General features: G+C 38.9%; 4 protein-coding genes across 9 annotated transcripts; 2 read left to right on the forward strand and 2 right to left on the reverse strand.

Annotated features, from left to right (window-relative positions):
- The first annotated feature begins 122 nt into the window (after positions 1–122).
- Positions 123–25,568, forward strand: LOC122080014 (putative disease resistance RPP13-like protein 1). Of its 6 annotated transcripts, XM_042646865.1 has the most exons (7): positions 123–533; positions 1,757–3,472; positions 3,596–4,768; positions 6,164–6,288; positions 6,387–6,499; positions 6,608–6,709; positions 6,789–7,146. In XM_042646865.1, the coding sequence occupies exons 1-3, from the start codon at positions 440–442 to the stop codon at positions 4,711–4,713; spliced, it is 2,928 nt and encodes a 975-aa protein (XP_042502799.1). In that variant the 5' UTR covers positions 123–439; the 3' UTR covers positions 4,714–4,768; positions 6,164–6,288; positions 6,387–6,499; positions 6,608–6,709; positions 6,789–7,146. The 6 variants fall into 6 exon arrangements, 5 of the variants coding, with proteins under 5 accessions (XP_042502799.1, XP_042502795.1, XP_042502797.1 ...); XM_042646861.1 differs by having other exon boundaries at positions 1,757–4,768; XM_042646863.1 differs by having other exon boundaries at positions 1,757–4,768; positions 6,438–6,499.
- Positions 25,569–47,623: 22,055 nt separating this feature from the next.
- LOC122077744 lies at positions 47,624–48,440 on the forward strand. Its single transcript, XM_042643591.1, has 2 exons — positions 47,624–47,807; positions 47,910–48,440. The coding sequence occupies exons 1-2, from the start codon at positions 47,753–47,755 to the stop codon at positions 48,314–48,316; spliced, it is 462 nt and encodes a 153-aa protein (XP_042499525.1). The 5' UTR covers positions 47,624–47,752; the 3' UTR covers positions 48,317–48,440.
- Positions 48,441–50,755: 2,315 nt separating this feature from the next.
- Positions 50,756–52,642, reverse strand: LOC122078596. The gene is made up of 6 exons (XM_042644635.1): positions 52,559–52,642; positions 52,225–52,466; positions 51,911–52,117; positions 51,607–51,698; positions 51,400–51,504; positions 50,756–51,246 (listed from the first exon to the last, which is right to left on the reverse strand). The coding sequence occupies exons 1-6, from the start codon at positions 52,614–52,616 to the stop codon at positions 51,225–51,227; spliced, it is 726 nt and encodes a 241-aa protein (XP_042500569.1). The 5' UTR covers positions 52,617–52,642; the 3' UTR covers positions 50,756–51,224.
- A 1,527-nt stretch (positions 52,643–54,169) lies between these two features.
- On the reverse strand, positions 54,170–56,314 carry LOC122078065. Its single transcript, XM_042643934.1, has 3 exons — positions 55,703–56,314; positions 54,575–55,572; positions 54,170–54,476 (listed from the first exon to the last, which is right to left on the reverse strand). Exons 1-3 carry the CDS (start codon positions 56,312–56,314, stop codon positions 54,170–54,172), a joined length of 1,917 nt encoding a protein of 638 aa, XP_042499868.1.
- Between the last annotated feature and the right edge of the window lie 7,636 nt (positions 56,315–63,950).

The raw sequence follows: 63,950 nt of genomic DNA on the forward strand, positions 1-63,950 counted from the left end.
AATATGTTACAAGTGAAAAAAAGGATAATTTAGGTATTAAAAAAAAAAGGAAGAGAAAAAAAATAAAATAAAAAATAAGAGAATTTTAATAAATATGCGTAAAGTAAATTTGCCTTTCTTTTTATTTTTTATTTTCTTGGTGAGAGATCGTGTGACCTTACACTGAGAGTTACCTAAAAAAAAAGAAAAAAAAAAAAAAAAAAAAAATGTAACCACGCTGATAGTATCAGCTGGGGGATGGAGGGTGGGATACCCATTCTTTTGACTTCCACCTCCGAATTCCAAGCCTCATCCTGCAACTTCACCGGAGACGGGAGAGGACTTCCGCCTTCCGGCACAGTAGGAAGATTGAAGATAATTAAAGGACATTACCTCGAACTAGGAGATCCAAGAAAATGGAGTTGCAGATCCGAAGAGAGAAGATGTTGAGAAAGAACCCATGCATCAATCTCTCTGCAATGCGGAGGAATCTTCAACATCCATCTTTCATTTCTGTGTTACTTGTGGTTCCCGATCTCCATTTGCAGTTGCAGGTAGGTACCAAATCGTTTTTTTTTTCTTTCATTCTAGTTGTACTTCTCTATAAGCTTTTCAATGCAGTAGTTCAATACCTTTTACTTGTAATATCTCGTTCCTTCATTCGATTACAAAGTCTTCAAAGCCGTCTCTTGTAGATCTCATTTTTAATTATTTCTTAATCTCTCCCTCTCTCTCTCTCTCCTTGCTCCTGAAATCATGTATAAAGATCCTGGAATATGTACACAGTGTGGAGCAAAGGTGATGATATAGATCAACAGATTTCACATGAGAAGAAGCAAGCAACTCATCGATTCTACAATCATCTACTCTTCCTTTAGCCTTTAGTTACAGGTTTTCAAAACTTGGAATCGGCAAGTGCTGATTCTCGATCCGACTGCTGTCAAATTTTTTAAATCATGTTTAGCTATCGGTAATGGTTTTAGGTATCTGAAATCAGTGTCGGATTGGATATGACCCATTAGTTCGATGGATTCCAAATTTATGATAGGAGGCCGGCGACGGTGGCCGTCGTTGCGTCGGTGAATGGAAGGTATCCTTCCGTGGACCCAGACACGCACCCAGCCTTTGGAAGCGCGCTGGGAGGAGAGGATATGGTTCCTCCTCCAGTCAACAACCCACTCATGACCTCTTAATTTTGAGGTGTCGGAATTTGCCAATGAATTACTTGAGTCAACCCCATAAAAATCTGTATTTCATAGAGTACACAGGAAAAGAGAGTTGGAACTTTCGCAGTAAGATTACCATTACTTGTTTCTAAGATTCAGGACCGTTCTGATGGAATCCAACTAGGAAATCAGTAATTGCATGATGTAGTGATGTTGACTATCTTGGTATTACTAGCCAAGTTGGCAAAATAGAGAAAGGGATCAAAGAAAGCTCTTGGTAGCTTCTTCCCAGCATCCTTGATCCTTCCCCATGGGGCTGTTTTCATTCTTTAGCAAGACTCTAGATGAAACAGAGGTTTCTATTTATTCACTTCAAGTCTTCAACTCAAAATATCCTCCATTTCTGGATTTGAGTTCTTGAGGTTTCATAGTTCTAAATAAGAAAATGGCTCTCGTAGAAGGGGCAGTTCTATCCGCTTCTTTCCAAGTTCTATTCGAGAAGTTGGCCTCTCCGATCTTCAAAGATTTTGGAAGCAGATGGGGAGTTGGTAAGGAGTTCAAGAAACTGATGAGGACATTGCCGCTGATAAATGATGTGCTCAATGATGCAGAGGAGAAGCAAGTAAGCAATCCAGCTGTGAAGAACTGGCTAGATGACCTCCAGCAGGTCGCTTATGATGCTGAAGATATCATGGACGAGTATGAAGCTGAAGATCAGTTATCAAAATTAGCTGTGCTGGAAACTCAGACCGACACAAATCAGGTGTTGAACCGCATCTCTACCTCTTTCACTTCTACTGTTTCTGCATTCAATAATAGTCAAGACAAGGCAAGCAGGATAAGAGATATCACAGAGAGATTAGAAGACCTAGCAAAACAAATGAATGTGCTCCATTTGAGGAAGCGAATTGGAGGGAAAGGGAAAGGGAACATAGTTGCATATAGACCTGCAACGAGTTCTATGGTTGATGAATTTCTTGTTTATGGTCGAGAGAGTGACAAGAACAAGATAGTTCATGAGTTGCTATTGACAGAAGAAGGACCAGTCCGACGAAATGTGGTGGGTGCGCTCCCCATAGTAGGAATGGGGGGCTTGGGTAAGACAACTCTTGCTCAATTAGTTTACAATGATGAGAGGGTGGTGAATCATTTTGAGTTAAAAGCATGGGTGGGGGTGTCAGAAGAGTTTGATTTGGAGAGGATCACAAAATCAATTCTGGAGTCTGCAACTAAAGTGCCTTCTAATCTCAAGGATCTAGATCCACTCCAACATAAGTTAAGAGAAACGTTAACCGGGAAAAGGTTTTTAATTGTTCTAGATGACGTATGGAACGAAAAACCCAACTTCTGGCATATGTTGAAGGTTCCCTTTAAGGTTGGGAAACAAGGAAGCAAAATCATGGTAACCACAAGAAGCAAGCTGGTTTCATCAATAATGCGTACAGTTCCAGATCATGATCTTGAGGGTTTGGCAAATGAAGATTGTTGGTCATTGTTTCGTCAGCGAGCTTTTGCTGGTAGAGATCCCAATGCACATCAAAATTTGCAAGAAATTGGTGAAGGAATTGTGAAAAAATGTAAAGGATTGCCCCTTGCAGCAGAGGCACTTGGAGAGCTCCTCCATTCTAAAGTTAACGAACATTATTGGAGGTACATCTTAAAATGTGAAATATGGGATTTACCAGAAGAGAAAACCAATATTATGCCTACTCTGAGAATGAGCTATGCTCATCTCTCTGCAAATGTAAAGCGTTGTTTTGCTTATTGTTCCATTTTTCAAAAGGGGTACCAGTTTAGAAAGGAGGACTTAGTCTTGTTGTGGATGGCTGAAGGCTTTGTGCAAAGCAAAGGAAGTGCCCGGATGGAGGACATTGGCTGTGAGTACTTTGATGATTTACTCTTCAGATCTTTTTTTCAACAATCAAGTGCTGATGGATCACAGTATGTAATGCATGACCTTATTCATGATTTAGCAGTATCTGTCTCAGGGGAGATTTGTTCTAGATTTGGGGCAAAGAACAATGACCAGTATTGTAAAATTTCTACAAGTACTCGTCATTTATCACTCTCCACTCCAGTTGGTGAAGGAATAAATTTTGAGGTCTTATATAGTGCTAAGAATCTGCGAACATTTCTTCTACACTCGGGGTATATGCTTGCCTACAATCGACAGGTCTCTCATGTAATTTCTAAATTGAGGTACTTGCGTGTTTTGTGCTTGCATGGATTCCACAAGCTTGTGTTGCCTGATTCTATTGGGATGTTAATACACCTGCGGTACCTCAACTTCCAGCATACTTGCATTGAATACTTTCCAGCATCAATTGGTAAACTCTACAATTTACAAACATTAATTCTTGGTGCATGTAAAAATTGTTCTAGTCGTGCTGGCACACATGTTGTCTTACCTGAAGACATAACCAATCTAATTAATCTTCGACATTTTCAAGTGATCTGCAGGCCTGAGATCTACTTTCTAGGGGGAATGCCATGTGGTATTGGGAGATTAACTAGCCTCCAAACATTAACTCACTTTGTTGTGGGCAAGAAGGGTGCAAAGTTGCAAGATTTGAAGAACCTCAGGCACATCGAAGGAGAATTATGCATTTTACAGCTTGAAAATATAGGCAGTTCTAATGAGGCTATAGGGGCCAATTTGAAGGAAAAGAAACTTCTTGAAACATTATGGTTAGGATGGAGTCCCATCCGAAAACTAAGAGATGATGAAAGGGAAACACTTGAATTCCTAGAACCACATATGGGACTGAAAAAGCTGAGAATTGTTTGCTATTCTGGTGGAGTGTTGCCAAGGTGGACAGTAGCCTTACCCAATCTTGTGAAGTTGGAACTTGTAAACTGTGTAAGAGTCGAGGTCGTCCCTCCTCTTGGACAGTTACCTTCACTCAAACATCTAATGATGTCTGGTATGAATGGCATAAAGCACGTGGGGAGGGAGTTTTATGGGGATGGAAGTGTTAAGGGTTTTCCATCACTGGAGACTTTAGAATTCAGAAGTATGGCCAAGTGGGAAGAATGGTTTGGAGGAGATGGAAATGAGTTTCCTCACCTTCACAAACTTGAGATTTCCAGCTGCCATAAATGGAGGGGATTCTCCTTCCGGATTCCTGCTCTAAATGCATTGGATGTAAGAGATTCTGGAAGTTTAACTTCTCTTGAAGATCAGAGGATCCAGTCTCTCAATTGTGGCAGTGAGTCTGAAGACATGTTTCCTTGCCTTCACGAACTTCAGATATATTTTTGTCCCATAAGGGAAATCTTGTCTGATATGCGGCATTGTCCAAGCCTTAAACGTCTAACCCTCTTTCACTGTCATGATCTGGAGTCTCTGCAACCCCAGGGTTTACCACCTACTCTTACTTACTTGAAACTAAAGAATTGTGACATACTCCAATACTTGCCAGAAGAGGGGCTACCTCCCGTGCTTACTCATCTTGAGATCTCAAATTGTCCTTTTCTAGAGGAATCATGTGAAAAAGAGAATGGACAAGATTGGACCAAGATATCTCATATACCCAGCATAATGATTAATCATGAGTTTGTCACTTGATGAAGACGAAGATGCCACCATTTCAACAAAATTTACACAACAAATACTCCAGGAAGTATGTTCCTTTCTTTGCATAAATATTCTGACATTCTTTCCTTAATTTCATTTCTTGATTTTATTGAAAACAAGAAATAGGACCTAGCTGATCCCAACCAAGGTTAAAACTTTCGCATTTTGACCAGGTTTGGGAATTTTGGAGGAAATTCTGGGAATTTTGCCTACAATGGCGAAAACCTTGGTTTCAAGTCCCGAATTGTGTTTTTTTTTGTATGATTTTTTGTGTACGCCCTATTTTTTACATTTCTAACCTATTCAAAGAATTAGTTTCATGAAAAAAAAACCTAAAGTGATACTTGTGGTGATGACCCAAGTTTGCTAGTGTAAGTTGACTAAAGCTGTACTACTACCATATATATAAGTTACTAACTAAAAATGGAAAGTACATGTTAAAACAAACAAAACATAATGTAGAGGATGAAAAACAAATAATAAAAATTGAAATCATTCTACTATATTTACAAGTATATTGTAACCCCAAGGGGGTAGCCGAGTTGGCAAGGGACCTTTGCCTCAAGAAGCATGTGATCCTGAGTTCAACTCCTCTTACCTTCTTGGGGCCACTCACACGGGGGTGTTTAGTGCTCTTCATTGCTTTTGGTGAAAGTTGAATGGTTCTCAATCAACCCAAGTATAACCCGGTCCATGCGGTTGTGGGGTCAACATGGGCCTATGGGACTAGTCAGGCCAAAGGCTTGGATACCCCTACTTAACCAAAAAAAAGAACAAAAATGATATTTGAGGAAAATGGGGTTTACCATTTTGCTCTATGGACCCTTCCTTAGGTAGATGTATGTTGGTTGTGTAAGATTCAAGTGTAGAATGAAATATTGATCAAGAAATTTCAATTTCTTAGTTGATTTCCTATGTTTCCTACCTCTTACAGTCAAAATACTTGGGGGGGGGGGAGGGGGCCGGGGGGGGAGAGAGAGAGAGAGAGAGCAGTTTTTTGCAAAATGGGCTTGTTTCCCACAAAACAAGTCCTTTTTATAAGGGGCTGATTAGACCAAATGGTTGAACCCATCTAAATGGTTGAAATTTCAGATTTCGATGAAATTTCGGTCGAAAGTGTCGAAATTGATCGAAATTGGGGATTTTTAGAAGTACCCTGGTTGCGTGATATATCGTTTCGGGCACTTGCGAAAAGGTTGAAATTTCGGGCAAAATTGCGTACCATGATCCCAACCCTTCCCTTTTCCTTTTCCTCCTCATATAAATTAATCATGTATCCTATAATAACATATGCACATGAAGATATAGATGGAATTCTTGTATTATTTAAGCTAAAAGCAACTTAAGCACTAGTACAATCTGATCCCTTAGTTCTGTTATTCATCTCGTCTTGTTAGACTCAAAGTTGGCTAATAGTTCTTGTTATTGTTGCTTCCTGCAGATGCTCTGTTTTCTAAACAAGTCCATTTCAATAAGAAAAATATCACCTTTGAAGTTTCTGTGCTTGGTCAATCCAGATTAGAAGCTGTTGAGTTCGCAACAATCATTATATGTTTGTGAACGGAGGTGCGTTCCGTAGTCTTCAAGTTTTGTTACATTGCTTCTGCTTCGGGCTTATGTGAATTCATTGTAGGTATTAACAGACATAACAATGCTTCTTACAGCTATGGGTATCACATGTTTGCCATTGTTCTTCTGTTTTCATCTCTTCCTAGCTTCACTTTCTAGGAGGCTCCACTCAAGTACCATCGGTATCAATTACAACTCAAAATAACAGGTGCTTAAATGATCAAATCTGAGCTACCTCCACCCCTCCTCCCCAACACGCATATTTTCCTACTCTAGTTACTTAGTTGATGACTTTTATTGCATCTCTTGAGCCAAGATTGATTCTGCAAAGGACGATTATCAGTTTCAATCCGGTGTAGCAAACTCCTAAGCTGAAATAACTTTTGCAAACAATGGATTGTGGCCTGCATTTGATTTTGTAAGTTCATCCCTTTAATCAGTGGCTGGTGTTTCTTGATTTTTTTTTACTGCTGATGCTTAGCTATATTCTAAAACAGAAGTGCCAAATCAGGAATCTGATTTCTTAGAGGGGGCAGATTTTGTGTTTGGATTGTGAACAATAAAGATGTAAAGGCTAGGTGGTGCTGGGTGTTGCAGAATGTGACTGAAGCATAGAGGTGTTTTTAGGTCTTGGAGTGTGTATATCAACATTCACCATGACCATTGTAAACATAGGCATTTGGCTCCTGTTGTGTATGATTTTTTCTTTCTTTGTGTGCACATCAACATTCACCATGACCATTGTAAACATAGGCATTTGGCTGCTGTTGTGTATGATTTTTTATTTCTTTCATTCAATTTTTATTTTTTTATTTTTAATGAAAAAAACTGGCCCGTCTTCTGTTGACTGTGAAATAGAGCGTCAGAAATTCTGTATGAAGGTAAAGAATAGATCCTGAAAGAGATGCACCACTTTCTTTATCATCCAAGATACCTTCATTTTCAATCTACTGATTCTTCTCAGCTTAGCCGGCGGTCTGGATCAATGTCTTGAAGATGCCAATCACTTCAGCCTTTCTGGCCAATCTGTCTCCTCCATATTTTATAGATACTACTCCGACCATATTACCTATATTATCCAATATATAGTACAAAAGAGGATTCTAATGCCTGTTCTTGAAATCTTTCTCCATTTTATCCTTCAGAGGGATAGGGAATTCTCTATATAGGCCACATTTTTTTTTTGTTTGTTTACTTTTATTTTTTGTTTTTGTTATTATTAATAAGAGATGGGCCACATGTTTAGTGGCGTCTCTCAACCGTATGGGAACATGTGCCATAAATTTGTTAGAGGGAAAATTTCTATCGCTCCCTTAAGCTTACCTTACTCAAACTTCCCTACTACTAGAAGTTTCACCACTGATTGCCCCAAAAAGGTGAATTCTTTCCTCTTCTTTTCCCTTGTTTTGAAATAGCCAAATTATCCTTCATTTTCACCTCTTTACCGTCATAGCCGGCAGTTACGTCGATTTTGTTTTTTTATTCAACATATTTTTTTTTTAATTCCTTCTTCTGCCTTTTCTTCTACTTTCTTCTTTCTTCTTCTTCTTCTTCTTCTTTTTTGTAGATGCAATTGTGGAACCATCCCCTCTCTTCTGTCTACGCTTCCACCACACCATTGCTGTAACCCGTAGCCACCCCTACCCACCTTGTAAATCTTGCCCCTGCCCTCGACCCCACCCCTAACCTCACCCTCACCTTCCCCTACCCCTTCCTCTCCCGCTCTCACTCATTCATTCTCTCCTAAAACCCATGGCCATCGTCACTGCCGTAATTCAATTCACCTATGCTCTTTTACGGTTTCTATAACTTATACTAGATTCAAGGATCATCTTTCACAATCATATTGTGCGACTAGTGACTGTCTGGGATTCATTGGTTTAGAATCAAGGATTAAAGTATCAGTATCGGTCGGTTAAAATTAAGATACGTATGGAGGGTATCGTATCATATCGGAGATACACTAAGATACACATATAAATGGATAGGAAATATTTTTTTATACATTTTTGCATAAAAAATTTGTTAAAAAAAAAAACTATTGACAACATGTATTATGCATAAACACTAAATTGAGGGTATTGCACTAAGAATTCAAAAAGTTTGTAGTTGTCCTATAAATGTAAAATTCTTGTTCCCAACCTTGATTTCCATTTTAGTTAGTGAGAAATATGGCTGGGAGTAACTTTGGAACAAAAACCCCTCAAAAAATCCTGTTTATTCTGAAAAATGACCCATCTTGGCCATTATATGATCGTAGCACACTGTATCGGTATGTATCATATCGTATTGATATATATCGGTCAATACATATCGATACGCATCAATACGTACCAAAACATACACTTCACTTCGAATTTATATTTTCCATAAAGTATCAGTACGTATCGGCAAGGACCGATTCAAATATGTATCGGTCGATACGGTACGATACGTATCAATACTTAAAACCATGGTTAGAATATCTTTTGTTAACCTTTGGATTTATTAGGGTGTTGTGATAGAAGCTTGTGATGAGTTACATCTGTGGATGCTATGAATCACGTTGTATCTCATCGCCCTGTGAAATCAAATGTATCTGGATTCAGGTTAGACCAATTTGATGATTTATATGAAAAGAAAAAACCCATATGATGAATTCTTCAAATGGTTCTTCTTTATAAGCATCAGATCTATGGCAGCAATAACCATCTTTGTTAACATTCAAGACAACTTAGGTAGGCACTGGGGTTACAGCATCTGCACCGCAGCTATCCTGCTTGGGCTCATGATTTTCATATCGCCAGTGTTCAAGGTTGCATGGAGGAAAAGAGATGGAGCTACCGTCCGATCCATCACTCATGTACGACGCTCAGGAGGGTGACAATAACGTGGAGATAAAGAAGACGCCACCATACCTTATTGAGACAAAACCACGAAGAGAGAGAATGCGAGAAGGAAATCATTTTTGCAATCACTCAATAAGAAAGCAAGCATCAACCATGAGTAAATTGACATCAAATGGAGGTATGTAACTTGATCTCCATTAATATTTCCATATAACTCGAATGTGTAATCCTATCAAATGGTATCAGAGCAATGTGAAAATCCATCTTTGCCCTCACCAAGATTTGTATTGACTTGGAGAGTCTTTGATATATTATGTGATGTAGGACAACCAAGCTGGTAGTCTTGATATCGTTCAAGCTAATAGGAAGATTTACAAAGAAATCTGAGACAGTTAAAAAAAAAAAAAGACATTGAGCTCAATCTCATTACTGAAATATTTAAGTCCAAGATGCCTTACACCTCTCCTTTGAACCATATTTAAACAAAGAAAAAGGACTCGTAATAGAAACTCCGACCTATTATATAATCTGCTCCCTACCATTGTGCCAATCACCATCAATTATCACCTCACCTTTACTAACAATGGAACATTAGATAGACTCACCTACTACTTTCTATCATTATGCCAATCACCACCCCACCCTTACTACCAATAGATTATTCACTTACTCAACTACCAACCTTGGACTACTAGCCATAAGTAAAATGTAGGCAGTAGTCCTTAACTCCTATGGAAAGTAAAAACTGAAAATCCTCCTTTATTAGAGACATTGGAAATCTTCCTTATTAGAGAAATCGGTCTTCATCTTTGTACGCTCTGCATCATTCCCTCCCACTTGACAGAAGACTCGTCCTCAAGGTTTCAGGTTGCAACGTATTATCAGGAGCATGATATTGAAACAAATTTGCAAAATTGAATGTACGTGAAATTGTCCAATCCAACGGAAGATCCACAATATATGCATTGTCATTGATTTTTCTGATGATCTGAAAGGGTCTGTATTTTCTTGGACTCACTTTATGGAACACACTAGATGGAATCCTCTCCTTGTGCGAGAATACCATTACCATGTCTCCAACAAAACATCTTGACTCGACAATGTTTGTCTATGACTTCCTTATACTTGGCATTGGACTCTTCGAGGCATCGCTTGACTTCAGATTAAATATTTTTCACCTATTCCACCATGTTTTCAGTGGCAATACTTGTGGTTGGGAGCTTTAGCAGTGATACTAAATCCAATGCATGCCTTGGAACTGACTGATAGACTACCGAAAAAGGAGAGCGACCGATTGATCAGTGGACTGCACTATTGTAGGCAAATTCAGCTTGTGTCAGAGTGTTCTCCCATTGCTTGGGTTTATCACCACATATACTACAGATGAGATTTCCCAAGGTACGATTGACACCTCCATTTGACCATCTGTTTGTGGGTGCGTTGTACTAATGTAGTTGAGACTAGTGTCAAAGCGTTTCCACAGAGTAATCCAAAAGTGAGCTAGAAATTTGGAATCACAATCAGAAGTGATGGTCTTGGGTACGCCATGGAGTCGTACAATCTCTTGAAAGAACAACTTAGCTACATGCGACGCATCTGATGTTTCCGACAAGGCACAAAATGTGCTATTTTTGAGAATCTACCACCACAAGAATAGAATCTTGATCCCGTTGCGTACGGGGAAGTCCGAGAACTAAATCTGTCACGCCCCGTTCACACAGAACCGGGCCAGTGACCGGGTTAACACCGGTTAACCCAAACCTGCCAGGATCATCTGATGCAGTATTCCACCACAACATACACATAACTAAGAAGGAGCTTATCAGTTCAGCGGAAGACTTGGTTTACCTGTGAATATTCTCATAATACTTGATACCCGAATTGTGATACAATAGTTATATACATGTGGGCCCGAAGGCATGATATTTACACAATAAGAGTACAATTCACATATCAAGTACATAAAAGAAATCATCAAAAATAGAGTATACAGCTCAGCTCGGTATCAAAGACTAGAGCTCAGCTTGGTATCAAAGGTTGAGCCTAGCTCGGCTTCACAAGGTAGAGCTCGGCTCGGCATCAAAAGTGGAGCTCAGCTCAGCATCAGAACTGCGGTCCCATAGCACAACTCTCGCACGAGCAATCAGTGTCGTGCTCTAACTCCTCAGGGGCCCACCAGTCCTCTTCAGGGAACTCGACCGTGGGACCCGCCCCGTGCTCTTCAGATGGATGACCTGCAAAATCATCTAAAAGAGGTGCACACGTGGGATGAGCTCACTAGCTCAATAAGTGGAAAGATGGACCACACAACAGTCCACACAACAATCACAACCATATGCACTATATGCTATGCAATACATTTGTAAATCACATCCACCTAAGCAACATTACTAAGTCTTTGGTTTAGTGCTACTACAACCACAGTGCGCGTATACTCCGAGTACGAGCAGCGAACTCCATCCCGCAATACGCCCATAGGGCTGTTAGAGAAGGCCCACCGTGAGTACTCGAAAAAATAAAACATGCCGACCACCGGCTCTCAACATAAAGTAAATGACTGAAAATTAAAAGTGCTGACTCCAGCAATTTAAAAGCAGTACGATTGACCCTCTTGAATATACCATCTGGGTTGTCGACTGTCCTAATGACCAGCCGGGCGTAATGTCTAACCGCCACAGTGACCTGACAACCGCGACCACTGTTTCTCCCTAAATGGTAACCCAACACCTTAACCCCTGTTGGGAAGGGTCGTAGCACGGGAAGGTGATAATCCTAAACCGCATGCTCCTATATGACAATAGTACGATTGCATAGTGCCACCGCGTCCCATACCACGGGCCACCAATGCACTCGTTTCTAAGCCGACTACGGTATCTAGTTTATTAATGCATCATGCACAATGATGTCAACATTCATCACATAAACATATCATCACTTGGCATTTAGAAAGTAAACACAACACCCATGCATCACAATGTGAGGATGACTAATCTACATAGCATTTTCATGATGGCATGGCTAGACTAGATACAATTAAATGAATGCCAAACAATGCCTTGAAACAAGGCCAAATGTCCTCTCCCCACTTACTTGTAGTGTACAAGGATTCACGCTCGGTACGGGTGAGATCCTGTGCGAGAAGCGTAGGATTTGGTGAACCTATCATGAGTGAGCAGGGTTAGTATTTCACCATTTTGGGATCGAGGTTAACACGATCCAATGATAAGATCATGTTTAGAATCCTAAAAGAAGGTCACACGTCCGATTTGGGTCGAATCGGACATAAAAATCACTCTCGGAGCCTCTCGGGTGGGTCGGACAGCCCACCTGTCTGACCCATCAGTCAGACCCACCGGTCTGGACCGGCGGGTAGGTCAGCCCACCGGTTTGGCCCACCAGTTATGCCCGAGGGCCCTGCCCTCTCAGGCAGGTGCCCATAGGCGGGCTAGATGGCCCACCGGTCTGGCCCACCGGTCTTGGCGGGAAACCTGCTGTTTCTTCTCAACTTCCCCCAACCTTTGGGGATTCAAATGGGGCTTTTCCAAACCCATTTTTCACACATTCAAGGTCTTATAGGATGATTCTAACATAAATCTAGGTTAGATTTAAGGAATGAGAAGCCATCTTACCTTCTTTGCTCAAGAACACCTTCAAAACCCCAAAATCACTTCAAATCCACAATACTTCTCCAACCTTGTAAATACTTCTTCAAATCCTTCAAGATCAACACATAAATCATCTATTAAACCTTAGATTCATCATTTCAAGGGGGATTTACAAGATCTCAAGAAACCCTACCCAAATCAAGGGTTTAACTTAGGTATGGTGAAAGTTTAAGGAACCCAGCATTTGCTCACCTCTAAATGTAGATCTAGTGTTGAAAATCACTCTTCCGACGTCGGAATGGGAAGATCAAGCCTCGGCGCCGCTGAAATCCATCCCTTCTCCCTCTTCCTTCCCTTCTCCTTCTTTCCTTTCTTTTCTCTCTCCTCTTTACTCTTCTCACCAACGTACGAGTGTCATAAATGAGAAAAGAAAAGAAAAACATAAATGCTATATATACTTCTTAAATAACTAAGTAATTCACATGGGTGGGCCACTCAGGTGGGTGGATGCGCCCACCTGTTTGCCCACCTAAGGGCCAAAACTTGGGATTTTAATAGAATTCGGCCCTCGGCACGAATCTCACTCTTGGCATACGATGTAATATATGTATGCACCTTAATATACGGCTACATACCTGCTTTATCCGTACATGGCCTTATGATATGTGCATGTACACGGCTTGGGTACACCCGTCTCTTCTGGCACTGGCTCGGACTTGTCGGGCCAGCCGGTGTTTAAGGTCACCCTTGCCATCAGAGTCCATAAGGAATCCGCTCTAACTCTCTCCGGTTTGGGTCCTGCATGGTTAAACCGGGTCAACCATGTAATCAGACTGGGTTTAAGAAGTAGGGTATTACAAAATCCATCGACAAGTCTTCCCAAATAGTGTTAGGCACAGGAAGTGGCATGTAAAGCCCTGTGTTTTGGCTCTCACCCTTAGCTACTTGGTAGATTGCACTTTTACGAACCAGATTTCCAACATCTTGCTTCAACTGGGGCTAGTAATAGCGTTCCTCCACGCTAATAACTGACTTTTCTCGTCCCAAATGGCCACTAAGTCCTTTGTGTAAGTCTCGGATCAATTTTTCATGCAACCATCTTGAATATAGAAGTCGACAGTGGGTTGACGTGAAATGCACTTCTCCCACAAGCCACTGAAATCTTCGTCACTCTCATATAACTCCTTAAGGCATTGAAAACCTACCACTTCATTTAGCATGGTGATAAGTAAAGTGGCTCGTTGTCTTAAGGCATCAGCCACCTATTGAGGGCACCATATTTATGCTTGATGGTGTAGTTGAACTTCTCCAGATAAGACGCCCACCGGGCATGAATTTTATTCAAATGTTTCTGATCCGAAAGTGCTTAAGACTTTTATGATCTATATAGATAACAAACTCATTAGGTAGTAAGTAATGCTCCCAGTTCTTGAAAGATTGAACAATTGTATACATCTCTTGCTTATAGGTGGTCCACTTTTGCCATGCTTCACTAAGTTTCTAGCTAAAGAGAGCCACTGGCCGACCTTCTTGTGATAAAATTCCTCCAATTCCGACCCTGCAAGTGTCACATGATCTCAAAGGCCTTCCAAAATTGGTTAGCACTAGGATGGGAGCGGAGGTCAATTTGGTTTTAAGTTCGGAAAAGCTTCTATCGCATTCCTCGCTCCACAAGAGTTTCCCTTTCTTCAAACAATCACTAATAGGGCCACCACACTACTGAAATTGTGAATGAAACGATGATAGAAAGAGGCTAGCCCAAGAAAGCTCTGTACCTCCACAATCGTCATTGGAGTTGGACATTCCCTCACCGCGTGGATCTTCTCTTCATCCACTTCAATGACATTGCTACTAACCACAAAACCCAAAAACAACAAACAGTTCTTGAGAAAAGTACATTTTTTTGAGTTAGCGTACAACTTGTTCGTCCTTAACACTGTTAGGACCTCCCGTAAATGATTAAGATGCTCAGTTGTACTACGACTATAAATCAGGATATCATCAAAATATACGACTACGTACTTGCCAATAAATAGTTTTAAGTACTTGATTCATAAGCCACATGAATGTACTGGGTGCGTTAGATAAGCCGAACGACATCACTAACCACTCATAAAGCCCAACCCTTGTTTTAAAGGCAGTCTTCCATTCATCACCTGATCGGATCTGAATTTGGTGATAACCACTTCGAAGATCAATTTTGGAAAATACTTATGCACTATTAAGGTGATCTAGCATGTTGTCAAGCCGGGGAATAGGGAATCGATTCCCAATTTTTTATTTTGTTGATTGCATGACTGTCTGCACATATGCACCAACTACCGTCTTTCTTCGGCACTAGCAACGTTGGAACGGCACTAGGGCTCATGCTCTCTCGAATATAACCCTTCTTTAATAATTCATCGACCTTCTCTTGAAGGATGGTGACCTCGTGGGGGCTCATGCGATAGTGTGGAAGGTGAGGTAAACTCATTCCGGGAATGAGGTTAATGTGATGTTGCACGTCCCTCATCGGGGGTAGTTGATCAGGTAACTCCTCTGCGAAGAACTCTTCAAACATGCCCAACAATGCTTGAATTGGTTCAGGAGCTCGGCTCTCTTTGGTGTCATTTCCCTTGAAAATCAAGTCATAGCAGCCCTCTGCTTCCTTCAAGTCTTTTCAGATACAGACTCAGAGAGAGCCAATGAAATCATTGATTTGTTTCCACCTTTTTTCGGGTTGTTGTGCCTCAACTTGATGGGTGGTTTTGGATACAGGGCTATTTTGCTTCCTTGCCACTTAAAGACACATATGTTCTTCTTCCCTAATAGCTTGGCATCAACATCGAACTACCAAGGACGTCCCACTAAAATGTGGTAGGCATCCATATCGACCACGTCGCACAACACGTCTTCTTTGTATGTCTTACCAAATGCAATGGGAACCTTGTACATTAGGATGACTTCAATCGCTGGCCCACTCTTGATCCGTCCAATTTATACGGTGAAGAATGTGATTCCGTTTTCAGTTTCAAGTGATCAAGCAACACGTGGGAAACAATATTCTCATTGCTCCCATTATCTATTATCACATTGCATACCTTGGAATTCACTGAGCAGTGGGACCGAAATATCATATGGCATTGGGAGGGCTCGTTTTGCTTGGGAGATAACAGCAAACACCGAACAACACATGTGACTTTTTCTCCTTCTTCATTGGCCATCTCAACACCATCTTCCTCTGAATCTGAGTATTATCGGGTAAGGGCTCATCTATTAAATTCTAGGGCAAGCATTAGACCGATGATCTGGATCCCCACAATGATAACACCTTATCGGTTCAACTCAACCATATGGGTTCCTTTCTTGAGTTGAGGCTGTGGCTGTCGAGGTTGATATTATCACACCCCGTTCACACAGAACCGGACCGGTGACCGGGTTAACACCGGTTAACCCAAACCTGCCAGGATCATCTGATACAATATCCCACCATAGCATACACACAGCTAAGAAAGTGTTCATCAGTTCAATGGAAGACTTAATTTACCTGTAAATATTCCCATTATACTTGATACCCAAATTGTAATACATAGTTAAGTACATGTGGGCCCGTAGGCATGATATTTACACAAAAGAATACAATTTACATATCAAGTACACAAAAGGGATCATCAAAAACACAAAGAGTACAGCTCAGCTCGGTATCAAAAGTAGAGCTCAGCTCGGTATCAAAAGTAAAGCTCAGCTCGGTATCAAAAGGTAAAGCTCAGCTCGGTCTCAAAAGTAAAGCTCAGCTCGGTATCAAAACTAAAGCTCAGCTTGATATCAAAACTGCGGTCCCGCAGCACAGCCCTCGCATGAGCAATCCGTGCCGTGCTTTAATTCCTCGGCCACCCACCAATCCTCTTAAGGGAATTCAACTGTGGGGCCCGACCCGTGCTCTTCAGGTTGATGACCTGCAAAATCATCTAAAAGAGGTGTACACGTGGGATGAGCTCAATAGCTCAGTAAGTGAAAAAAAGGACCACACAGCAGTTCATACAACAAATCACAACCATATGCACTATATGCTATGCAATTCATTTTTAATCACATCCACCTAAACAACATTACTAAGTCTTTGGTTTAGTGCTACTACAACCACAGTGCGCGTATACTCCGGGTACGAGCCGCCAACTCCATCCCGCGAGTACTCAGAAAAGTAAAACATGCCGACCACCGGCTCTCAACATAAAGTAAATGATAGAAATTAAAGGTGCTGACTCCAGCAATTTAAAAGCAGTACGATTGGCCCTCTTGAATATACCACCGAGGTTGCCGACTGTCCTAATGACCAGCCGGGCGTATGTATAACCGCCACAGTGACCTCACAATCGCGACCACTGCTTCCCCCCAAATGGTAACCCAACATCTCAACCCCTGTTGGGAAGGGTCATAGCACGAGAAGATGATAATCCTAAATCGCATGCTCCTATATGACATAGTATGATTGCATAGTGCCACCGCGTCCCATTCCACGGGCCACCAATGCACTCGTTTCCAAGCCAACTATGGCATCTAGTCTATTAATGCATCATGCATAATGATTTCAACATTCATCACATAAGCATATCATCATTTGGCATTGAGAAATGAACACAGCACACATGGCATAAAATATGAAGATGGCTAAGCTACATAGCATTTGCATGATGACATGGTTAGTCTAGATACAATTAGATGAATGCCAAACAAGCCTTGAAACAAGGCCAAACGTCCTCTCCCCACTTACCTATAGTGTACAAAGACTCAAGCCTTGTACGGGTGAGATCCGGTGCGAGAAGCGTAAGATTTGATGAACCTATCATGAGTGAATGGGGTTAGCATTTCACCACTTTAGGGTCAAAAATAACAAGATTTGATGATAAAATCATGTTTAGAATCCTAAAAGAAAGTCGCATGTCCGTTTTGGGTCCATTCGGACGTAAAAATCACGTTGAGAGCCTCTCGGGTGGGTCGGACAGCCCACCTGTCATGACCCACCAGTCATGACCGATGGGTAGGTCGACCCACCGGTCCTAACCCATCGGTCATGATCGGCGGGCAGGTTGGCCCGTTGGTAGGGCCCGTCGATTGGCCCCGAGGGCCTGCCCTCTCAGGCGGGTGCCCTCAGGCGGGCCATTTGGCCCACCGATCTTAGCGAAAAAATACCATTCTTCCCCAAAACCTTCCCCAACCTTTGGGGAAGCAAATGGGGCTTTTCCAAACCCATTCTCCACACATTCAAAGTCTCATAAAATGGTTCTAACCTAGATCTAGGTTAGATTTAACGAATGGAAAACTATCTTACCTTCTTTGCTCAAGAACTCCTTCAAAACCCCAAATCACTTCAAATCACCAATGCTCCTCCAACCTTGTAAGCACTTCTTCAAATCCTTCAAAATCAACACATAGACCATCTATTAAACCTTAGATTCATCATCTCAAGGGGGATTTACAAGACCTCAAGAAACACTACCCAAATCAATGGTTTTGCTTGGGTATGGTGAAAGTTTAGGGAATATAGCCTTTGCTCACCTCTAAATGTAGATCTCGGGTTGGAGATCACTCTTCCGTCGTCGGAATGGGAAGATCAAACCTTGGCGCCACTGTAAACCATTTTTTCTTCCTCTTCCTTCCCCTTTCTTCTTCGTTCTCTTTTCTCTCTTCGTTTCTCTCTCCTTTTAAATCTTCCCACCAACTATTCAGTGTAATAAATGAGATATTGAAAAAAAAACACAAATCCTGCTATTTATACTTTCTTAAAATCATTAGCGGCACATGGGTGGGTCACTCAGGTGGGCGGATGCGCCCACCTGTGACTGCCCACCTGAGGACCAAAAATTTGTCACCAAGTGCGATTTTGATGGAATTCGACTCTCGGCACGAATCTCACTCTCGGCATAAGATATAATATACGTATGCGCTTTAAGATACGGCTACGTACCTGCTTTATCCGTACATGGCCTTATATATGTGCATGTACACGGCTTGGGTACACCCGTCTCCTCTGGCACTGACTCGGACTTGTCTGGCCAGCCGGTGTTCAAAGTCACCCTTGCCATCATGGTCCATAAGGAACCCGCCTTAACCCTCTCCGGTTTGGGTCCTACATGGTTAAATCGGGTCAACCGTGTAATCAGACCGGGTTTAAGAAGTAGGGTATTACATTTACCCCCCCTCCCTTTTCTGAAAATTTCGCCCTCGAAATTGGCGTACCTGGTTGTTCAAAAAGATGAGGGTACTTGGCTTGGATTTCATCCTCTTTCTCCCAAGATGCTTCTTCAAGTGAATGATTAGCCCATCATACCTTTATGTAGGAAATGAGCGGTTGCGAAGGGTTTTCACCTTTCGGTCCAAAATTTCAGCTGGCTGCTCTGTATAGGTCATATCAGCTTCTAGATATTATGGTTCCATGGGTAATACATGAGATGGATCATGAACGTATCGCTTCAGTATGGATACATGAAATACGTTATGAACATCCCCGAGTGAAGGTGGCAGAGCAAGCATATAGGCTACTGAGCCAACCCGGGCTAAGATCTCAAATGGGCCAATGTATCTTGGGCTCAACTTCCCCTTTCTGTGAAATCTTTGCAACCCTTTAGTAGGAGAGATCTTGAGAAACACCTTTTCTCCTGGCTGAAATTCAATGTATTTCCTGCGGTTGTCTGCATAGCTCTTTTGACGAGACTGAGTTGCTTTAATCCGTTCTCGAATAATATCGACCGTGTCACAAGTCATCTGTATCATTTCAGGTCCTAACATTCGGCGTTCGCCTACCTCATCCCAAAACAGAGGAGTTCTGCACTTCCTACCATATAATGCCTCATACGGGGCCATCCCAATTGTAGCTTGGTAACTGTTGTTATAGGCAAACTCCATAAGGGGTAAATATTCTTCGCAACTACCACACATTTTCATCGCACATGCCCTAAGCATGTCTTCTAATATCTGTATGGTTCGATCCGACTGACCATCAGTCTGTGGGTGAAAAGCAGTACTCAAATTCAATTGTGATCCTAAAGCATGCTGAAAGCTTTTCCAAAATCTGGAAGTGAATCTTAGGTCCCTATCTGATACAATGCTCACTGGCACTCCATGTAAGCGCACTATGTTATCCATATAAAGTTGTGCTAATTTGGCCATAGAGAACTTGGTCTTGATGGGAATGAAATGAGAAGTCTTAGTAAGCCGATCAATGATCACCCATATCGCGTCCATCCCCTTAGGTGTACATGGTAGTTCAGTGACGAAGTCCATTGTAATCCTATCCCACTTCCAGTCTGGTACTGGGAGTGGCTGAAGAGTACTATAAGGTCGATGCCTCTCAGCTTTTACTTTCTGGCATGTAAGACAAGTCGCTACATATAGAGCTATTGTGACTTTCATGCTTGGCCACCAGTAATTTTGTTTGAGGTCTTTATACATCTTTGTACTTCCTGGGTGGAGTGAGTACTCGTAGCTATGTGCTTCTCGCACTATCTTGTCTTGTATATCCAAATCATCGGGTACACACAATCTTCCTTGAAACATCAATGCCCCATCACTGGCTAAAACAAAATATGGGTCGTTCATTGTTTGATCTTGAACCTTAACTCTGATCCGCTGCAATTCAGGATCCAAAGGTTGTTTCATTATTACCTCTTGCCTAATAGTCGGATGCACCTGTAGAGCCACCAAGGATACAGTCAACCATTTAAGGTTTTCTAGTTGACGTCCAAACTCTAAGGTTGCTCCTTCATATAAGAGAGCTTCATCCATTAGCGTCGCGTCCTGTACAAGTGGTGGGCTGACTGCTAAGTATGAGAGTGACACAGTCTGTGCCTTCTGACTCAACGCATCTGCCACTACATTAGCCTTGCCGGGATGATACTGAATGTCGTAGTCATAATCCTTCATGAGCTCAAGCCATCTCCTCTGCCTTATGTTCAAATCCTTCTGGGTGAAAAAGTACTTAAGGCTTTTGTGATCACTGTATATCTCGCACTTCTCCCCAAACAAGTAATGTCGCCAAATCTTAAGGGCAAAAATGACTGCGGCTAGTTCCAAGTCATGAGTGGGGTAGTTCTTCTCATACTCCTTTAGTTGTCGGGAAGCATACGCTATCACCTTTCCGCATTGCATGAGAACACAACCCAACCCAACTTTGGAAGCATCAGTGTAGACTGTCATTCCACCTATGCCTTCAGGGATGGTCAACAAAGGGGCCAACACCAACCTCTTCTTCAACTCCTGAAAACTCGTCTCGCATTCCTCTACCCAGTCAAACTTCACACTCTTTTTTGTCAACTTAGTCATTGGTGCTGAGATCCAAGCAAAATTCTCAATGAAGCGCCGGTAGTATCCAGCCAAACCCAATAAGCTTCTAATTTTAGTGACATTTTTAGGGCTTTCCCACTCTACTACTGCTTTCACCTTATCAGGGTCCACCTCGATTCTGGCCTTAGACACTACGTGACCCAGGAATCCAACTTGCTCAAGCCAGAATTCACATTTGTTGTATTTGGCAAAAAATTGTTGTTCTCTCAACCTCTATAACACCATTCTCAAATCTTGAGTGTGCTCCTCTTCTGTCTTGGAGTAGATCAAGATGTCATCAATAAAAATAATTATCCATTTATCGAGGACATCGTGAAATACTCGATTCATTAAATCCATGAAAGCTGCCGGTGCATTGGTTAACCCAAAAGATAACACTAGGAACTCATAGTGACCATACCGAGTCCTGAATGCTGTTTTGGGTATGTCACTGCTCTTTATCTTGAGCTGATAATAGCCTGGTCGAAGGTCTATCTTTGAAAATACCTTGGCACCCTGCAGTTGGTCAAAGAAATCATCAATGCGTGGCAACGGGTACCGGTTCTTAATGGTTAGCTTATTCAATTCCCGGTAATCAATGCACATACGTAAGCTGCCATCCTTCTTCTTGATAAACAATACTGGGGCACCCCAAGGTGAAACACTTGGGCGAATAAACCCCTTCTCCAACAATTCTTGTAACTGCATCTGCAACTTCTTCAGTTCGGCAGGTGCCACCCGGTATGGGGCTTTAGACACTCGAGCTGCTCCAGGAACCAAGTTTATGGCAAACTCCAACTCTCTATCAGGCGGTAAATGCATCAGATCATCTGGAAAGACGTCGGGAAACTCTTTAACCACCTTTAGCTCTTCTAGAGGTGTAATCCTTACATCAACATCAAGTACCGATGCTAAGTAGCCCTGACATCCACTCCCCAACAATTTTACCGCTTGAAGGGCGGAGATGAGGATCTTTCTCACCCGTTTCATTTTATCTGCTCGGTATACCAATTCTCTTCCTTCGTCATTTGTCACCCTAATCAGCTTTTCAGCACACATCACATTAGCTCGATGAGTCGACAACCAATCCATGCCCAGTATAACATCAAAATTCTGCATATTGAACTTAATGAGTTGTGCATCCAATTTCTTCCCACTGATTTTCACTGGGCATGGCCCATACACCTCCTTCAACTGTGTTACTTTACCAGTAGGCATATTAACAATCATCCCATGATCTAGGGTCCTGGGTGGCATACCAAGTTTCTCAGCAAATCTCTTAGATACGAATGAATGTGTAGCTCCTGAATCGAATAAAACATAGGCTGGTATGCCCAATATAGATAGGACACCTAGTGTAACAATGCATATAATTTCAATAGGTCATTAATATTTAACATGAGAAAATTCTTAAATTTAAAATGTACCTGCTACCACTTCCGTGCGGGCCTCAGCTTCTTCAGCTGATAGGGCATACATCCTTCCCTGCGGTTGATTCCCCCGAGTTAAGGGAGGTCGGTACGCAGAGGGCTGACTGGAGGGCAAGGCTGGTCTAACACGACAGTCTTTAGCATAGTGCCCATAGGAATGGCAGTTAATGCAACGGATCTGAGACGCCGAAACTGGGGTGGGGCCCCTCTGCACTTGACCTGTTGAAGATGGAGGTCGGGGCGACCTCGGAACTGTAGGTACCACACTAGTGTTTGGGCGGAAAGATGTAGAGCCCAAACCACCAGCTGGTCGAGGAGGGTAGCTAGATGGCCTATAGGGCTGCCTATATGTAGGCCCAGAACTGTACGACCCACGGTATGCCTTGGAAGAGTTGCCCATAGCCGGAAATGGATTTGTTCTCTTCCACAGTCCAGGTGTGAGGGACTGTTCTCCCTTCTACTTATCTTCCATAGTCTTGGCCATCTGCACAATCTGGCCATAGTCTGTCAAGTCTAAGACCTCAAGTACAGACCCAATGGATGCCTTTAGGCCCTTCAGAAATCTTGCAGCCTTTTCTTCAGCTGTCCTCATATGCCTAGGGGCAAAATGGAATAAGCTCTCAAACTCCTGCTGATACTCAAGTATAGTCTTACCTCCTTGAGTTAATTCTATAAATTCCGTCTCCTTGCGGTCTCTGAAGCTACGTGGGTAATGATTGTCCAAGAACAACTCCTTGAACTGTTCCCAGGTGGGTTCCGGATGTGTGGCCAACAATATGGGCTTAGAGGCTTGCCACCAAGAGTTGGGCTCTTTCTTGAGTTGCAACCCCGCACAAATGAGTTTCTGTGCATCAGTGCACTCAATCACCTCAAATATTTTCTCCAGCTCTTGGATCCACTGGTCCTGCTCCAGAGGATCACTCTCGATCTTAGAGAATACAGGTGGCAAGTTCCTCTTGAATGACTCCACTACCTTTGACGTATTATTCGTTGGCGGGTAATTGGGAGCATAAGCTGGATAGTAAGGGTATGGAGGGGGCACCACATATGGAGGAACACTGAATGGCGGAATTGGAGGGGTACCTCCCACTTGTGGCCCCGTACCAGACCCTACAGGCGGGTCCTGTGGAGTAAGTATCCGGGGAGGTTGACCTGTTTGAGAAAGGTCCAATTGTTGTTGTATAGCAGCCATAAATGCTTGTTGTTACTGAAGCATTTGTTGCTGGAAAGCTTGTTGTGACTGCTGGATTATGGTAGTAACATCCCCCGGAGTAATAACTGGTGGAGGGTCCAGAAGTGCAGTCATAGGTGGGTCCGTTTATGCCCCACCCTGACCAAAGGTCTCTGGAAGTTATGGAAGTGAGGTTTGCCCCACAGAGCGGGACCTTCTGGGATTCGGTGGTCGACCGACTGGAAGAGGACCATGCGAGGTACCTCGTGCATTGCTATCAGATCTAGTACGTACCATCGTATCCCTGTACCTTAAACATATCATACACCACATTGGTTAAACACCTTAGAATTGATATCGGCACATAATCATATGCCAACGCACAGGGTATTATAGTGTATGAAGGTTTTGCAACTAGCCATAGATTAATCCCGAAATTACGGTGCTAGTGCTTCAACAAGTCGGATGATGGTCCCACTCGACCATATGGTGCTATCCACACACCCCTTTTTTTTCAGGTATATTATTATAAGAATAATAATAATAATAATACCCCCACCTTTCTCTTTTTATTATTATATATATTTTTTTTTAAGTTTTCTCTCAACTGGCGGGCTGCCACCGGCGGGCAGGTTGGGCCGCCGATCGGCCCGCTGGTCCAAATCTTCAACTGGTGGGCTGACACCAATGGGTAGGTTGGCCCGTCGGTTGGCCCGTCGGTCCTACCCGAGCAGAAATTACGAACAGGGCTTTTAAGCCCCTGTTCTTCATTTGTTCTCACATTTCTTCCTCACTCTCTCTCTCTCTCTCTCAAACGATTTTTGAGAGCTCCTTGACGCTTCCACTCACGATCTCACTCAAGGATCCGGCAGTTTTGGGAAGATTCAACTCCTCTACTCACAAGTAAGTTTCTTCCTCACTTTCTTCTCAGAACATGTACTTTGGGGGTAGAACTCATGAGTAGTCTTAAATCTCAATTATTTTCCATGTTTCCTTCCATAGAACAGTGATTTCATGTAAATGTGATGTTTCCTTCGTGATTTATTTCTAGTTTTAGGATTTACTTCTGAATTTTTGAGAGAAAACCCCAACCATGCCCTAGTTTTCTCAAATTTGGGGATTTCTTCAATCTCTGCTCTTTTCTTACCAATTAATAACTCAAATGCAATGCCTTATGTTTGATTTGTACTTGACATGTTGTAGAGATCATAGAAGTCACTTATGCTTGAAATCCCATTTCTTCCCATGAAAATCCATCTCTGTGTTGGGTTTCTTTGATTCTCTTTCCATCCCTTCATACTTGTGGATTCCTTTCACCTCAATATCACAATAGTAGATGTTTTTGCATATTCTAAATTGTAGGATGATGGCATTTCATCCATGAACATGTAAGCTTCATGCTTCACTCTATTGTGAGTCGTTTCATTTTTTTTCTTAGATTGAACTTGCACAATGAGAATTGGGATTTTTTTCTATCATTCTTTACTTGCCATGCTTTATATGCCCTTTTTGTCACATTACTGTTTTGCCATAATCTCTGTCTTGTCACTGGCCAGGCATTTCATTCATAGACTTTTTTATCATTCCACACTTGTCACATTTTGTCACATTCTATTTTTCCATGATTTCTGTTTTGTCACTTACCATGCATTTCATCCATAGACTCTCTATCATTCCTCGCTTGTCACATTTTCTGTTTTGCGAGAATTGGGTTTTGGGGCTTCCTCTTATTGCTCACCCATCTATTTATTCCCTTTGTTATTCCTTTTTCCTTACTCACCCTTCTTTCCTCTTTTCTTGCCAGGATGTCTTCTCGTAAGGGCAAAGAACCTGCATCCTCTTCTACTCGGCGTAAGACCACCGCTTCCAAATGGAAGAGTGCGGGGACTAGTTCCCCAGCCCCTCGCACAGGGCGACCTGGACCTGGCCCTATTGATCCTTCCGACTATGACGAGGAACTCTTCTGCTGTTCAGAGGTAGCAACCAACTGGCAGGCCTTCCTGAAGAGGTCTATAATGATGGAGAAGACTGTGGTAGTTGACGACTTCCACAAGGTTCAACTTCAGGAGAGGTTCATCGCATTGGGTTGGCAGTCTATCCTCCACATAGACCGTCCGTGCTACGAGCAGCTGGTTCATAGATTCTACTGTAACCTGGAGGTTTCCTACCAGTACGGAGAGTATGCGATAACTAGTATGGTGAAGGGGGTGGACATTCAGCTGACCGTGGACACCCTGGCTAGTATTTTGGGTATTTCTTCAGCTGGACACCATTTCTACAGTCCTCCCAGGAGTAAGCCGATGGGCCCGTTCATGAGTTCGGAGACACCAGACCACATCTATGAGACCATCTGTGGCAGCAGGGAGTGTCCGGATTCCGAGACATCATTTTTCCCAGAGGTTCGTGTGTTTGCTCGTTTGGTCCAGTTCAACTTGCTCCCCAGAGGAGGTCACCGGAACCAGGTGAGCTTCATGGCGGCCTTCTTAGCCTTCTGCATTTATAAGGCTTTAGAGGGGGTGACCAGCACTTGTGCTTGCCTTACATCATCCTCAAGACCATGGAGCACCATACTTCTCACCCCGAGGATGGAGGATTTTCATATGGTAGGATCCTCACTAGGATCTTTAAGTTCTTTGGGGTGGACCTAAGTGGTGAGGAGGGGAAGATGCCAACAGATAAGTTTGATAGGGGGAATCTATTGAGGATGGGTCTCCACACTCTTATGGATGTACCTCAGAGAGCAGAAGCTCAGAGAGGTAGGGATAGGAGGGCTGCCCCTAGGGAGGATGTTCCCATAGAGGAAGAGTCTAGTGAGGAGGATGAGGACTATGTTCCTTAGGGTGGGGAGGATGATTTTGTGGACGAGGACATCCTTGAGGAGGTGCCTCATGAGTCGAGAGGTGCTGATCTTGGCTTCATTAGAGCTGCAGGCCCACAGCCTGAGAGTGGCACCTTTGATTTTGAGGGCATTATGACTACCATGAGGGCCTTGAAGGAAGGTCAAGATCAGCTGCTAAGGAGACTGGATGAGGGTGCTACTTTAGAGAATTCCTTTCTCAGATTGGGCTAGGACTTGGATACCACGGCTAATGCTATTTCAGCAAATTTTGCCCTACTTCGGAGGGATGTACAGCTGGTGAACTCGAGGTTTGACTACTACGACCGTCTACTTGATGTTAATTCTAGACCTCAGGTGAACGGAGTAGTAGTATTGGATGATGACGATGACGATGATCAGTGAGGACTTAGCTCGTCCACACCAGCTTCTCACCTGTTTCATGTTGTTGATCTTATTGTATTTTTCTTTCTTTTCTCATTCTTTGTACTTTCTCTGTAACTGGACTTATTTGTGGGGTGATGTGTTTTGATGGTGGTTTGTGGTGAATTTGTATATTTGAATACTTGTGTAGTTTAGTTATGGTGTCTTTTGTTAATTTTTATCATTGATATATATATATATATATATATGTTGTTTATCAGGTGTTTGTGTGAAAATTTTTGGAAATCTCGTTTTGTGCTGTTATGCTGTCGAAATTTCATTAAACTCATACTCGATGGGTTATGACATCAATTAATTAATCTTTCATTTTCTCTCATGCATGCCATGAATGCAATAACTAAATGCAACCATTTTTATTACTTTCTTTCTTTGGTTTTTAACTCTGTAAAGTTTTTTTTTTAACCCAATCCCATTTCCTATTATAGATTCTATGGGGTCTAATGGTATGCTGTGAGTGGAATAGAGCATCACCGCTCTGATACCACCGTTATCATAACCCGTTCTACAGAACCGGACCGATGATCGGGTTAACACCGGTTAACCCAAACCTGCCAGGATCATCTGATACAGTATTCCACCACAGCATACACACAACTAAGAAAGTGTTCATCAGTTCAGCGGAAGACTTAATTTACCTGTAAATATTCCCATTATATTTGATACCCAAATTATAACACATAGTTAAGTACATGTGGGCCCGCAAACATGATATTTACACAAAAGAATACAATTTATATATCAAGTACACAAAAGGGATCATCAAAAACACAAAGAGTACAACTCAGCTCGGTATCAAAAGTAAAGCTCAGTTCGGTATCAAAAGGTAAAGCTTAGCTCAGTATCAAAACTAAAGCTCAGCTCGGTATCAAAACTAAAGCTCAGCTTGGTCTCAAAATTACGATCCCACAGCACAGCCCTCGCACGAGCAATCCGTGCCGTGCTCTAATTCCTCGGGGACCCACCAATCCTCTTCAGGAAATTCAACTGTGGGACCCGACCCGTGCTCTTCAGGTTGATGACCTGTAAAATCATCTAAAAGATGTGCACACGTGGGATGAGCTCACTAGCTCAGTAAGTGAAAAGAAGGACCACACAGTAGTCCATACAACAAATCACAACCATATGCACTATATGCTATGCAATTCATTTTAAATCACATCCACCTAAACAACATTACTAAGTCTTTGTTTAGTGCTACTACAACCACAGTGCGCGTATACTCCGGGTACGAGTCGCGAACTCCATCCCGCGATACGCCTATAGGGCTGTCGAAGAAGGCCCACCGTGAGTACTCAAAAAAGTAAAACATGCCGACCATCGGCTCTCAATATAAAGTAAATGACAGAAATTAAAGGTGATGACTCCAGCAATTTAAAAGCAGTATGATTGGCCCTCTTGAATATACCACCGAGGTTGCCGACTGTCTTAATGACCAGTCGGGTGTATGTCTAACCGCCACAGTGACCCGAAAACCGCGACCACTAGTTCCCCCAAATGGTAACCCAACACCTCAACCCCTGTTGGGAAGGGTCGTAGCACGGGAAGATGATAATCCTAAACCGCATGCTCCTATATGACATAGTATGATTGCATAGTGCCACCGCGTCCCATTCCACGGGCCACCAATGCACTCGTTTCCAAGCCGACTACGGAATCTAGTCTATTAATGCATCATGCACAATGATGTCAACATTCATCACATAAGCATATCATCATTTGGCGTTGAGAAATGAACACAGCACACATGGCATAAAATATGAAGATGGCTAAGCTACATAGCATTTGTATGATGACATGACTAATTTAGATACAATTAGATGAATGCTAAACCAACCTTGAAACAAGGCCAAACGTCCTCTCCCCACTTACTTGTAGTGTACAAAGACTCACGCCTGGTACGGGTGAGATCCGGTGCGAGAAGCGTAAGATTTGGTGAACCTATCATGAGTGAATGGGTTAGCATTTCACCACTTTGGGGTCAAAACTAACAAGATTTGATGACAAAATCATGTTTAGAATCCTAAAAGAAAGTCGCACGTTCATTTTGGGTCCATTCGGACGTAAAAATCATGTTGGGAGCCTCTCGGGTGGGTCGAACAGCCCACCTATCATGACCCACTAGTCATGATCGGCGAGTAGGTTGACCCACCGGTCCTGACCCACCGGTCATGATCAGTGGGCAGGTTGGCCTACCGATCGACCTGCCGGTTAGGCCCGTCGGTTGGCCCCGAGGGCCTGCCCTCTCAGGCGGGCCATTTGGCCCACCGGTTGGCCCACCGGTCTTGGCAGAAAAATACCATTCTTCCCCAAAACCTTCCCCAAACTTTAGGGAAGCAAATGGGGCTTTTTCAAACCCATTCTCCACACATTCAAAGTCTTATAAGATGGGTCTAACTTAGATCTAGGTTAGATTTAAGGAATGAAAAGCCATCTTACCTTCTTTGCTCAAGAATTCCTTCAAAACCCCAAATCACTTCAAATAATCAATGCTCCTCCAACCTTGTAAACACTTCTTCAAATCCTTCAAAATCAGCACATAGATCATTTATTAAACCTTAGATTCATCATCTCAAGGAGAATTTACAAGACCTCAAGAAACACTAACCAAATCACTGGTTTTACTTGGGTATGGTGAAAGTTTAGGGAATATAGCCTTTGCTCACCTCTAAATGTAGATCTCGGGTTGGAGATCACTCTTCCGGCGTCGGAATGGGAAGATCAAACCTTGGCGCCACTGAAAACCATTTCTTCTTCCTCTTCCTTCCCCTTTCTTCTTCGTTCTCTTTTCTCTCTTCGTTTCTCTCTCCTCTTAAATCTTCCCACCAACCATTCAGTGTAATAAATGAGATATTGAAAAAAAAAAACACAAATCCTGCTATTTATACTTTCTTAAAATCATTAGTGACACATGGGTGGATCACTCAAGTGGGCGGATGCACCCACCTGTGACTGCCCACCTGAGGGCCGAAAATTGGTCACCAAGTGGGATTTTGATAGAATTCGACTCTCGGCACGAATCTCACTCTCGTCATAAGATATAATATACGTATGCGCTTTAAGATACAGCTACATACCTGCTTTATCCGTACATGGCCTTATGATATGTGCATGTACACGGCTTGGGTACACCCGTCTCCTCTGGCACTGACTCGGACTTGTCTGGCCAGCCGGTGTTCAAAGTCACCCTTGCCATCATGGTCCATAAAGAACCCGCCTTAACCCTCTCTGGTTCGGGTCTTGCATGGTTAAACCGGGTCAATCGTGTAATCAGACCGGGTTTAAGAAGTTGGGTATTACAGATATATTAGCGGACTTACTTCCTTCGTCGATGGTGACTAGAGGCCGACTCTGAGTCGCTGGTTAGTTTCGAGCTATCGGAATCTTTGTCTTGGTAGCATCTGCCAACGTTTATTTGCCTTTGTCTAGATCATATCGACTTCCTTTAAAGGAGTTTGTTTGCCGACTTAATGATCTCTCGATCTGAAGCACCATTGGGCTCTGCAACACTCCAAACGGGTTGCAACGCAATGCGATCTTGAATGTTATATTGTAAACCATTAACATAGCGTGCAACTTGTTGTTCTTCGCTTTCTGTCAAGTTACATCGTGATTGTAGCCGCAAGAACTCATTGGTATATTCGGTAACCTTCCGTCCCACTTGGTTGCAATTTTGAAATTGCTGATAGATAAACTAACGATGATCAGGTGGGAGAAATCTTTTCCTAAGGAGTTGCTTCATACGATTCTTAGTTCGAATGGGAGCCTTACCTTGGCTTCGTCTTGACTCTTGTTCGTGGCTCCACCATGCAACAACACCCCCCTTAAGTTTATAAACCGCAAGCTTGACTTGGCGACCTTCAGCCACATCCATGAGATTAAAGAATTGTTCAACTTCGTACTCCCAATCATAGTATCATTCGATATCAATGCTACCATGGAAGTAGGGAATGTCGGCTTTTATGCAATAATCTTCATATTGGGTTGGTAATAGGGCGTACCCCTATTGATGGTAACGGGGATGCCGAGGACAATGAACTCCACCATTCCAGGCTGCATCCAAAAGATAGTTGGGATCTTCATCGGAGCTAGTGTTGGATTCACCAAGCCCTTCGCCATTGACAGGTGGTCTTCTTGGAACAAGTCCTCGACGCAATATATGTTGCTCACGACGAGGGGACAGGGGATATCATACTCTATGCGAGTCCATCCTTCCGGCATGGGCTCATGGAGGAGTGCTCGAATCTCCCCCATCAAGGAAGTTCGAAACTCTTGTAACGTACCTAGGAATTCTCCTTTCAAAAGTGGTTGTTCAAGATCTTCACGATCACCACCCTGAAGAGTAACTCCATTTTGATGACCATCTGCCATACCAGGGTCGTATACTTATGCTCTGATACCACCTGATGTAGGAGAACCAAGCTGGTAGTTTTGATAATGTTCAACCTAACGGGAAGATTAACAAAGAATCTGAGACAATTAAAAAAAAAAAAAACACTGAGCTTAAGCTTATTACTGAAATATTCAAATCCAAGATACCTTACAGCTCTCCTTTGAACCATATTTAAACAAAGAAAAATGACTCATAATAAAAACTCAACCTATTACATAATCTACTCCCTACCATTATGTCAATCACCATCAATCACCACTGATGAGCATAATAATGTGTGAAATCTTAGAAATGTAAGTGTACATTTTGCCCCACTTTGGATAGTACTACTTTTATTTTTATTTTATTTTTATTTTTTTTTCAGTTTCCAAGTCTACAAGAGAAAGTGTTTAAAGTGAATCAAGAACCAGTCCAAAGGTGGGACCTAGTCATTGGTACCACATCCTCTCTCCTCCAAAATCCTGAAGATTATTCTCTCTCATTGCCAACTCACAAGATCTTGAAGATGCTATGCAGAGATTCCTTTCTGATCTAATCAAGATTGTAAGATATTGGTTAATATTGCAAGGAAGGAATAGAATTTGTTAATTTTGAAAACAGATTCTCTCTTTCCTCACACAATATCTCAGAGAATGAGGATTTTTACCAAGATTTAATTTAATTTAATTTTTTTTCTTTTCTTAAAAAATACTTGTAGAAGAAAGGAGGCAAGACAAAAGCCCTATAAAAGCCCCTTCCTCCCCCTCCTATGTATTATTATTCTCTTTAGTTTATTTTTTAGTTTATGCTTAGTTTTCTTCTTTCTCTCCATCTCTCACTCTCTTTAGTTTTAGTTCTTCTTTATTTTTGCTTTAATCATTTTTGTAATAGTTTTTTATGTCAATTAATGCAAGCACTCTTTTATTCTTATTCAGCCTTTTATGTTTATGATTTATGCAATTGAGTTATAATTTTTAAAGTTATAGTTCGAGGCTTAGATCTAGGTGACAAGATCACGAGCCGTGGAACAATTTTTTTTTTTTCAAGTTCAGTTTTTTTTTTTTTAGATTTTTTTTCTCTAGTACTAGAAATTTCAGATTTGGTTTATTCCAGATCTGGTTTTTAGTACTGATAGTTTCTCAAATCACCCAAGCTTTCAAGTTCAAGCATTGATTCAAGTAAGTAGGCTCCTTCATTAATCTTCTCTCCCTCCTCTCATTCCCTCTTCTGACTACCATTTCTTTCTTAGTTTAGGATTTTAATTTCAGTCGTTACATTATTGCTATCCCTTTCCCCCAAGGTTCATAGCTAGTGTATGTGTTGGCTTTGCCCCTCCTAGCCATAGAACTATCAATTTATTGCTTTTATTTTAATTGTCTCCTTTTCTCTAAAGCCAAGTAGAGTAACTCTTGTATGAGTGACTCTCTGGTCAAGTAGGGAAGCTTATATTATGATGCATCCCTGGGCTAAGTAGAGAAACCTACTTGTGAGTCTCTCTCTAGCTTTATTCCCTTTCTTTTACTTTATTTTTATTTCAGCATTTTTTTCATTTATTGTTTTTAATTTTAATTACGTGGGTTGTTTATTTTCAGTTATTTATTTATTTAATTTTAATTGCGTGGCTTGCGTCTTTAAATTCTTAGATGACGAATGGTTAGGACATTATTTTAGATACATATGTTTAGGGCGGTAATTAGAATTAGATCACAACCATTAATCAGTTCACTTTCGCATTATTAAAAGAAAAAAAAATAAAGTGGTTGCTCTCCCTGTGTTCGGCCCATAGCTACACCGATCCATACACTTGCGGTTACATTTAAAATCTCAAACAAGTTTTTAGCGTCGTTGCCGGGGAGAGTTCCATGTTATTTTTCACTTTCTTTTGGTAAATCGGAGTGTTTTATTTACTTTATTTTGTTTTTTCTTTTCTTTTATTGAATTCCTGAGAAGATCAACTTGCAATAATAGTTGTATCAGTGGAGGTCGCCATGCTTCACAGTATGATAAAGACAGGTTTTGCCCTATAGCAATACCTCTGGAATTGACCTGAGCAACCCCGGATCCCTACCGATAAGCTCCCAAAAAGCTGAAAAAAAAATAAAAAAAATCAAAAAATTAAATAAGAAAAAAAAAAAGAGTTTTTCTTTCCATTCTTTTGTGTTTGTCTTACTCTAGTTGTGGATACTTTTCTGTTGCATGAGTGTGTGGACCCGTGATTCTATCAATCGTTTAGTAAGAGTACCTATTTTTAGAATGGCAAAACAACCTAAGCCTATTTTAAATAATAGATTCTACCTAGCCAGGGTAGCCCAACATTCTTGCATTAGATTACCAGCTGCCACAGGAAAAAATTATGAGCTTAAAACTCAATTCATCACTATGTTACCCCACTTCCATAGGCTATCCTCCAAAGATGCTTATTTGTTCCTGAGAGAATTTGAGGAGGTTTGTGTCATCATTAAGATACAATAACTCAGTGATGATGCTGTTAGACTTAGATGCATTACCTTTTCGCTCACGAATTGAGCAAAAAGATGGTTATATGGGCTGCCAACTAATTCCATTACCACATGAGATCAGTTTACGGTAGCGTTCTTAAGAAAATTTTTTTCCTTGCATAAAACAAACAAACTTAAGAGCAAGATCATGCAGTTCCGACAAAAACCTCATGGGTCATTTTCTAGACTCATGGAAAGGTTCCAAGACCTCCAAGAGTGTCCCCATCATAGGATTGACAAATGACATCTTTGCCAAATAATTTATGAAGGGACAGACTACCATACCAAGCAGATGCTAGAGTCTATGTGTCCTACAGGCTTCACAGCTTATGCGGACAAAAACGAAGCTTGGAACTTTTTAGTTGACCTAGCTGAAAAGATAAGAGAATGAGAGTCTACTCAAGAAAGTGAGAAAACTATAGGAGGTAAATGGTACTATGTCGATGGGATAGTAGCCAAGTAAGCCGATTTAGATAGCCTCATTAAGAGAATAGAAGCCCTTGTCCCTAAAGCACATGCCCCAGTCCACCAAGTCCAAAATCAGGTCTCTATGTGCAATTGGTGTCACTCATCTAGACATGTAATGGAAGAATGCTCTAGCAGTTCTGGGGCTAATGAAAGTGTTAATGCTCTTTACTCAAACAACCTGTTTAGCAATACTTACAATCTAGGGTGGAGAAATCACCCTAATTTTTCATGGAGCCAAGGGAATCAAGGAGGTCCATCCAAATTTCACAACCAAGGTTAGCTTAGTCCCTAGAGGCCCAATTTTGCACTACTACCTAATTCTTTCCCTCGGCTTAATCTAGGTCTTCAGTCAAATTTTGCTAGGCCCCCTCTCCAAGCACCTTATCAACAACCCCTGGGGTTTACATCCACTGGAGAGGCGGCAAGAATTAGTGAGCTAGAGAAAAGCATGACCCTTCTCATGACAAGCCACAATAATGTGGAGAGACAACTCACCCAACTTGTCACAATCATGCATAAGAAGGAGAAAGGAAAATTGCCTAGTCAACCAGAGCCGAATCCTAGACATCAGGTGTTGACTCCACAAGGGCTACCTGCTCAGCTCAATGTTGTACAGAGTCAACAACACCAAGGGCCCTCTAACCAGTGTAATGCAGTATATGCCCTACGAAATGGCAGAGAGTATCTACGAAATGGTACCACTCATTCTTCACCATCTGACCTTTCTGTTGACCCTCCAACTATCGAGGCTACTACTGTGCCTCCCATTCTAGGTTCATCAGATGGACCTAAAGAGATTAAGGATGATTTGGTAGAAGCTATAAAAAATGATTCCATTAATGAGAGAACTTCTGACAGTGTTTATGTTCCTCCTATCCCCTATCCTAATCGTTTGATGAATAAGAAGAAGACAACTTCAATGGAAAAAACTTTATAAGTCTTTAAGAAGGTAGAGGTAAACATTCCTCTTTTGGATGTCATAACTCAAATCTCAGCCTATGCCAAAGTCCTCAGAGACTTATGCACTCACAAGCGTACCGCAAGTGTGCCCAAAAAAGTGTTCTTGTCAACTAATATCAGTTCAATGATCACACAACCTATAGCAGCCAAGTATAAGGATCTCGGGTGTCCCACCATCTCTTGTGTCATTGGCAACACTCATATTGATCATGCCTTACTTGACCTTGGTGTAAGTGTAAACCTTCTACCTTATCATGTTTATCAACAACTTCGATTAGGAGATTTAAAAGCTACAGGGACCACTCTCCAGTTGGACGACCGTTCTATCAAGATTTCGAAAGGGATGGTCGAAGATGTCCTACTTAAGGTAGGAGAATTTATTTTTTCAGTCGATTTTACTGTTTTGGACACCAAACCTTTCACCACTAGGGATAAGATCCCTATTATTTTTGGAAGACCATTTTTGGCTACCAGCAATGCATTAATCAATTGTCGGAATGATCTACTAAAGATATCTTTTGGGAACCACACTATGGAGTTCAACATGTATAGGTTAGGCAAGCAACCTATAATTTCTTCTGATAATATTGATGAAGCGGTCAATATGCTTGAGAATTTTTCTGATGATATTGTTCAAACTTTTGACATTGACTTTGATTCAGAATTCCAAGAGTGTATAGAAGAATTAGAGGATGATACTAAAAATTTCTTCTCTGATGTTTGGAGCCTTCATACACCCATGGAGCCCGTTGGTCCTCTATCAAATTCTTTTCCTAAACCCTCAATTGTTGAGCCTCCTAAGCTTGATTTGAAAGAATTTCTCTCTAACTTAAGGTATGTATTCTTAGGAGAAGATCAAACTCTACTAGTTATTATCGTCTCAGATTTAACTTCAAGTCAAGAGGAAGAGTTGATCAAAGTTTTAAAAGAAAACAAGGATACCTTAGGTTGGACCATGGCAGACATTATAGGAATTTGTCCCTCAATTGTTCAACATCATATTCACCTCATGAGGATTCAAAACCTTCTAAGGAACCACAAAGAAGGGCTAATCCTATGATGCAAGAGGCTATCAAGAAAGAGATCCTAAAATGGTTGGATCATAGTATCACCTACCCTATTTTTTGATAGCAAGTGGGTAAGTCCAGTGCACGTGGTGCCAAAGAAGTCAGGGGTCACATTATTCCAAATACTGAAAACGGTTGATCCCTACCTCGTGTCCAAACAGGATGGCGTGTGTGCATTGACTACAGGAAGTTAAATGCAGTAACTTGGAAATACCACTTTCCTTTGCCTTTCATTGATCAAATGTTAGAGCGGTTAGTCAGACATGAGTATTATTGTTTCCTTGATGGTTATTCCGGCTATAACCAGATTCCCATTGCCTTTGATGACCAACACAAGACCACCTTTACAGGCACCTATGGAACCTTTGCTTATCGGCGTATGCCTTTTGGGCTTTGTAATGCCCCTACCACGTTCCAAAGATGTATGATGAGCATTTTCTCTGATATGGTGGAGCATTTTTTAGAAGTATTTATGGATGATTTTTCTATTTATGACTCCTCATTTTCTAATTGTTTGCATCATCTTTCTTTAGTATTCAAACGATGCAAAGTGACTAATTTAGTCCTCAATGGAGAGAAATGTCATTTCATGGTCACACAGGTTATAGTGTTGGGTCATGTCATTTCCATAGAAGGGATTAAGGTCGATAGAGCTAAAGTGGACTTAATTTCTAATTTATCACCTCCCAAGTCAGTTAAGGACGTTCCTTCTTAGGTCATGCAGGGTTCTATCGTTGGTTCATCAAAAACTTCAATCACATGGTTAGACCTCTCACCAATCTTTTGGCTAAAGAGCAACCCTTCAAATTTTTTAGTGAATGTCTCATGTGCTTTGAGCAATTAAAGAAGGTATTGACTACAACCCCATTATTCAAGCTCCCTTATGGACTGAGCCCTTTGAATTAATGTGTGATGCATCTGATTTGCTATAGGGACAGTCTTAGGGCAAATAGTTGATAAATTTTCTCGTGTCATCTATTATGCCAGTAGAACTCTCAATGATGCATAGCTGAACTACACCACAACTGAAAAAGAATTTTTAGCTGTTGTATTTGCATTAGAAAAGTTTTATGCATATCTGATAGGTTCTCATGTAATTATTTACACTGATCATGCAGCTATCAGATACCTTATTCAGAAAAAGGATGCCAAAGCATGTCTTATCAGATGGGTTTTGCTTTTGCAGAAATTTGACTTAGAAATTAAGGATAAGAAAGGCAGTGAAAATTTGGTTGCAGACCATTTGTCCCGGTTATCCAATTCTTTGACTGTGAATACTTCAGTTAACGAGTATTTTCCCGATGAGCAACTCTTTGCAGCATCTAGTGAACCTTAGTTTGCAGATATTATAAATTTTTTAGTTACAAACAAGACTCTGGATCATTGGTCTTCCCAAGAGAAGTACCGTTTTCACTCACAGGTTAAGTATTTCTTTTGGGATGATCCTTACCTTTTTAAATCATGTCCTGACCAAATTATCCGGAGATGTATCCCTGATCATGAGCACCATTTTATGCTTTCCTTTTGCCATGATCAGGCTTGTGGCAGCCATTTTGGGCCTACTAAGACTGCAGCCACAGTATTACAATGTGGATTTTATTAGCCTAGTCTCTTCAAAGACACCTTTGCTTATTGTAAGGCTTATCCTTCTTGTTAGTCTTTAGGAAAAATCAATAGAAGGAACATGATGCCTCTCAATCCAATCCTCGTGGTTAAGGTTTTTGATGTTTGGGGAATAAATTTTATGGGCCCTTTCACTAAGTCATGTGGATATGAATATATTTTGTTGGATGTGGACTATGTGTCCAAATGGATTGAGGCTCGTGCTTGTAAGACCAATGACCATAAGGTGGTCATTCAATTCTTAAGGGAAAACATTTTTTTTTTCGATTTGATACCCCTAGAACTATCATTAGTGATAGGGGAAAGCACTTTTGTAATGAACCTTTTAAGGCCTTAGTGAAGAAGTATGGGATTACCCACAAGTTGGCTACCCCATGCTACCCCCAAACCAGTGGGCAGGTAAAAGTGTCCAACAGACAGATCAAGCAAATTCTAGAGGAGACAGTTAACCCAAATCGAAATGATTGGTCTAACCGTCTGTTGGATGCTTTGTGGGCGTATAAGACTGCTTACAAGACCATACTTGGTCAATCCCCATATCGTTTGGTATACGGGAAAGCCTACCACCTTCCTATTGAGTTAAAACATCGTGCCTTTTGGGCGATTAAGAAATTTAATTTTGATTTCTCTACCGCAGGAGCTCATAGAGTTCCCCAACTATCTGAGTTGGAGGAATTGCGAAATGATGCTTATGATAGTGCAAAAATTTTCAAGGAAAAGACTAAAGCTTTTCATGATTGGCACCTTGTTAAGAAATATTTTATGTTTGGTGATAAAGTTTTGTTGTACAATTCTAGATTGCATATATTTCCAGGAAAACTTCGTTCTCGGTGGGAAGATCCTTACCTTGTGCAAACAGTATTCCCCCATAGTGCCGTAAAGGTTATGAATCCATCCACTTAGGAAATTTTTAAAGTTAATGGGCACTGTTTGAAGCCATTCCTTGAGTTGCCTTCAATGCATGATTCAGAGGTCATGATTCTCCATGAGCCTCTTAGGAAGTAAGTATAGAATTTCTAGGAGCTAGACAGAATACTGCGCCTCATGAAGCGAGGTGTTTTGATCGAACCTCCTAGGAAGGAACACTTCCAAAAAGAACTTAGCATCACTGTCTTTGTTGGCATATACATAAAGTGAAGCTACTTAGTAACTTGGGTTTTTAGTGTTTGCTCCACCATGTTATTCAGGAAATGTAGTGGAGTAGAATAAGTTCTCTACTAAAAAAAAAAAAAAAAAGATACCATTATGCCTTGTTGTTTATGATTGGTTAACGCTCTAAAACCCTAGTTCATGGTCCCTACTTTACAATGTGGTTTGCCTTAGGATTGGTTGTGCTTTAGAAGATACAAGGGTCGTTCCTATTTGAGATGTGTGATTGTTCTTAAATCTAGATGGAGTATTAAAGTTCAAGTGTGGGGGTTCCTTAGTTGATGTGTTCTAATTGAAAGAGGGTGTGTGTTTTGTAGTTATTGAAAACTTTAAATGGTAATTTTTCAAGTTAATTTGAATTTTGGGTGTATATTCACTGCAAACACTCACGAGACACAACTCATCCACTAGGGTAACTTAGGGGTTTAAAGGCTTGTTGTACGTGCTAAATGCAACCGTGATTCCTACAAAAGTGAGTTAGGCCTTTTTTTTTTTTTGTCTTTCGTTTTTTTATTTATTTGTTTGCTCGAGGATGAGCAGAAGTCCAGTATGGAGGAATTTGATGAGCACAATAATGTGTGAAATCTTAGGGATGTAAGTGTACATTTTGCCCCACTTTGGATAGTACTACTTTTATTTTTCTTATTTTTTTTTCAGTTTTCAAGTTTACAAGAGAAAGTGTTTAAAGTGAATCAAGAACCAGTCCAAAGGTTAGACCCACTCATTGGTACCACATCCTCTCTCCTCCAAAATCCTAAAGATTATTCTCTCTCTTTGCCACCTCACAAGATCTTGAAGATGCTATGCAGAGATTCCTTTCTGATTTAATCAAGATTGCAAGATATTGATTAATATTGCAAGGGAGGAATAGAATTTGTTAATTTTGAAAACAGATTCTCTCTTTCCACACACAATATCTCAAAGAATGAGGATTTTTACCAAGATTTAATTTAATTTAATTTTTTTTCTTTTCTTAAAGAAGACTTGTAGAAGGAAGGAGGCAAGACAAAAGCCCTATAAAAGCCCCTTCCTCCCACCTCCTATTTATTATTATTCCCTTTTGTTTATTTTCTAGTTTATACTTAGTTTTCTTCTCTCTCCCTCTCTCCCTCTCTCCCTCTCTCCCTCTCTTTAGTTTTAGTTCTTCTTTATTTTTGCTTTAATCACTTTTGTAATAGTTTTTTATGTCAATTAATGCAAGCACTCTTTTATTCTTATTCATCTTTTTATGTTTATGATTTATGCAATTGAGTTGTAATTTTTAAAGTTATAGTTCTAGGCTTAGATCTAGGTGACAAGATCACTAGCCGTGGAGTAATTTTTTTTTTTTTCAAGTTCAACTTTTTTTGTTTTTTTTTTTGTTTTTGTTTTTTTTTTAAGATTTGTTTTCTCTAGTACTAGAAATTTCAGATTTGGTTTATTCTAGATCTGGTTTTTAGTACTGTTAGTATCTCAAATCACCCAAGCTTTCAAGTTCAAGCATTGATTCAAGTAAGTAGGCTCCTTCAGTAATCTTCTCTCCCTCCTCTCATTTCCTCTTTTGACTATCATTTCTTTCTTAATTTAGGATTTTAATTTCAGTCGTTACATTATTGCTATCCCTTTCCCTCAAGGTTCATAGGTAGTGTATGTGTTGGCTTTGCCCCTCCTAGCCATAGAACTATCAATTTATTGTTTTTATTTTAATTGTCTCCCTTTCTTTAAAGCCAAGTAGAGTAACTCTTGTATGAATGACTCTCTGGTCAAGTAGGAAAGCTTATATTATGATGCATCCCTTGGGCTAAGTAGAGAAACCTATTTGTAAGTCTCTCTCTAGCTTTATCCCCTTTCTTTTACTTTATTTTTATTTCAACATTTTTTTCATTTATTGTTTTTAATTTTAATTACATGGGTTGTTTATTTTCAGTTATTTATTTATTTAATTTTAATTGCGTGGCTTGCGTCTTTAAATTCTTAGATATCGAATGGTTATGATATTATTTTAGATACATATGTTTAGGGTGGTAATTAGAATTAGATCACAATCATTAATCAGTTTACTTTTGCATTATTAATAGAAAAATAAATAAAGTGATTGCTCTCCCTGTGTTCGACTCATAGCTACACTGATCCGTACGCTTGTGGTTACATTTAAAATCTCAAACAACCACCTCACTTTTACTAACAATAGAACATTGGATAGGCTTACCTACTACTTTCTATCATTATGCTAATTGCCACCTCACCCTTACTACCAATAGATTATTCACCTACTCAACTACCAACCTTGGACTACTAGCCATAAGTAGAACGTGGGCAGTAGTCCTTAACTCCTATGGAAAGTGAAGACTGAAAATCCTCATTCTTTATTAAAGACTTTGGAAATCCTCCTTCCTTGGTAGAGAAATCGGTCTCCATCTTTGTATGCTCCACATCATTATGTGACAAAAATCCCATGTTCTTAAGGGGTGTAGTGTTTGTAAGTGACCTATGCCTTGGCATGACTTCCTACCATGTGTCACTTCATCTATTGGTAGGTTGATTTTATATATATTAGGTTAATCACCAGAAATCAGTAAAAGGGCCGTTTGATAACCCTTCTATTCCTGGAGAGTGTTCTTTTACAGAAGTGTTCTTTTTCGATTCCATACTGTGAAGACACTCTGGCTGAATAGAAACAACGTTTGGTAAAACTATTTTAGAAATGTCTTTAGAACAGAGAATGAACAGAAACAGCGTTTGACAAACACTTCTATTCCTGGAGAGTACAATAATGAAAATTCACTTTTGAACAATGAAATCAATAATTACAAACATGCTATTATGGTCAAATTTAACTTAAATAAGGAAATAATTTGTTTATGAAATTATAATTTGTTTATGAAATTATCTTTTAAAATACTATTACTTAAAGGAAATAATAAAATATAAGCATAAAGAGTTTCCACATTTATCTTAATAAGAAAACAAAAGTCTACTATTCAAGTATATAGGAATTACAAAATAAAAATCATTGCTGCAAATAGGTGTCTTAAAATTTTATTATATAAACAATCAAATCAGGGGGTAACCCTTATCTACTGCCATCTGATTTACAATTTGTATCCTTAGCTCATTCATTTGTCTTCCTTGTACACATTGACTGCCCTGATGAATTGTAGTAGAAGTACTAGCAATATCACCATCTTCTTGTTCTTCGTGAACGTTGACTACCTTGACTCTCTCTTCATTAGGATCATAGTAGTCATCTTCCCCAAATTGTTGAAAAAGTGCATCTGCTATTTGTTCAGATTTAATATAGTTATGAAGTCCACAACAAGCTATCACAATATAACTTTGGTAACTAAGTGAGAATTGAGGCATGTTTTTTAAAATAGGGAATCTTGATTTTAAAATCCCAAAACAACGCTCAATATGATTCCTTAAAGAAGAATGTCTATAATTAAACAATTCCTTAGTACTTCTGGGTTGTCTTCTTCCTCCATTATAATCTGATATATGATATCTCTCTCCTTTGAATGGTATCAAGTATCCATTCCTGCTCGCATATCCTGAGTCTACAACGTAATACTTCCCTACAATATGATAAAGCAAGACATTAAAAGCATACACAATAATCATTTGCATACATGATAATTTGGGAATTGATATACCTTGGAGAGGATGAGGAAATCGCAAGGTAGGATCCTCTAGGGCTCTATTGAATACATGGCAATCATTTGCACTGCCTTCCCAACCCGCATATACAAAAGTAAATTTCATGTCAAACGAGTAGGCACACATCACATTTTGGGTTGTTATCCCCTTCCATCCTCGATATGGGATCTGTTTTCCCTTGGGAACTATAGCAGTAACATGTGTACCATCTATGGCACCAATGCAATCCTAATTAAAATAAAACAAAAAACTAACCAAAAGCACTATTATGTGAGACAAAAAACGATCATAAGTTAAAAAATGGTGTAAACTTATTAGAAAGAAATTTTCCATTTTACCTTAAAATATGGCCACCATTTGTTATTTGCAATTATTTCCATAGGAATCTCATCAAACGATGGGGCTTTGATATACTCCTTAGAAAGCTTAAGCACCCCTTGCAATACTTTGCCAAAGTAATAGCTAACAGTCTGTCCTGAATGCTGGAATCTCTCCTCAACTGCTCTATTAGTAGGACCTACACCTGTTATTCTGAACATGAACATTGCCAATTGCTCATCTACCCTAATTTTGCGACTGTCTTGTAACCAACCACAATGTCTCATTAGTAGGCATAAATTTAAAAACGCATGTCGTTCCATGCCAAATTCTTTGTAACAGCGGTTTGTATGCCCATGCAACACCTCATGTACCCATGCTGCCCCTGTGAATGCACTATCCCTGCGTGGTTCTCTAGTGTATAAATCGCTGGAATAATGATATTGTACTATCAACAATGTTGTGAGAATCAATTCTTCTCCATCGTCGTCAGTAGAGGAGATTATTGGAGTATTATTGACATTTTCCATAATTGATTCAATATAAATTTTAAATTTGTTAATATCATACAAATGTTTATCCCCTAATAAATGTACCAAAAGATCTATAAAACTATAATCATCCAGCATGCATAATTATCAGATGATGTAATAAGTATTTAAAACAAAAGACATCCAACAGAACTTTTGCTACAATAATAGTAAAATTTAACTAGCATATTTAGAAAAGTAGCATAAAGTGTAAATATCCATATTACACTTTTACATCAAGTGTACCTAACAAAATATATCGATCCTACTACAAAAGGTCTTAAATGTATTTCATTACAATCATCCATATATAAAAAAAAAAAAGTTAGATTATCATCCATCAATCTAACACATCAAAAACCAATTGTTTCGTTTCATCCTTGAGAGTAATGAATAATTCTCTCCGTTCCCGGTCCACCAATATCTTCTTGCACGCCTTAATATGCAACTCTCTTGGGATATCATTCATGGTTTCCAATAATCTAACACAAGTAGAAGTGCTGAAATCGGTGGTATTTGGAGTGAGACCCATTGGAGTTGAGCTAGGGGTTATAGTATTCTTGTTTGCTACTGACTCAGTTAGGGTCTGTATGGCGTATTTAATACCAGTTGTCCTACTCTTCTTCCTATATCCTGTAGGTGTCCTATCAAGTCTTCTATTGACTCTAGGACGATCAGTTCTTGGATCTTGGCTTTCATAATAACCTGTTGGCAAGGTATTAGCCAATGGAGTAGTTGGAATTACATCTACATCTGCATCCACCTCATCATCAACACCTCTCAATTCCTCTTCAAACCTGAAATCAGATTTATTCCCGAATCCTCCTATCCCACTAGCATATGAATCCCCAAAAATTATACATAGTTCAGGCCAATGTGGTAGCCCATTCCTCCTAAACTTTGACCAATTAGGATTTGCCTGAAAATTTTACAAACTAGCTATTAGATAAAATGACACCCAATATTAAAAAATCATATAAAAGTACAGTATACCTTGATTTGTACATCCCACTCTCATCTTCAACTGTACAGGTCCTCATCACAGAATTCCAACTAAAACCTATAGTATCCAGTAGTTTCTTGAAAGCGCTGTAATCGAATCGCATTTTATTCATCTTATTCCTTAATTGAACCATCGTAAATGACCGATTAGCTTTTTCCTCAAGCCCCTTCTTGATATTGTTCCACCCACCTTTATTGAAAGTGTTGGAACTCTTATTACCAATTTTTACTTGTTCAACCATTAATTTCAGGAGATAATCTTGTTCACTTTGAGTCCATTTTGCTGCCTCGTTATTAGCTCTCGAAGTGGATGCCATTACTCTAAAAATAGAAACACATCTTATTATAGTCTAAAAATAGAAATACATGTATTTTCTGGTATTTGTTTACATCATGCTCAAGAACTTCAAATTGATCTTTCCATCATTCTCATCAAAATAGAATACTCTAATCATAATAAAAGCCCTCTTTCAGCTCCAAAATATCAATATCATTAAGCACTGAAATTTACACAACCAACCTTCATCCAAAATTTCAATCTCATTAAGCACTGAAATTTTTCTTCCTTGCCACATTAATATAAATAGACAATCTTTGCTGATGATAAAATTTAACAGATAAATAAATAAGAATCTTAAGATGAGAATGATGAAATATGCTCAAATGAGTATTTTTCAAAAACCCATCACGATCGATCAAAGTAATCAACTACGAAACTTGAGCAGTCAAGAACAGAGATCACCATAACCAGACAGAAATAAAAAATTTACCAAACACATTTTCAGACTTCACAAAAATCGCAATATCAGAGCAAGAAAATCTCCCAAATCACTGCAATTTACAGATGTCCCAAAATCCAAGCAAGAAACGAGAGTGAAATAAGAAACACATATTAAGAAAAGAAGAAATGCTCAAAGATTTTACCTCTATTAATTATTTGGAATATAAAGATGAAAAAATTAATCTTCTCTTCAAGCAAAAACCCAGAAAGAAAAAAAAAATCTTCTTTTAGCATGCGAACAAAGAGCGACAGAGAGAGAGACAGAGAGAAAAAAGCAAGTAATTAATGGCTGAAAACCCCAGATTAAATTGGTTATTCCCGAATTTTTCTTTCTGGGTTTAAGATGAATAAACCCAGAACTGAAAGAAGAAAGAAGAAAAAATTAAAAACCAGAGTTTCAAAACCTACTAATTTAGAGATAGAGCTTTGTCTGTCTGCATAGATGACAACCATGGTAGAGATGCTACCATCTCTGTTGCCTTTGATTGAAAAAAAAAAACCCATAAAATAATTCCAAAATTCAAAGAGAAGATGAAATTATAGTAGATTATTTGGAAATTTTGTCTTCTTAAATTGTGAAAATTTTTTATTAGTTTTTAGATTTTTATTGTATACTTGAAAATTTCAGTAGAGAGAAAGAATAGAGGGCGGGCGGTTTCTTACATAGCAGTATTTGTTCTGCTAACAGACAAATTGATTGTTGATTATTGATTATTACCATTAATCAATTAATTCATGTGGGTTTGAGGAAAGCTGCTGCAGGGAACCACTTGTGATTTTTTAAAAAACAAGGTGAGACAGTTTTGAGGAAATCTTCTGCAGGGAAGCGAGAGAGAGAGAGAGAGAAAGCGAGATTGTGAGAGAGAGAGAGCAAGAAAGAGAGAAAATACCTGCTGTAGGGAAGCGGCGACCGAGAGAGTTGCAGGGGAGCGGCGATCGAGAGAGATAGGGAAGCGGCGACCGACCTGCGATCGAGAGAGAGGCAGGGAAGCGGCGACCGAGAGAGAGGCAGGGATGCGGCGACCGAGAGAGGCAGGGAAGTGGCGACCAAGAGAGAGGGAAGCAGCGACCGAGAGAAGAGACCATTGCAGGGAAGCGGCGACCGGGAGAGAGCGACTGTTGCAAGGAAGCAGCGATCGAGAGAGTGAGAACCTATTGCATGGAAGCGACGGATTTGGGGGTTTTTGATCATGAGTTGCAAAAAAGGGGTTGTGGGGGTTTTGAATGGTTTTGTTCTTTTAAGTTTGTAAAAGAATAGAAAAGTAACTTTTTTGTACTCTTGCAATGTATTCTTTAGTCATTCTTTTTCATTGGTTCATTCCGGGGGAATACAAAAATGAACCGGACGTGCCAAACATATTTCTGTTCTATTTGCATTCCCTCAGAATAGAAGAACACCAGAAACATTCTCCCAGAGTGTTATCAAACGGCCCCCAAAAAATAAAGTGATTGCTCTCCCTGTGTTCGACTCGTAGCTACACTGATCCGTACGCTTGTGGTTACATTTAAAATCTCAAACAACCACCTCACTTTTACTAACAATAGAACATTGGATAGGCTTACCTACTACTTTCTATCATTATGCTAAATGCCACCTCACCCTTACTACCAATAGATTATTCACCTACTCAACTACCAACCTTGGACTACTAGCCATAAGTAGAACGTGGGCAGCAATCCTTAACTCCTATGGAAAGTGAAGACTGAAAATCCTCATTCTTTATTAAAGACTTTGGAAATCCTCCTTCCTTGGTAGAGAAATCGGTCTCCATCTTTGTATGCTCCACATCATTATGTGACAGAAATCCCAGTGACCTATGCCTTGGCATGACTTCCTACCATGTGTCACTTCATCTATTGGTAAGTTGATTTTATATATATTAGGTTAATCACCAGAAATTAGTAAAGTACAAACTCCTGAACTAGAAAGAGAAATGGCTTGGGAAGATTTTGAGAGACTGAAATGGAAAGAGTTAATTTGGGGTAGTGAATCGACAAGGGGAAAGGGGGAGAGATTTTAGTTTCAAAGGACAGATACGGAGAGATTTAAGGGGAGATATTACTGATAGATTTTAGGAGAGATTTTAGGGGATACTGAGATATTTTAGGAGAAATTTTAGGTGGCAAAACAACCTCCCATTGGTTGTGAATAACAAAGGACAAGGTTTTGAAATAAGAAAGAAAAAAAAGGAAAACGTGCATCCATCCCATCCATTTTTGTGAGATGAAGATTTTGTGGGTCTCTCTGACCGGAAAAATCCTCTAACAATCCTCCATTTTTTAGATACTCAATTTCTCTTAAATACAAATCCTCATGTTGGGATACCCTAGCAGTAAGATTCCCAACGTCTCAAGTCTCTCCATAATTATAAAAAACTCCAACACCCTACATTTGTCCAATAGAGAGATAGGATAAACACTCTACAACTTTCAAATTCAACAAGAACCATGGTTAGAGTTTCATTCTCATTGGCCTCATTTGCTGTTCTCTTGACAATTTCAAGTGATTACTCTCTCTCTCTCTCTAACCTTCTTTGTCCATCTCTTCATTGTTGCATGATATTAATCTTTTTATCTCTTATTTGTAGTTTCTCTGTCGTTGTAGGTCTAATATCCTCGACACTGGTTCAAGCTGATGAAGCACGGCCAGGGATAAGAAATTGCACCACTGACGAGCAGTGTATGATAGGGGCTTTAGGCATGGCTCACTGCATTAAAAATACATGTGTGCACAAAAACATTGAGTCCTCAATCCATGAAGCATCACCACCAGAGATAGAGTGCACGAGGAACGAGCACTGTCTTCGCATACAACCCAATTGCATTCCACAATGCCATGCTAACAAGTGCTTGTGCAACAATATTGATGCCTCGATCCAGAATCTACATTGTGATACACCAAGTGATTGTCAACCACGCCCTAACTGTAATGTCTTCGGGTGTCTGGATGGCTTTTGTGTTTATAATTGTAGCAGTGCCAAGGATGAGGTTGAAGAGGCTCCTATGGAGTGAGTGGCTGTCTTTTTATATCATTCTCCACCATTGGCTCTAATGGTGATTTTAATAAGGTGGTTCTTGTACCATCAAATTTACCTTACAAATAAGAGTGAAACCAATAATTAGTTACAGCGAAAAAGATTGTTATAGTGCAAAAGATAGCTACCTGATCGTGACTCCTTACATTCAGACAATGGGATTGTGAAAAGACCACCCTACCTTTAGTTGGATGCCTATGCACCTCCCCTGATTGGTCCCCGTGTTGGAGCAGTGACCACACGATCAGGTAGCAATCCGTAGCCCTTAGTTATATGTTTTATTTATTTATTTATTTATTTATTTTATGTATGTTGTATGTATGTAATATAATAAAGGGGAAAATATAAAAAACAAAAGCCCTTAAAGGATAGCCAAATGGCAGATTCCCTAAAAAAGAAAGACCAAGGGGGGGGGGGCCGAACAATCATAAGAGGATAAAAAACGGAACCGGGCGGGAGGGGAGGGGAGGGGAGGGGAGGGGGAATACAATTCAACAGAAAGAGGCCACCATAAAAAGGGGGGGTGCAAACTGAGGGTGGGGCAAACAAACAAGAGGAAGATCCCAAAACAAGGAAAGATGCATGTATCTAGTAGAATATGGTCAAACTATACATTTGTAAAGGATCTTGTTTCTAATCTGAAAAGAGATATCATTCTGGATTTTTCTTATTTGAACATTAGGAGCTAGTTCATCTCCTTTTATTTCTTTTATGTTGAGTCATTGCATAAAAGTCAACTTTCCAACAGCATCACAAGAATATTTACTATTGAAAATTTTGAAGAGTCACCTCCATTCTCTGCCAAAAGATATGAAAAGTCTTAGATAGGCCAATATTTGCTAAGAATACCATTCAGACTACCTTGGAAATGGGACAACAGAAAAAAAAAAAAAAAAAAAAAAAAAAGATTCACACTCTCAAAGGAGTTCCAATAAAGACAACACTTCGGGACAGACAAGTTCCTTCGAAGAAGAAACTCCAGGGTAAGAAGGGGATTAGTAATTGCTCTCCACACAGGAAAAATTGCCCTAAGATGGAAGAACTAAATCAACCTATCTTAAACCAAGAAGGTATATATAAGGGCTCTAGAACACATGGTTCCAAGCCGTAGAAGAAGAGAAATTTTTAGAAGAGTTGGCCACCCACTGAACCAAATCACCGATTTCTCTAGGTCTGAATCCAATACGCACTACAAGAAAACACATTTTTTGCGACGGAAAAAAATCGTCTCAAAAAACATAAAACCGTCGCGAAAAATAGCAACGATGGTTAATTTTCAGTTGCCAATTCCGTCGCCTATACTGCCGCAGCTAAAAATAGGCGACGGAAAAAGATGGGTGGTTGGGAAAAATATTACTAGTGATAGAATTATATTTTCCGTCGCCAAATATATTTTTAGCGACGGCATTTATATAAATAATAGATGAAATTTATTTATAACAACAGTATAAAAAAATCCGTCGCAAAAAATATATATGCCAACGGTTATTATCCGTCGCCTAAGCCTAATAATAATTTATTTATAGCAATGGTATAATAAAACCCGTCGCCAAATATAAAATAAATAAAATAAAATTTTAATATTAGTAAATTTTGCATATTATCTATAAATTGTTCCTGTAATTACATCAATATACATTGTCTAATTCAGAAAATGAGATCATCCTAGGCATCCATATCATAATACATTACTTTCATTGACCTTCCAAAAAGTCTTACAATCATAATTAAAAATTCATTGTTTTCATTCCTTTTTCAAAAAGTCTTATAATTATAAATAAGAAGTCATTGTTTTCATTCCACTTCAAAAAAATTCCTACAATCAATACATCAAACTTCAGACTTTGCATTTTTCATCGATTGGGTTTGTCTTACATACTCCTCCAAAGGATAGCTCCACTATCTTTCATAGCCTTGCCTTGCCACATTAGATTTAACAATATCCTACAATATAGAATAATTAACTTATGTTTTGCTTGAATACTAAGAAAATAAAAATGACATATTTTTCTCATTGCTAAAAACCATGAAATCAAAAATATAAACAAGAAGATTTATTGTTTCATGAAATTTTATTGACGTCTCATTATACTTATTTGTTTGGACATTCAAACACATAATTAACTCATTGTATTGAGTATTGTCCTTTACAAATGAAAATAATTCTCTATCATCCTTTCAATGATGTACTTTTCAAACACCACCTATCATACTAAAATATAATAAAAAATATAAAGAAATAAAATAAAATGAAAAGGTTAAAGCTTTTTAGTTAACAAAATTTGACTAAAAAGCAAAGCAAAAGAAATTATTAAAAGTTGTCAAACTATTTGTGTTCATTAAGATGGTCAATACCCTATACTCTTATGTTATACCTCATCCAATCACCATCACCTATATATACAGAGTCAAAAAATGAACTCTAGACTGTCACTACAATGGAGTATGATACATCAATCATTAACAAACATATCATAGATTGTTACATATGGAATCATTATGGTCATGAAGATACATCCACCAGAGATATAATATATAGATAACTCAATTATGAATGTATAGAAATTAAAGTATATATTATACCTATCCTTGAGAAGATTGGAATGATGTCATGAATTGCATAAGCATAGCTATTTGAGACTTCATCTCATTCATCTCCACATTTTGTTGAGAAATCTGCTCTTTCAATTGGCTATTCTCTAACTTTAATTCTGAGATATGTTGTCCTTGCCTCTGAGCACGTAGTCCTTCTAAAACAAACACTTGTTTTGGGGTTACTCCAAGCCCAAACATGCGCACATATCCACGTCTATCACGTCCCATTACTTTGGTGAAGGTTTCATCAATAACATCATTGTCCTATTGCATTTCTTCAAGTTGCAAACTTAGTTCACGCTGCATTTTTTCCTATAAGTGTAATTAAACAAGAAAATATAACATAGACCATGATTTTATAAGCAATCACAAACCATAATGATAAATAATTAAATAAAAGATTAATCAAATAGTTAGAGAAATAAAATATCAATATCAACACTTGTGTTCTATTTAATAACATACCAACTTTTTCGCAGACTCGTCATCCATAGAACATCCAGGCCTTTCATGGGTGAAGTCAAATATTTTGATACGATTTGGAAGCTTTTTCTCTGGGTCCTCGTTAAGCTGAAATATAAAATAAGAACAATAAGTGTTAAAGACTTTGGGATAATAAAAGGCTAATAAACTCGATGTAATCAATATGATAATATAAAACAAAACACTTACCAATTTTTCACGTATGATGGCATATGAAGTTCTACCCATCTATGACGCATTTTTTGTTTGGACTTATTTTTCTTATTACGATCAGAAAGTTCCTGCAATAAAATAATGTATCATTTATTAATTTCAATTCCTTAAGGTACTTATGCTAAAACCAAACTCGTATATATACTCATGTCATAGATATCAATCCATTCGTTTCAATATCTTACCCAATATAATTTATATGTCATTGTCACAACCATTCAATTAGTGATAATATATCTACAATTTGAAGTAATATAACACATTTATAGATGTACATTACCTTATGCTTTTTATCATCCCACAACTTCAGTAGCGCATCCCATTGCTCCAATGGTGTAAGTTGAAGATCAATATTTTTCCTCTGATCAGAGGATGAATCATACTTACTGTAGTACTCAGCCTTCAAGTCACACTTATGGTCCTTCAACCGTTTAGCTAATCTATCTAAGCACCATGTCTTGCAAACTTCAGGGATGATAAATTTGGCCTAGAATAATTAAAAAAAAAAAATTAATAAACATCACATGGTTAGTTTATCCAACTAAATATTTTTCTTTAAGGTAATATATAAATATAATATGTGAGTGATATTACCGTTATTTCTTTCCAACAATCTTCTTTATATGATTGTGGTATGTTTGTCCACTTAGGGTATGTCAACGGACAATATAGATGATTCCTTGCTAATGTTCCAATCCATGTAGTTAATTTCGCTGTTGACTTGCCTTCACATGGTTGTCCCCACTCATTTACTTCAATTTGTATTCTCTCACCATCTGGAATATTTATAATATCATGAGCCTTAGTTCTTCCCCTTTGGCCTCTCACCCTTTTTCCTGTGAAAAATTAAGATAAGAAAACTAAAAGTATTGAGAATCATTATCCTTTACATCAATTTTTAAAGAATAACTTTACTACATGTACTAACCTGAACCACTTGTATTATCATTCCCACTTGTACTTCCACATATATTAGGATTACTCATATCTGTTTCCCAATAAACAACCACTATAAGAAATGTGATAATGTGTCAAGTCAACAATATACTTCCACATGCTCTTAAACTAGCATCAGAAATGTCTAGTCAATCAACATTAAGTTTATTGGTTTGCTCTCACCAAATGCTCTTATACTTATATACTTTTACGGCCTATAATTCAAAAGCATTACAAAACTCTAAATATAATTGTTAAAATATGGTTGACTTATATATTAGGTTTACTATTTTATGAGACAAATGTGCTGAAAAAATAAATATCAATTACACAGTAAAAATGCCTACAATCAAAGATGAATTCGATTAAGAAAACTAAATCAAAAGAACAATGACTAATAAACAAACACAATTTTGCCAAAGAAATAAGAGAACCAATATTAATAAAAGTATAAAGTTTCTTTATTCTTTCATTCCAATAAAAGAAATACATAATCTAGAAAGAAACAATTCAATGGATGCAGAAATTAAGATAAAGATCAATCAATTGTTACCTTGTTTATAAGTCAATCAATTTGATATATTGTCATTTGAACTCTCCATTGCATTGATCAATTCGATTGGTGTGTCAATTATAGTACCTTCCACATCAGATCTGACCTAACTCACATCAACATCACTATCACCATATGAATGTTCTATATTTTGTCTATCTTGTAATGTACTTTGTATATTTGTCTGATCTGATTCATCATGATCTTCTCCTCCCATGTCAAAAATATCTCTAATCTTTGTATTTATGACAACTTGCCATTCAGGCCTTTGTGGATCAGCAACGTAAAACACTTGCTCTACTTGTGACGGTAATACAAATGGGTCAGTAAACTGATCTCGGTCATTGTATTGTAAATGGTTAAAATTGACAAGGACAAATCCGAGGTCATCTTTCTCCACTCCCTTTCTAAGATTAGCCCAATCACATTTAAATAACATTACTTTAAGATCATTTGCATATTCCAATTCAATTACTTTCTTCAAAATTCCATAATACATGATATATCCCTCAATAGGGTGTGTATCTTTTGAACTTGAAAATTCTTCTGTCAATGCCGTTAAAAGAACCCCACTATTTTGAGTTTTTCTATTATTCTCATGTACCTTACTATGAAATTTGATGCCATTAATAATGTATTCATCATAACTTCTTGCATCTAAGTTAGGACCTCAAGCCAGCCATCTAATATGATTAGGCACCTTGACCCCATTCTCGCGTAGATTCAATAACTAAATAAAAAAAATTAAGATATGTATAATTAGAGATCTAAACATATAATCATGATATAGTATATAATCTAACTCTCTTCAATTAAATTTGGGTTGAACTTACATACTCATTGAACCATTTTGGAAACTCCTTAGCATGCTTCGTTCTTACCAAATATAGGCGAGCTCTACGAGCCATCGACCTTTGGATTTGTGCACAATGAAGCCTACATAGTAAGTGAAGAATCTCTTATATACTAATATTTTCTTATAAGAATATAAATTATAAATTTTTTGCTCCAACATAAACATTTTGTGTAAACATAATTTATATGTAATACTTACTCACGATATTCTTCTAATCCTTTAGAGTTCTTGAGCACGTACCGATGTGCCTGGTCCCTTTCTATAATGTCGAGTCGTATCATCTCGCACTTCCCTATTGGCCTACTTGCTCTTGAGAATATAGAAGATGGATCGTATGTTTCTGTTGACCCCGCATTTCTTGGTAGTCTAGTTGACATTGTTTCCACATCTTCAAGGTATCTAGAGTAATAGGTCAAACACTCATTTGCAAGATATCCTTCTGCTATAGATGCCACTGGCCGACTAGGGTTACGCACGTAGTCTTTCAATCGTTTGAGAAACCTAATTAGAATCAAATTTATAGTTAATGTATTCAACATATTAAAAAGCCTACACAAGTTATCCTATTGTTTAAGACAAAATGAAAATTTAACACTAACCTTTCTATTGGATACATCCAACGGTATTGAACTGGACCAGCCAAGCTAGCTTCATGGGCTAAATGAACAATCAGGTGTACCATAACATCAAAGAATGTAGGCGGAAAAATCCTCTCCATCTTGCATAGTGTTAAGACAACACTTTCACCAAGCCTCTTGAAGTCTTCCTCCTTCCCAAATTTACTACACAACTCTCGAAAAAATGCACTAACCTCTATCAATACAATGCTGACATTCTTAGGCAATATGTTACGCACTGCAATTGGAAGAAGTTGTTGCATCATAATATGAGAATCATGGCTCTTCATTCCAATAATCTTACGTTCTTGCACACACTGTGAAATATTACTACAAAGTCCATCTGGAACCTTTACACCCCTTAAAACTGCGCAAAACAAATCTTTGTCAGTGGTAGACATTGTGTAGCTTGCTGGAGGTATGAACAACTTATTCTTGCCTTCAATGACCTTTGGTTGAAGATCTAATCGTATTTTCATGTCTCTCAAATCTAAATGTGCATTCACGTTATCCTTCGACTTTTCTTTTTGATCCAATAAAGTGTTAACGATATTATCACAGACGTTCTTCTCAATATGCATCACATCTAAATTGTGACGGACTAGATTATCTTTCCAGTATGGCAAGTCAAAAAATATACTCTTCTTCTTCCAGTTGTATGGAAGCTCTGGCTGTTTTAACCTCCTTTGCTTCTTCTTCCCACTTTGTTTATTATTTTCTTTACCAAATGGAGGAAAATCAACATATTGTAAATGTTCCAATATGTCATTCCCTGATAGTTGCTTTGGTTGGAGTCTATGTTCCTCAAGGCCATCAAAACTCCTTTTGTCTCTTCGAAATCGATGTTCTTGTGGAAGGAATCGACGATGGCCCAAATAACAATGTTTTTTGCTATATTTTAGCCAATGAGGAAGTCTCACTGTTGTAACATGGACAAGCATAAGCACCTTTAGTACTCCATCCTGAGAGGACTGCATATGCTGGAAAATCATTAATGGCCCATAACAAACATGCTTTTAGATTAAATTTCTCCTTCTTAAATGCATCATAAGTCTCAACTCCATTGTACCATAAATCTTTTAACTCTTCTATCAATGGATGTAAATATACATCTATATCATTCCCAGGCTGTTCTGGTCTAGGAATAAGCAAAGTAAGAATGAAGTAGTCTGGCTTCATGCACATCCATGGCGGCAAATTATAAGGCATCACCACAACAGGCCATACACTATGAGTTGATCTCATATACTTGTATGGGTAGAATCCATCACTTGCTAACCTGAGTCTGATATTACGAGGCTCCTCACTAAAAAGTTGATGCAATCTATCAAACTCCTTCCATGCTTGACTGTCAGCTGGGTGTCGTAACCTTTGGTCTTTTGTACGTTCTTCATGATGCCATCTCATATTAAATGAGGTTTTGGATAAAATATATAACCTCTGCAACCTTGGGATTAAAGGAAAATGACGTAATGTCTTAGCCGAAAATTTCTTTCCTTTACTTGAATATCTTGATGCCCCACATTTATAACAAGATGTGGCTTTCTCTGCTCCTTTCCGAAACAACATGTAATCATTTGGGTAGGCATCAATCTTATTGCAGTTGAGCCCCAAATCTTTGATAATTTTCTTTGTTTCATACATATTCTTTGGCAATGTATTTGGCTCTGGAAGCACCTCCCCCAACAAATCTAACAGCATTGACAATGCTTTGTCAGTCATGTTGCAAAGGCACTTTATATGATAAAGACGAAGAATGAAGGATAATCTAGTAAATTTCATGCATCCTGGGTACAACTCCTTCTTTGAATCTTCAATTAATCGTTCAAATTTATCTGCCTCTATACTTGCTCCCTTTGTACCATCACCTATGTCACCATCCTCAACATCTTCATTTGTATTTCTTCCCTATAGCTCATCTGACATGGTGTGTGTACCATCATATGTTTCACCTTCATCTTGTATCACAGTATTAACATGTAGACTTTCATGTGAAGATGTACCTTCCCCATGAAAAATCCATCTCGTTTAATTCCATAGAATTCCATCACAAACCAAATGTTCATACGCTATGTCTCTAATCATCCACAATTGGTTTATGCATTTGACACATGGGCATAGGATGCGATCCCCTATGGATGCATTAGAAAATGCAAATTCTAAGAATTTTGTTACCTCTAGTCTGTATTGTGGAGATAACCTGTTTAATGGATCTCTTGAACTTTCAATCCATGACCTAGACATATTTTCCACACTAACTGCTAAAAAGCAAAAGCAGCAATATTAGAAAGATATCTGAGGTATATGGTAAGAGTACTGGCATTAAACATTTAACATGAGTAACCTTATACAATAAACACATGTACCTAATCTTCTACCATTAAAAACGCACCAGCTAGTATATATCTGGTAAACTAAATCAAGTTAAAAATCTTACTTTGGAGGTTCATACAATAAAATGCACTATCATTAGTTATTGCATCCAAGGAAAAAGGAGAAAACAATATACAAATAAAAAAATAAAAGGCAAAAGCGTCATCCACCACTTCTTCTTCTTCCCCCGTTCTTCCTTACTGGATATTTGTTTCAGCAAGATGGGTATGGAAGCAGAGTCTCAATTTCATGTTTTACCAGTTGATGATAGCCTTTTATACAAGAAACTGATTGAAAGGCTACTGAAGAACTCATTTTATCATGGTTTGTTAATGAATCTTTTCTGAAGAAAAAAAAGGAGGAAACAGAGGAGTTTATTTCAAAGTTCTTCCCAACTGATTTCATTGGATTTTGACTATTTCTTCTTTTGGGTTTTGTTAATTTTGGTAGTTACTATAGTTAATTTCACTAACCCAAGATTTAGGAATACTTGTTATGATCTGCTTCATAGTAAAAAAAACAAAAAACCTAGAGAAGTTCTAGTGTCTTGTAAGTAGTACCAATAGCATAATGGGATAGTGAGAAAATAAAGATTAATTAACAAGAGCTAGAAATGAAAGAACTGTTATCCATGAGCATGTTTACTCAATTCAATTGATGAAGCAATCATGTCGACATAAATGTAGAAAGTTGAAGAGGATTACTTTAATAACTATACTGCCTATGAATTAAAAATAATTAAATCTTATACTTGAGGCCTAAACAGTCATTTCTGTAATTCATTGCATTTGCATACTAGCATATCCATTATTCATTTATTTTTTAAGTAACAAACATTAACTCAATAACATGTGAAATTAATCAGGTTTTGGTTTTCACTAGACTTCATATGAGAGAGAGAGAGAGAGAGAGAGAGAGAGAGAGTTAATCAGAATCATCATAGAATCCTTTAAGTTCAATTAGAGAGCATTTAATTGAGAACTAAAAACAAGATAAGTTCTACCAAAAAGATCCTACAATCCAAATATTGACTTGAATCCAACATATGGCACCGTTTTGGACAGCCATAGAGAATGTCCAGAAAGTGTATGTTAATTTTAAATCTTTTTAATTTACACTATGGAATGAGACCTAGGTCAGATGCTAGGATCATCATATGTGGTGGTTTACTGGGACTCACTCCCTCGGCTTGCAAGTTTCTAATATAGTTTGTATTGTCAGTAACTAACCTCAATATCTTCTGCATCAGGACGGCTGATTTGCTCTTTTGCCAGCAAATATCAATTTGGTCTATCCTAATCATCATAGAACACCTTCCACAATCTGGAAGAGGATCAGAAAAGAAACAATCTGAGGCAGAATGCTTGATTATTATTTCCCCCTCCCCACAAAAAAAATAAATAAATAAACTACTTCTCACCCAGGATAGCATCTAAACACTGCACCAGAGGGCAAAGGTCTCATCGAGTATACCACTGTAAAAGTGCTGCATGGTACATGATATATCGTTTAGTATTATAACATGGTCAAAGAATACTTACAATTAGTTCGTTGTCTATATCGAATAGAGGAACCCGGTTCGACCGTCCGATTCATTTCTAAGGCACCATTGGCCTTATTTGCACTGGCTAGACTGTTTTTGATCGAGTTTCGAACCCTACGGCCGGCAGTCGACGCCTGACTCTCTCGTTTCTCGTGTTAAGTGAATCCACTCCTGTCTTGAGCTCGCCTATCATTTCCCTCATTTCCTCTCTTCCACCCTCATTTTCCCTCGTCTTCAGTAGCTCACCCTTCAAAGCTTAAATTTCTGCCATTGAAATCGTACTCTTCTTGTCCTGGTCAGTAATTTGGTTAAGGATGGATTGCAGATCAAAGTTTCTGAAGTTGAAGTTCGTCTGTCGGATGATCTTCTCTCTGCAACTCATCTTATTGCTTTTTCTGGTAAGGCCGAAGACAACATGTTGCTTAAGTTGATTATGACGAAAACATGCTTTCTTTTATCGCCTTCTGATTCCTTGCTACTAATTGTATGGTTGTTCACAGTTTGATGCTTTATTGCATTTCGATAGATAACAAACTGTAACAGTGGAATGACATTTGGTGGGGAACAATTGGGAGAATTACTAATTGACTGTCCTCGCCTCAAGAAATTTGGCGATATTAGGGAACTTTTTTTTTTAGATGTTTGGCAAGCTATATCACTACTAAGATATCCCAATCTTAGATTTTTGAAGTCGAAAACATTAAATTCACCCATTTCTGTTTGGAATTCTGGTTCAGGATAATGGAACATTTTTTATTGAGTTATTACATAGTTGGACTATTGCCATTTAAAGGGAGCACAACAACAGCAAATAGAGCAATCAAAATTAACAAAACAGAAGCGTAAAACAAGAGGTAAGATAGAAACTGTACCTAGATTGCTTTCTCACCCACAGCCTCTGTAACGTCACTGCTGGCAGAGGTTAGACCAGAGAGAGAGGGATTGAGAGGTTAGAGCAGAATTGAGCCGTGAAGAGAAAGAAAAAAAGAGAGAGAGATCGAGAGAGAGAGAGAGAGAGAGCATGATACGGAAGAGGAGAGAGAGAGGGGCGGTTTTAGTTAGAGGAGAGACGTGAAAGGGAAGGGCTAAAGGTAGAGGAGAGACGTGAGAGAGGGAGACTTTATTTTATTATTATTATTTTTTTAAGAGAGACTTTGAGTTTCACTAAAACTGGATTAATATAAAAAAAAAAAATAGATTCACGAGGTTTTGAGAGAGAGAGAGAAATACTATAGAAGCATGTTTGTGCGGGAAAAGGAAACCAGGAAAACCAAAAGCACAAGTAAATTAAGAAACCTTTCCCGCGTCTAAAATTTCTAAATAATTTTGGTGTTAATTGGTGACGGGAATAAAATTGCAGTTGTATAAAATCAATGACTGGCTACAGTAGATTTTTAACCGTCGCCAAATATAAATGATTATATTTTGTGGCAGTATAATTTCTATCGTCGTTATAAATCAAATTATTGTTGATTGAGCATAGGATATGAGGCAATGGTAAAAAATTTACCATTGTCTAAGATATTATTTCACTACAGTATTAAAAAATTCCGTCCCCTTAAATAATTTTTTGTAACATTTAAATTTAACCCGTCGTTATAAAATGATGATGCTACGGTATTTAAAATTTCGTCGCTGAAATTTTGTTTTGGTGACGAGTATTATTTTACAGTCGTCATAAATGTATTAGGCAACACTATCCATTTTACGGTCGCTATATATTATATTTGGCGACAATAGTATTTTGTTACCGTCGCCATAAATGTGTTTTCATATAGTGTTTTAATGGTTTTTTCTAGTTTGGATCTTGATCTGCTGCCTAGATTTTGAAAAGTAGTCTATGGCATGCCAATTGGACACATCCTAACCATTAAGAGGGGAAGGAACACAACAGATATCAGTCAATGTCAAAATTGAGGTATATCCCTTTTTTTTTTTAACCACGGTGTTAAGTTTGTCTCGAATTCTTGACCCATTTTGAAGATTGACCCATTCCGATATATTTTGGTGGTGACCCGAATGAGAAGTTTTCTGAGATCTGTGATGGAAGCAGAGGGGTTGGGCCGATAGGCCCAAGCCTGGAGCCCATCACTGATCTTGTATGGGGGTGTTCGACAGGATCGACTGCAACCCGATGGGTCGACCCACGACTTGGAGTATATAATATACTGTTGCTTGTTGAGAAAGTCATTGTATTTTGGAGGTTTTTCAAGCTAGGGTTTCAGGGCGAGTTTTCTCGCCGCTACCTGAGTGTAATCTCTTTTTTGAATAGTTAAATATCTTCTTCTTCGCCCGAAGACGTAGCACACCACCCTGGTGTGTGAACCTCGTTAAATCTTTGTGTTGTGCAATCTGTCTTGGTTTATTTTATCATATTTCTTGGAGTTTGATCTAACAAACGGGTATCAAAGCCTTTAGCTTGACTAGTCCTATGGATCTATATCGATCCCACAATAATATGGACCAAATCATATCGGGGTTGAATGAGAAGCATTTAACTTTCACCGAAAAGAGTGAATGAATAAGAGCATTAAATATCCTCGTGTGAATGACCCAAAGAGGTAAGAGGAATTGAACTCAAAACCACATGCTTCTTGAAGCGAAGATCCTTTGCCAATTTGGCTACCCTTTGTGGTTGGGGGTATATTAAGGCATATACCCTCTTTTGTAAATATTCCAATTAGAATTGTTGAAAGGTTCTGAAGTTTTCAAATTTTTTTCCTTTGCTATTCGAATAAAATCAGGATATGGTTAGATTTGCATCCATTTTGATTATGAATGGATCTACATTGTCGTAGTCCCCTTATCCATAATAAATGACTGGATTATCTCTATGACAAATTAGGGGCCACTTTTCAATCCTGTGGGTCAAAATGTATTAGAATTTTTCAGTTTAACTGTTTGTAACTTACACCTCAAAATAAACTAATGGGAACTATTTTCTTGGGGAAGTGTGGTTCTACGTATGCAAGAGGGCCAATGGGAGCATAAAAGGAAGTATAAATAGAAAAAATATTTTTCATTTCACGAGGGATGGACTAATCATTTAGCACCCATATGTCTAGGAGTAAGGGTCATACTCTTCCATAAAAAATATTTTTTAATAAACAAAATACACAAAATTAATTTTTTACGACATTTTAAGGCTAAAACTCATCAAATAAGTAATGATGAAGTGGGCAAAATATCAACTGGAAATGGTAAGACATCTCCCATCAAGGAAGTGTTTGGCAAGTGAAAGTGCATCTCTAGCCGATGACTTGACCTCGTGACCTTCTCATTCTCATTATAGCAAATGTTAGATTCCTCTTTATTCAAGATAATGTCCATACACTCCAACCTGTGGACCAACATAACAGAACAATGGGAGGGGAAAGAAGGAAAAAAATAAAATAAAATGGAACAATAAGATTTTCCTTAGAAAAGAATGTAAAGCTTCTACATTCAAAAAAACACTATGTCAAAGTTTTAAGTATGGACCGGTGTGAGGTATTGTATCAGAGAGTTAATTTAAAGAGATCTATTGTATTGTATCAAAGAGAGGTAAGAGACACGTATGGAAATGATAACGACACATATTGATTGAACTTCCTTACATATATATTTAGATATGTTAGTAAATTTCGCATGTGACGTATCGAAAGAATTCTCATCTATTCAATAGCCAAAATTCCAAAATTCTTATCTATACATGGCATAAAAAAAATAGCATATGTGAAATTTAGATTTTACACAAAACAATATTGATCTAAGTTCTGATACCAAATGATGCAATCTCCCTCACGGGATTACCCGAATACAAGGATCGGGAGAGTACTTAACTTTATGGATAAAACCAATTTCAGACAAAATGACATTAGGTCAGTAATTTAAAGATAACTTTATACTCCAATATCGGTTTTGAGTGATTCGAATTGAGAATTGAAGATAAGAAATGGGGCTACAAATTTTGTAAAATAGGAATTATTGAAATTACAGATGAAAAAGGGTTTAAAAGGGTTACTAAGTTACTACACTTCCATAGCCCGAATCTGAAAATAATTGCCTCAAAAATTCAACTCTTCTAGGTTGGATCTTTTAGAGGGTGTGACTTCAACTCTTCAAAGTTGAAGGCTCAGCTCTTCTAGGCTGATTAAAAGCCCAATCTCTTCAAGAATGGGTGAAACACAACTTGGTTTCATAAGAAGAACTCTTCAAGGTTCTTAAGAAGCTTGGAGCAATTTTGAAATTTTCTTTGATTCAATTGTCTTGTGTGTCTTTACAACTCAAGATTTGTCCTCTTTATATAGGACTACAACATTTATTCTAGGAGACTACAACCATCTTTTAGAATTTCAAGTTATGATATAAATCAATCATAAAATACATTAGAAAATAAAAACTCAATAAAAATCTTTAAAATAGAAATTATAGATGAAGTCTTCCATTTGTGTCTCCTATGCCTTGATTCAAAAGTTGAGGTCTTCCAATGCCTTGATGCAAGACTTAACACTTTGATTCTTGTTTCAAGATGAGTAGTGACTTCCAAGTGAGCTTTCTTTGTATCTTTCCAATGTTAGCTCAAATGCCAAACTTAAGCTCAGTAGTTGAGGAGTCAAAGGAGTTGATGTGAAAATCCACTAAGAATGTGAAGAGTTTTAACCCTAAGAACTCCTGCGATATCTCAACCATCGATTCTACTTGAGTTTCTATGGCTGAGATTAAACCTTTACATTGTATAATAAAACTAAAAAAATATTAATCAAGGGTTTTATTTGCATTAGGGATTAAACCTAAATGCTAGGCCTTAGGCTGGACTTCTACTTATGTTGGCCAGCCTTGCATCATTCTCCCATTCTTCAAAAGAATTCGTTCTCGGATTCTTATTCCACCCAAAAAGTATTTGAACTCCCCCTGGATCAAATAGGAGCATAGGAATTTCATCAAGCATGTGATCACCTGTAAAATTGGTAAAGGACACTGTTTGAGATTTAAAATGTAACCGCAAGCGTACGGATCAGTGTAGCTACGGGTCGAACACAGGGAGAGCAGCCACTTTATTTTTTATTTCTTTTAATAATGCGAAAGTGAACTGATTAATGGTTGTGATCTAATTCTAATTACCGTCCTAAAAATAACGTCCTAACCATTCGTCATCTAAGAACTTAAAGACGCAAGCCACGCAATTAAAATTAAATAAATAAATAAATAAAGGAAAAAAATGCTGAAATAAAAATAAAGTAAAAGAAAGGGGATAAAGCTAGAGAGAGACTCACAAGTAGGTTTCTCTACTTAGCCCGAGAGATGCATCATAATATGAGCTTCCCTACTTGACCAGAGAGTCACTCTTACAAGGGTTTCTCTACTTGGCTTTAGGGAAAGGGAGACAATTAAAATAAAAACAATAAATTGATGGTTCTATGGCTAGGAGGGGCAAAGCCAACACATACACTAGCCATGAAC

This window comes from Macadamia integrifolia, chromosome 5 (genome assembly GCF_013358625.1).
Source record: "Macadamia integrifolia cultivar HAES 741 chromosome 5, SCU_Mint_v3, whole genome shotgun sequence".
In the NCBI taxonomy this organism is placed as follows: Eukaryota; Viridiplantae; Streptophyta; class Magnoliopsida; order Proteales; family Proteaceae; genus Macadamia; species Macadamia integrifolia.

Coding starts and splice junctions, on each gene's coding strand:
- LOC122080014 (XM_042646864.1), top strand. CDS start 440: ATGCATCAATCTCTCTGCAATGCGGAGGAATCTTCAACATCCATCTTT. Junction 534..1,756: donor ATCTCCATTTGCAGTTGCAG/GTAGGTACCAAA, acceptor TCAATGATGCAG/AGGAGAAGCAAGTAAGCAAT.
- LOC122077744 (XM_042643591.1), top strand. CDS start 47,753: ATGGTTAGAGTTTCATTCTCATTGGCCTCATTTGCTGTTCTCTTGACA. Junction 47,808..47,909: donor TGTTCTCTTGACAATTTCAA/GTGATTACTCTC, acceptor CTGTCGTTGTAG/GTCTAATATCCTCGACACTG.
- LOC122078596 (XM_042644635.1), bottom strand. CDS start 52,616: ATGAGTAATCCTAATATATGTGGAAGTACAAGTGGGAATGATAATACA. Junction 52,467..52,558: donor TGATAATACAAGTGGTTCAG/GTTAGTACATGT, acceptor AATTTTTCACAG/GAAAAAGGGTGAGAGGCCAA. Junction 51,505..51,606: donor CCATCATACGTGAAAAATTG/GTAAGTGTTTTG, acceptor TTTATATTTCAG/CTTAACGAGGACCCAGAGAA.
- LOC122078065 (XM_042643934.1), bottom strand. CDS start 56,314: ATGACTGACAAAGCATTGTCAATGCTGTTAGATTTGTTGGGGGAGGTG. Junction 55,573..55,702: donor AGCCTGGGAATGATATAGAT/GTATATTTACAT, acceptor ATGATTTTCCAG/CATATGCAGTCCTCTCAGGA. Junction 54,477..54,574: donor TGGATGTATCCAATAGAAAG/GTTAGTGTTAAA, acceptor GATTCTAATTAG/GTTTCTCAAACGATTGAAAG.